This window comes from Hemicordylus capensis, chromosome 2 (genome assembly GCF_027244095.1).
Source record: "Hemicordylus capensis ecotype Gifberg chromosome 2, rHemCap1.1.pri, whole genome shotgun sequence".
Taxonomy (NCBI): Eukaryota; Metazoa; Chordata; class Lepidosauria; order Squamata; family Cordylidae; genus Hemicordylus; species Hemicordylus capensis.
The window spans coordinates 177,185,256-177,257,344 of NC_069658.1; the positions used below are offsets into that span (position 1 = coordinate 177,185,256).

The window sequence follows — 72,089 nt, forward strand, 5'->3', positions numbered from 1 at the left end:
ATTGGATGCATTCACATTCACAGCTTACATCCAATAAACTGCTGAGTAAGCCCTCCAAACTAGGATCACACAGTGTGGTTTGCAATTCTGGTATATGAAGGGCCCAAACCTCAGTTTTGCTGTTCAGGTGCATAGGCAAACGGTGATTTAATTAAACCAGGAGGTTATTTATTAAGACTGTGTATGAGAGGGAAGCAGAAAGAGGAGGAGATCATGGCTCAAATAATGGTGGCTGAATGTGGCCATTGAGTTTCCCAGAAATACAACCAACGTAAAGTGTGCTACAAATAGACATTATTATAGAATTAATAAACATAGAATATCTATGATAGATGAGAATATATGTCTATTATAATTTAAGTCTCTATTATAATATAAGCATAAATCTTGAATAGACGAGAATATCTGTGATGGAAAAGACTAGAATACCTGTCTTGTCTTTTCCATTTTGGGACACAAAACCTATTACTATGTTTAAAAGCATTTATTTTCTGGCCATGAGGACTGCAAACTTAGGCTGTTGGTATGCAAGACATTTCTTTAAAATATATATTTCTCGGCTGGTGTAGGAGGTCACCCAAGCTTGGGATTACATCCCCCCCACATGCTCCAAAAGGCAGGAAGTAGTCATACTTGAAGATCCTTAACCCAGTGCATGTGGGCGGATCTCCTCAGTTCTACTTCCTGCCTTTGCTCCAGAAGGCTCGCATTACAGCTCGCTGGCTTTGGCCTAGTTAACTAGGCCTCTTCTTTTCTTCTGCTTATATTCCTATTGTTTTTGACTATTTCCAATCTATTCTTCACCTGGTATTCAACTACTATTAGTTCTCTCTAGTTACTAAAAAAAAAAAAAAAAAAAAGCATATCTGTTCTTCTACTGTCCTTTCTGTTATTCGTTACCTCTCCTCACCTCTTGCCGACCTTTTGGCCGATGTCCGCTAAAAAGACCTTCGGACTCCTGGCTATTAGGGAGAGATCCGCCCATCAGCGCCTGTTCCCGCCAAAAACCCGGGACTGCGCAAATCCTGTAAGGAAAATGGCAGATGTATCAGATGACCTTGCTGGCGCCTGTAGGCCACAGCGGTCCTCTCTGTTGCCAGATACCGGTGAGGAGACTGGGCGCAATTCATGCCACCAGCAATCCACCGAAGCAGGACGCAGGTGGCGGCACCAGAATCGGAGGCTTCCCTACAAGGAGGCCCCGTTGGTGGCCAGATACCGGTGAGGAGACTGGGCGCAATCCATGCCACCAGCAATCCACCGAAGCATGACGCAGGTGGCGGCACCAGAATCGGAGGCTTCCTGACAAGGAGGCCCCGTTGGTGGCCAGATACCGGTGAGGAGACTGGGCGCAATTCATGCCACCAGCAATCCACCGTAGCAGGACACAAGTGGCAGCACCAGAATCGGAGGCTTCCCTACAAGGAGGCCCCGTTGGTGAGAGAGCTTTCGCCTGGCAGCGCAAGCAAGGTAAGCCTGTGATGTTTGGCCTCGCCCCACCCCAACTCCTTTCCCTAGCAGTTGGGCGTGCAGGAGGAGGACTGCCTCAGCGAGTATTGGGGCCACGCTGAAAGGAACGTCAGCAGGAGTGGCCACCCCAGAGCCTGTCGGAATCAGACGGGGAAGACGTGCAGGATGATGAGGCAGGCGGTGCTGAGCCCGTGGATGGGGCGTCGGAGCACCCAGAAGGCCATGAACAGCTCCCCCCGGTAAGATCGGGACTGCTCGGGGGGGGGGAGGTGAGTGCAGATGCCCCCTATGTGGCCCCTCCCTCAGGGCCTACTCCTACAGGGAATGTGGGGGTTCCCCCTGATGCTGCCACTGCAAAGGGCTGGATTCAGGAGGCTGTTCAGGTCTCACTGGCAGCGGTGCTTAAAGCGCGGAAGCCTGCAAGGCATTGCAAGGCAGGCTGTGATCCATGTGTCGCCCTCAGACTCTCAGGAGGAGACGGTGCCCGCTAAGCAGCCCAGGGTGGCTATACGCCAGGACTCTGTGCCCTTGCGTAGGGGGAGGTCTTCAGATGAGTCTGGAGAGGACTCCCCAGATCTATTGTGACCCAGGGTCAGTGGGTCAGAGACATTGCTGGGCAACCCAGACAAGGGGCCCTCCTCCTCGGAAGAGGGGGAGATGATTGAGGACTCTGCTGCAAACTTACACAGTCAGAGGCTCTCTCTTATGGTGGATTTTCAGCCACTAATTAACCAGGCTATTGCTGCGCTTGATCTGTAGCCAGTTACAGAGGAACAGATCTCTCCTGTGTCCAAGGGCTCCTTGGTGCTGCCTAAGGCTAAGGTACCGCAGATTAAATCAGTGATACCTGAGGGCTTTACTAAGACCATCAAGGAGGAATGGGCAGCTATTGCGACTCCCAAAGCGTATGTTGACATTGGCTAGCAAATTGTACAACTTTGAGGAGGAGACTCTGGACTTGCTGAAGGTGCCACTTACGGTTGCTCACTTCGGGGCCCTACTTAGTAGCACAGTGGTACCCAAGGATGGGGACTCCTCTTCTAAGGAGCCAGAAAACAGAAAAGCAGAATCTGCACTGCGCAGGGCCCGCGAGGCTTGAGCAGTGGCCATCAGAGCTGACACCACTGTGTCCTTGGTGTCTAGAGCATCGGTCTTGTGGATTGGCGAGTTACCCAATGACCCTCCCCCTAATCAATCTAAGATGTGACGTAAGCTGCTTCGTCTGCAGAGGGCGGCTGCCTTTTCAGTGGATGCTACTCTGGACAGTGTTCAGTTCTCGGCATGTGCGGTCAGTGCAGGTGTCCTGGCAAGACGCAACATATGGCTAAAATTTTGGAAGTTGATAATACGTCTAGGGCTAAATTAGCTGCTGTTCCCTATGCTGGGGGGAAAGCTAATTGGGAATGAGGCCCTGAAAGAGGTCCTCATTGAAACTAAGGATAACCGCAGGGCTGTGCCATCAGCTCCTAGGAAGAAGGACAAGAGTTTTAATCATAGACCGATGCAAACCTTCAGGGCGTTTAGACCTCAGTTTGTCAGAGGGAGCCTTTTAGGCCTTTTCGATCGCAGTGGAACAGATCCAGAGGCCAAGGCAGGCAAGGGTGCACTCAGCAGAACCATCAGTCTCTCGGAAACCAGCAGCGGGGCCCCAAAGCAGCAGTTCTGACTCCCACTCAGGCAAAGTGGGGGTCTGCCATTTGGACTGTTTTGGAAAGAATCCATCGACAGGTGGGTTCTTTCCATTAGCCTACACGGGTACGAAGTGGAGCTGGCCAGCCCCCCAGGAAACAGATTCCTCCTTACCCCTAGATCTGGGAAACCGGAAAAGCACAAGGGGTTGTCCATGGCCATTCAGTATCTGGTGGCTATAGGGGCCATAGAGGAGGTCCCACCTCTTCAGAGAGGCAAGGGCATCTATTCTGTGATTTTGCAGTGCCAAAAAAGGACGGATCGGCCAGGGCAGTTCTCAACCTACGCCTAGTCAACCGTTTTGTGATAAAAAGGAGGTTCAGGATGGAAACCCTTTGTACCATCTCAGAGGCATTGCAGATGGGGGACTACATGACTTCAATAGATCTCCAGGAGGCCTATTTACACATCCCCATTCATCCACGCAGTCGACATATACTCCACTTCTGCTACATGGGGATGCATTATCAGTACAGAGCCCTTCCTTTTGGTCTCTCATCAGCCACCCGAGTTTTTATGAAGGTTCTAGTCTGCTAGTGGCCACTTTATGCACTGAGGGGGTCCACCTGTATTGTTACCTCGACAACTTGCTCAAGAAGGGGCAGTTCAGTCAGCTCTGTCCAGAACAATGTCTGTGTTACGTGCACATGGGTTTCTGATAAATGTGGGCAAGAGTCACCTGATGCCCACACAGAGCCTTCGTCATTTGGGCATGGTAATGGACACCTCAGTAGGCAAGCTGTTTCTGCCACAGGATTGGATGGAGGTCTTAACGTCACTGGCTCGTGTGATTGCTTCGAGACTGTGGGCCAGCCTTCTCAATCTGGCAAGTTTGTTGGGTCTCATGGTGGCGGCTATGGACTCGGTGCCTTGGGCGAGGTTTTCATCTACGCCAGTTACAGTGGGGTTTCCTCCTTTACCAGCACAGGATTGCCCTCAAACGTGACAAGAACATTCCTCTCTAGGTGTCTCTTCGCGAGTCGATTTGTTGGACGGCCCGGGGAACCTAGACAAGGGCAAGCTGTTCATAGAACCCGAGAGAGTGATGGTCACGACGGACACCAGTCTATCGGGCTGGGGGGCTCACTGTTGGAACAGTTCTGCCCAGGGGCTTTGGTCGGTGGAAGAGTTGCTCCATAGCATAAACTGGCTCGAGCTGTGGGCTGTCTTTCTGGCCCTAAGAGCCTTCACGCCCTTGGTGAAGGGAAGGAATATCTTAATGTGTACAGAACAACTTAATATCCATTCTGGACCATCATGTAAACAGAATTTCCAATGTTCGGGCAGATTGGCTAAGACGGCAGGAGATCCAGCCGGCAGAATGGGGCCTGCACCCTCAAGTATTTAGGTGGCTGACAGAGCAGCTGGGGTGTCCCCAGATAGACTTGTTTGCATATCCTCAGAATGCCAAGATTCAGAGGTTTTACTCACGTTTCCCGATGTTGGGGGCAGAAGAGACGGATACGCTATCGGTGCCATAGCCTCCGTGTCTGCTGAATGCATTTCCTCCAGTGCCGCTGCTCTCCCGTTGCCTCAGGAAGCTGCGGGGTTTCCGGACATCCCTGATATTGATTGCGTCTTTTTGGCCCAGAGGGCCTTGGTTTTCCGAGATCGTCGACTTGACCGTAGGTCATCCACTCAGTTTGCCAGACCATCCAGTTCTGCTGTGTCAAGGTCCGATTTACCATCCTTGCATCTAGAAAGTGTTCAGCCAACAAGATTTACCAATCGACTTGGCGTAGTTTTCTGCGCTGGACAGCAAAGCTCTCCCTGCAGCTGGACAAGTGCAGGTCGAGGGGATTACTAGGTTTTCTTCAGGATGGCCTTGCGCTTGGTCTGAAACCCAACACGCTTAAACACCAGGCGGCGTGCTTGATCCAGATGTTGTTTCCTCATCAGCGTTTGTTCAGGCGTGGCACCCTCTTCTATGCAAGTTCTTGAGGGGGGCAGCTTTGTTGTCTCCTCTGGTCTGCCATCGTTTTCCGTCATGGGATTTGCATATTGTGTTGTGGGGTCTGCGGTTTTGGCCATTTGAACCACTTTGATCTGTATCATGGCAGATGCTGTCCTGGAAGGTGGCCTTTTTAGTAGCTGTAACATCAGCCAGGAGGGTTTCTGAATCGCAGGCTCTGTCAGTTAAGAGTAATTTGTGTAATTTCTCTAAGGACTCTGTGAGACTTATCCTGGATCCTTCGTTTATCCCTAAGGTAAAGTCTCAGTTTAATCGTGAGGCGGTCATTTAATTACCTTCTTTTTGTCCGGATGCTCGTCACCCTGCAGAGAAGGAGTGCAACCGGACGCAGGCTTTTTGTAAGTCAGATGCTCTTTTTGTGGTCTTTAAGGCTTCTAAGATGGGATGCAAGGTCTCTTCAGCCATTATTGCTCGATGGGTTCATTCATGCATTACGATGTTGTAAGAAGCCCAGAAACTTTCGGTGCCTGGTCAGATTCCGGCGCACTCAACTACATCGGCAGCCACTTCCACTGTGTTATCTTCACCGGTGTCCCATGAAGAGATTTGCGAGGCGGCTTCTTGGTCGTCGCCTTTTACATTTTCAAGGCGTTACAAGTTGGATGAACATGAAGCTGCCAGAGCAGCATTTGGTCGGAGGGTCTTGCAACAGGTCCTTCCGGGTCAGTAGCTCCAGCTTGGGTATTTTCCCTCCCGTGGTTGGTGCTGTGGTATGTCCCAAGCTTGGGTGACCTCCTACACCAGCCGAGAAAGGTACATTGGTACTCACCGTGAAGGTGTCTTCTGGCTGGTGTAGAAGAGGTCACCCAAGGCCCGCCCGGGTTGTGTTAGGCTGGAGCTGATGATCTGGTTGTAGGGGGACAGTTTTTCTGTCTTTATCTGCATTATTGTTTGTATATTGTTGTATATTCTCTGTTGTGTTCTGTGGTTTTCATTCCGTAGCTTGAGCTGTTTTAAGCACTGAGGAGATCCGCCCACATGCACTGGGTTAAGGATCTTCAAGTATGACTACTTCCTGCCTTTTGGAGCATGTGGGGGGGATGTAATCCCAAGCTTGGGTGACCTCTTCTACACCAGCCAGAAGACACCTTCACGGTGAGTACCAATGTACCTTTCTAAAGAGCCTTGAAGCCTCATGTTTCCTTTTTCCCAGTATACTTGCACGGATGCAGCCCACAACCCACATTTGACTATGGCTGTGACACATTTCCATATTTCCGGGGGTGGCCGGGGGGGGGGGGAACGCGGCGGGGGGGGGGGCGCAATTTCCGTGCTTGCCCCGGGCGCCGTTTTCCCTAGTTACGCCTCTGGTTACATCCCTTCCGGTTAGATTGTCTCAGATGTCCCTTTTGTCGGTCCCTGATTTCCGAGAGGTTCAGGGCTCTAGGACCCAGGAAGGGGCCTTTTCGGTTGCTGCCCCACTTCTTTGGAACACTCTTCCCCTTCAGATCCATCTAGCCCCTTCCGTACTGATCTTCAAATCTCTATTGAAGACTTTTCTTTTTCACCAGACTTTTGCCCTGTACTTTAAATATTTGTTTTTTGTTATTTACTGGAGTTTTTAATTTAGAATGTAATTTTTAATGTTGCCTTGTTTGCATGTTTTTGTGCACTGCCCGGAGTCTTTGGAGTGGGCGGTAGATTAAATGTTTCAAATAAATAAATAAATAAATAAAAGATAAATAAATAAATAAATAAATAAATAAATAAATAAATAAATAAATAAATAACTGGCTTCTGGGGGCACCCACCACTCAACCCACAGAGCAATTGGGAAATCAAGTAATTTTTAATGATTTCTTTTTAATTCTGTCAGGGTCATTTCAGTCCATTGCCCTACTGAGCCAGATAAAATTACATCTGGTGAGAGCTAGTCTCTCCGTTGGTTTTCTGGGAGGACTAGTCTTCCCATTGGTCAGCCTTTTCCTTCCCACTGTCAACAAGGTGCCATTCACATTTCCAATGTCTTCTTTGTGGTTTTATTGCTGTGTTACAGTCCTATAACGCCAGCCCCCACCAACAGGCACAGTTACCATCCACATCCCCAGTCAGCTGGTGTGACTCCACAGACCAAGACATGGGTGACAGAGCATTTCTTCCTCAGTTTTGCCCAGCAGCCAGGCTAGGTTTTGTCATTTGGCAGTAAGCCGGCTGTCTTACCAATGGATTATTGACTTGTGTGGTATCCAATCAATGGTAGCCAGCCTTCATTCCAAAAGAAGGTGTCCCACCCCTCTCTGTTTCTTTTTCCATTCCAGGTCTGAGGACTGCAAAGCAAAAGAAAGAAAGAAAGGGCGGAGGTCAGGAACCATTGAGTAGAGGGCCTTCCTCCACCCAGCCCAGGACATTCCCCAACACTTGCTGGCTTGCCATGATGCTCTGCTCTAGATGAGCTTCCGTGGGCTGGATCACCAGCCCTCCTCACACGATGAAATCTAAGATTTCTTCCTCCAGCGAAATGAAGCCAGCTCTGCCAATTAATCTAATAGCAGCAGTCCTGCACCTGGCCGTGTCCAGAGTCAACCAGCTGGACTCAGGGACGCAGGGATATTCTTATTGAGCTTTTTCCATCCTGCGCCACAAACTCCTGCTGCCTCCACTCCCGGGCTACTTGTCCCATTTGAGACCACTTCAGAATCTTTTCTATGTAAGGATGCCACAGTTTTGCTTTGTCATAATATGTTCTATGATGAAGGGAGAATTCAGTGTCAACTGAAAATCTCCCGGTTGGCCCCAACTGGAAACAGAAGCGAAGCCCTGTAGTGGTAACCAGTTCAGAAGACGTCGTTCCATAATTCCATCATTGGTTTCATTCAGAAAGAAAGACTGGCATGATGCTTTCTTCTCAAGTCAAGTCCCATGGTTGTCTTTTTCTAGAGTTACATGGAAAGCTGAAGAGTTTGGATATTATTCTGCAGGAAATGTAACTAAACTGGTTCAACGTGTTTGAACTGGTTACCAAAAGACTTTGGAAAGTCAGTATTTGACCCCACACTGAATGGGAGAGTTCCAAAAGAATCACGAATTTGAACTGGAATTGACCCTCAGTTTGAAATGGTTTGACTCCCTGCACAGGTGGTTTCTTAGTTTTCTGAGATGTAATATATGAGCTCTTGTTCCAGGTTAATTGTGAGCATCCTTTCCCACTTCCATATGTCCTGGTGGTTTCTTGGCCCAACTGGAATGAAATACAATACCACGATAAACATGAGTGCTTTTTCAATGTTGCATTCTCAAGACCGGTTGTCACTCATATACTCATGTCTGATCTTTTCTTCCTCCCCATAGAACAAGAACATTGAGGTGCTCCAGAGGATGATCAGGGCTTTGCTGGAGGAGGCCCCATCTGTCTGGAGTTTAATCAGCATCTTGAAGGTAAGTGCAATGTATGCCCTATTCAGACAGTAGGTAGTACATGTGTGGAGGTGTCTAAACACTGGTAAATGATTTTGTGTGCATGACTGTAGTTGCATACATTTTTAAAGTGAGCCTGGGCACGGGCCCCTCATAGGCCTGGTCCAGCTAGGAAGTGTCATGCAGTGCCTGAAAACTGGACTGCCTTTTGGTTACATGGTTTTCATTCACCCCTCAGCTCGTTCATGGTCATTTTCTGCACCTTTCCCAGCTCTAACATAATCTGGCTGAGCTGGGCTGACCAGAACTGCACCCCACATGTCAAAGGTCTCTGCCCCAAAGTGTTGGAGCATCTGTCTCGACCCAATTCCTCAGCCAGGAGGAGGACGGTGCACCATCTGGAAGCCTATTGGGCTACCTGTATTGCTGCCCCTCCTTCTGTTCTGCACTCCTTCCCTGCCCCATTGGCCCCCTCTCCTGCCAATGTCTGCTTAAGGGTCGCTTTCTCACCTTCTACCTGCTCTCTTCTAGGCTGTGAAGAGTCTGCCGTTGCTGCAGGCGGCTGTTTAAGACCTCCCCCACCAGTGACTTCACCAAGTGCAAGCCCCCCAGACGGAGGTTCTTTAAATGGAAACACCGCATTGAGCCAACTCCAGATCCAGATCCAGCTCCTGCAGGGGGCTCCCCAGCAGTCTCTGGAGTCACCATCGGTGAGGAGGTGCCCCAGGCTCCTGGGAAATGGTTGAGACGTGGGGTGACTCTTTGGAGAGGGTGGGACATCTAGTGCTTGGGAACCTGGCAGACTTGTGGGTCTGAATGAAAAGGCCTTTGGCGAGAAGTCGCTTCCCTTTGGGAGATGCTAGGGATGTGTATAAAACCGGTTCGCCCATTTCGGTTCAGGTCCGAACTAGGTCCGAACCGGGAGGGGGTGGTTCGGTTTTGGTTTTGTGCAAACCACCCCCTGGTTCGGTTAGGATCCGAACCGAACTGGTTTGGATCTCAAAAAGTAGCTAGGATGGTAGCTGGCACCCAGGGGTACCTGTCATCCAAACCCCAAAGCAATCGGACACTCATACGATTTTTTATGAATTTTTGAAAATTATTATTATTAGTTTCTCATAGGATATAATGAGATTCGAACCAGACCATTATTCCTTATTGTGGAGCACCCATGGGTGCCAACAACCATGCAAACCCTGAAGCAATCAGACACACCTATGATTTTTTTATGAATATTTGAAATATTTTTAATTATTTTTCTCATAGAGTATAATGGGACACGAACCAGTCCATATCTCCTATTGTGGAGCACCTAGGGGCACAAAAGTGGGATGGGTGGTAGACAGGCAGGGGTGCGTACCACCCAAAAAATCCCAAGGCAATTGGACACTCCTCTGATTATTGGTGAATTGTTAAAATATTTTTGAATTCCTCATAGAGAATAATGAGGATTGCAGCAAATGTATAGCTTCACGTCGGGGGGGAAGGCGTGTCCTTGAGTGCAGTGTGGTGGCTGGTGGTTCCTAGGGTGGGCAAGGAAGCTACCTGAATTATTTGAAAGGAATTGGGCAAAGGGGTGATTTTTGGTTAATTGTTGAAGTTTACATGTCTTTAAGGTTTCCCCCCATTAGATATAATGAAGGGTGTATCGCTTCACGTCGGGGGGAAAGGGGTGGCCTAGAGCGGTGTGGGGTTGGTGGTAGTGCCGGGAAGCTATCTGAATTTTTTCAAAGGATTTGGGCAGAGGGCTGATTTTTGGTTAATGGTTGAAGTTTACGCGTCTTTAAGGTTTTTCCCCATAGAGAAGCATTGAGGTGTCAGCAGCCCCATAAGTGCACTTGGGGGGTGCTGGGGTGGCCCAGAGCGAGTGGTGGTGTAGTGCACATAGGGTGTCAACCACCCCCATGGGTTTCTAACCCATGGGGTACAGGTTTCTGTTGTTTCTGAGGTATTGAGTGTGGATTCTATGATAGCATATTAGAGTGGATTCATGGTGTCTCATTGAAAATCTCATTTGTCCACAGAGAAAGGGCAGTGGCAAACCAGGCAAGATCTGTGATCAACCCTTTTTAAAAAGATGACCATTAATTTGTTAAGTATTACAGCCTTCTCCCAATCAGGTCCTTCCCAGACCAGGATTGGACGTTTTAGGAAAAAAGAGGAAAAACCATCACAGACGTTGCTGGGTTGCCATGTTCCTCTTCTTTAGAGGAGCTTCCATTGGCTGGATCACCAGTCCTTCTCACACTATGAAATATAATATTTCTCCCTCCAGCAAAATGAAGCCGGCTCTGCTGTTCAATGTGAAAGCAGCAGTCCTGCACGTGGTGGTGTCTGGGGTGGACCAACTGGACCCAGGGACCCAGGTAAATTCTTCTTGGGCTTTTTTCTCTTGTGAAGAAAACGTGATACCGCTGTCATTGTGAGTGATTTTTCAATGTTGTATTCTCAAGACCGGTTGTGTCTCCTTCTCATGACTGATATTCTCTTTCTCCCCTTGAAGGAGAAAATGGCATCCTGCAAGAAGGTGCTCAGGGGGCTGCTGGAGGAGGCCCCCTCTATCCAGGACACAATTGGCATCTTGAAGGTAAGTGAAATGTAAGCCCTATTTGGACATTAGGTATTGGATGTATGCAGGTGTCTGAACACTGGTACGTGATTTTGTGTGCATGACTGTAGTTGCGTTCCTTTTCAAAGTGAACCTGGGCACGGGCCCCTCACAGGCCTGGTACAGAGAGGGAGTGTCAAGCAGTGCCTGTATTCAACAGCATGTATGAATTGCTGTCCCTGTGTCCTGACAGAAAAGAGGCAGCAGGCCCCATTCTCTTAGTTTATTGAAGATATGTCTAAGTGCCTTCCCTATTAGAAGCCAACTGGCTGAGAAGACAGAGAAAACATCACTCCCATAAGCAACCTCCAGAAATATTGAAGATCTTGTCAACTCAATTGCGGGGGGGGGGTGTTTATATGGAATTAGATCATCCTTAGACTCCTTTGGGCCGGCAACCAACGGATCTTCCTGTAGTGGGACAAATTCCTTCCGGGCTTAGCTCTCAGTAGCATGGCAAGGCATGATTTAGGCCAGTGCGATGACTGAGATGCTGTTTCAACCCACAGGAGCTCCACACGTACATCAACTCAGAGGAGTCCTGGCTGCAGGCTCTGGGCCAAGAAGACTACAGATACGCTCTGGCTCACATGGCCAGACTGCCCAATTTGGAAGTAAGTACCCTGCTGTGGACATGTCTTCAGCATCCTCTGCTTCAGCATCCTCTGCTTCATCTTCTGCTTCAGCATCCTCTGTGGGGCCCCTTGTCAGGTTCCAGGTTCAGAAGAAGACCTCCCAGTGGTCTCTGTTCACACGGGGGCTGCCTGGCAGCACACTTACTGGAGAGAGGCTGTTTCCACTGGGGATCACCGAATGCCCCTTGGGACAGCAGCAGGGGCAGGAGGAACAGAAGAGAGCTGGGTCCGCTCAGTGTGTCTTCCGGCTGCCCAGTGCCCAGAAGAGCCAAACTAGATCTTTGGGAATCCTCAACTTTGTATCCAAATAGATCATCTTCAGTTCTTAACTGCTTTCGATATGGTGTCACATTGACATGGCGGGGAAAAGTCCATCTCTATTTCTGCCTGGCCACATGGAAGGTTCTGTTTCGGAAGGAAGAGGAGTTAGCTCATCATGACATCCAGAGCACCATCAAAAGTAATGCCAATTTCCAGGGAATTGGGGAGCTCAAAACTGTCTCCTTGGAATCCCAGAATGGGCCTGAGTGACAAAGGTCATTGTTTGTCCAAGAAGCACCAGTTTTGCTCTGACTGCTCTGTGGCAGGCCTCCCGAGTGGGCATGTCTCAAACTCCCGACCCCTCTCACAGGGGTAAAAATGGTTCTTGCTGGAAAAGACCTTGCAGCTAAACTGTGAGGTCTGGAAGCCATGTTTGCCTTCTGCTTTGGGGAACCCCAAGGCAGAAAGTGTCCGATTAGATAGACCCTCCTCTATTTGTTCAACATGTATAAGTCCCTCCTTACCTAAGTCAATTAACATCAGAATATCACATCTTTTCTCATCTCTTCTCTTCTCTTTAGATGGCCTCATCTTAGAGGATTTCCATGAAAAGGAGGAGTTTGTCGCATCCCACAATTCCTTCCTCTTCTTTTTAATGCTAGCAGCCTAAAGCTAGGAGAATATCTGCCTGGAGGAATTACATGTTTTTAAAAATATGTATCATACATATTACATGATTGTTTTTAACAATGGCTTTTAAATGGTTTTGTATTTTATTTTGTATTTTCTTTGCCCCTCCCCCCTTTTGATCTGTTATAATTGTCAGGATCTCCCTGTTAGGATCTCCCCTGAAGGTGGCAACTCAGAATGCACGTACTCTGTGCTCCCTCTGTGCTCCCTGTGGACTTCACTGCTTTTTGCACTGTTGGACAGAACCTGGAAACTATCCGTGGTATATGAGGATGACTGGAAATAACCTCTGAGGTCATTTCATAATACTCACGGTCTAATTTTTTGGGTATGTCCGTGTATAACCTTGTTCTTCGCATTTTGTGTCCCCCGCCCACCAAGCTTACCTTCTGAGTGATGGCACTATCTAAAAATACATTGGCTTAAAAAGTTGTGCCATCTCCAGGTCTTATCAACTCTGCTGAGACCTTCCACAACAGATCTCTTAGTGTTGCAGGTAAGAGATCTGTTACTGTGGTGACTGTTGCACTCTTTATCTGCATTGCTCTGTGGTCAGATCCCATCTGAAGAGTTCCTGGGAAATGCACTAGAGACCTTGGAACCTCTCAGTAGTTTTAACCATACATTTATGTTCTTAAATACCTCTTAAGCTCATCGTGGTTGGGCAAGGTTGGACAATATGATCTTGCCTCAAGCTTCCAGTCGTCCTCATACCGTGGATAAGAAGACATTAACAATTTGATTCCCGTGGATGTTGAGGTTGGGTGTCAATTACCTGAGCACGGATATGCAAAAGGGCGGATATCAGATCCACAGATAACGGGCTTTGCCTGTAAAGCAGATCCCTTTCTAGCCCATCCAGAGATGCCAATGTGAAAGGAAACCCCTTCATCCTCTGGGCCTACTTTGCTTCTTCTTTATAGATATTACTAGCGTTTTTAAGCCCGTTAGAATAACGGGTGCTAGACTATTCTCCCTCTTTTCATGCATTGTGTGTGTGTATGTGTGTGTGTGGGTGGGGGTTTTTATGCTGTGCTGTTGGGGGGGGGAGTGTGCTGGTCTCGCTTGTGGCCACTGCCTCAGTTTTTTATTTTTTAAATTAATGTAGTGTGTTGTGCTTTGTGTTACTTTTTGTGGCTGTTGTAGTGCTTAGTGTTACTTTTATGTTGTTGTGGTTCTGATCGGGGGGGGCGAGGCGGTGGGGGAAAGAGAGCAGGAGCGACAGAGACGGCACCGGGGAGACAGGGACCATACTCCGGGGGCCGAGCGGAGGCTGTTCCGTTAAAGCCTGAAAGGGTTAAAGCTGCCCCCGCCGTTGCAGCGAAACTCCCACCCTTCCTCCCAGCTTCAGTGACCACCTCACCCTGGCCCTTTTCAGCTGGCTGAAGGAAAACTGGCATAGAAGAGGGAGAGAGAAGATTGCAAGCAGTGCTTCTCTTTCTGCAATGCCTCTTTCTGAACTGGCGCTTTGGACGGAAAGGACGCCTCTTGCGTCCTTTCCGCCCAAAGCGGCAGTTCGGGCAGAGTCTGTGCAGAGAGAGGAGCTCTGCCTGCGTGCTCCTCACTTCCTCTTCAATGCCGGTATTTCATCATCCAGCTTACATGGGACAGGGTAAGGTGGTTTTGGAAGTTGGGAGGGAGGCTGGGAGTTTGGCGGCGGCGGCGGGGGCAGCATTCTCCCTGTCAGGCTTTTTCGGAACAGCCTCCACTCGGCCCCCGGAGTTTGCTTCGGGGTTTGTCTCGTTCAGGTCCTGCTGGTTGGTCCTCATTTTCCCGGTGGCCTCGTTGGTGTTCGTTTTCCCGGTGCTCGTGTTTCTGGCTCGTTTTCCTCGTTGGTGTTTTCCTGCTTTTTCCCTGGTACCAGCAAGCGTGTCTCCCTTGCCCTGTTCTGCGCCTGCGCTTCGCGCAGGCGCAGAACAGGGCAGGGAGGCACGAACACACGCTTGGTGCCCGTCCACGGACGGACACCAAGCGTTTTATTAGAGAGGATTGGGGCATTGTGGAATTCAAGCTCAGGAAAACATCAGCCGTGTCCTTTGAATACTGTGTGAATTGGCTCTCACTAGCATTTGTTGCAAGGTTTTCCTGTCCCATTTCCTAACTAGGAGCTCAAATATTCTGCTTTCAGCCATTAAGATCCATTGGAAATGTGGATTTGTCACATCCCTTATTATGGGCAGCTGGGCAAGAAGCTGTAGCCACTACTGAAAAGCGATCCTCTCTGGCTGGAAGGGAGGTGGGGTGATGGCGCATGCCCACGTGGAAACTTAAATTGTGCATGGCATGCTGGATGCACAGTCTCCAGAAACAAGAGGCGGTGTTCCTGCCAGGGAGGGGACTTGTCATCTGTGTGTCCTCTCCCTGGGCATGCTTGTGGCCAGCGGTTTGTGCTGGCTGCTCTTCCTTCTATTGAATGGCCATGAGGGACATAGTGTTTGGCCCTTTCTGGCCCTCTTCATGCAACCTCGCCAAGGTTCCTGGACAACTCCAGCCCAGCCATGGCCGAATGTGTGTGTGCCCCCCTCCTGCATGGCCTCAGTTCCCTGCCCATCCATTTCCTCCTTGCCCGGAGAGCTTCTGCAGGCTGGATAGGAAGCAACAGAGAGTCTGTCCTTCTGCCTTCGCCATTTGATCCCTGACTCTTTATACAACAAAATGGAGACGTCCATGTGCCCCTGTCCTTGAGGTGGGCCTATGTTGTTAGTTCAGCACCTGCACACAGTTTGGCAGCAAGCAAAGGGCTCACCCACAGGATAGTGCCGGCCAAGACGGCCATTCATGGGGGTGGGCAAGGTGGTCTTTTGGACACAATGTCCTTGCTAGAATCAGGCGGGATTCCAAGAGGGACGGCCACCCCACTCCAGAACTCTAGAAAGACCTTGAGAAAAGACCTTTCCAGCAGGCCAAACAAATTATGCCAGGGAGGTTTCAGCCTGGGACGAGGTACTCTGCAGGCAGTTGCAGGACAGGGTTGAATGAGACTGCTCTCCCTCCTGTTCTGGAACATCTTCATTGAGTGATGTGCATCATATATATGCTTTCATCCAAGAAGGGTACCCTTACTTAATGAGCATGAGGCAATATGTGTGCAGCCCCTGGACATGCCAGCACAGCCGCCCCCTTCTGGCATATAGAACAAATACCCTGTCTTTGCCGGGCCAGTCATGGCTGCATGGGCATGCACAAGGCGTTTCAAGCAGAAGGCAGAACATAGTTTCATTTGCAGTGAAGCCATTCACAACTGCCTCACGGCTAACCTTCAAGAGGATAGCTTCCAACAATCACGATGTAGACCTCATAGATGTGCATAGAAAAGGCAACAGTGTTGACGAATTTGTGGCTTTGGAGATTAAAGACTCATTTCGGGGGTGTCCAGCTCCTGCCACATTCTTCCCCAAATCTAACCTAAGCGAGGTGGGCTGCAGCATTGGCTGCTAGGTGCCATCCACCAAAGTGAGAAGCACAGAGGCTTGCATAGTCCAGCGTGCCTACGAGGTGGAGGCAGAGGTGTATCTAGGGGAAACAGCGCCTAGGGCAAGCATTGAAATTGCGCCCCCTCCCCCAATTTCTGACACCCATCTTTCAGATAACTTCACCATAATATCAGCTCAAAAATACAAGTCAAGCTTGTTAACAGAGGGGTATCTAGGGAAAATAGCGCCTAGGGCAAGCACTGAAATTATGCCCCCTGGCCAAACATCTGAAACCCATCTTTCAGTTAACTTTGCTATAATATCAGCTGAAAAATATGTCAAGATCGTTCATCTTTTAAAATTTCAAAAACTATTTAGCAGTGGACATTGCCAGACCAAAAAATGCTGGAAAACTACAAATTTCAGTATGCTCATGAAATACCCAAATACTACGTGGAGGTGTACTTGGAAAACTAAACAGAAGTGCCTGTCTAATTCTCTACTATGCATTGTAGCATCACTATTACATCAGTTTTAAAAATAAATGGAGAATTTGGCTTTTCCCAGATACTCTGAAAATAATTAAAGGATATGCAGAGTAAACTGTATCACTGCTTGGAATATATTCTAGTGTTTCAGAAAGACAGTTAAAATGAGAGAAAGAGAGCAAGAAACTCCCAGTGGGCCTTACTATTAAGGACTTCACACTGATTCAAAGAGAAACTCACCATTAATAGCCATATTATTAAGACACCACATTTAACTCACTTATCATAAGAAGCAAAGTAAGAGCAAATGAATACAATCCTAGCTCATAAGCTTCAGCTCAGTATCCACAAGCCCTGATTCTCTGTACATAGTGCCAAACTGAATATGTGTACAGTGACTTATATTATATTAAATTAATTTTTTTTTACTTGTAGCCCCTTCGGGATGCTTCCTATAGGCCGTGGGGGGGGTGTCTGCAAAGGTTACCCCTCCCACCGCTGGCCTCTAGGGCCTCGCAGAGACCATTTGAACATGTGCAGTGGCCATTTAAAAAAAATTTTTTTGTTAATGGCTGCTGAAAACAAAATGGCCACCGTGCATGCTCAAATGGCTTCTGCAAGGCCTGGCATGGCCTAGGGCCTTACAGAGGCCATTTGAGCATGTGCAGTGGCCATTTTGTTTTTGGTGGCCTTTTTTTAAAAAAAATTAATTTTAAGAAATTGTGCCCCCCTTCAAGTGGCGCCCAAGGCATGTGCCCTGCCTGCCCTGCCCTAGATATGCCCCTGGGAGATAGAAAAATACCCAAACCACCAACCAACCACTAGCACAGTTGTACGTCAGACACATAAGCAGCAAGTACAGTCTGTCTCTTTCCATTCCAATTCTCTGAAAAAACTCCACCCATTCACAAGAAGCAACTCCAAAAGCTCACAGCACATAGGCAACTAAGCAGGGGGAAAGTATCTTTTCCCCCGGAGACTTGCATCAGAGGATAAAATGGGGCACAAGCTGGGGCAAGTCCACTCTGCCTTTCCCTGTGATTTCTTCTGTTTTGTCTCAGCATCCAGCCCTCAGAGGGATACTGGCAATCGTTCACCGGGCTCCCCAGAGCTCACCTGTCTATCGACAGACCTATCTTCCATTAATTGGTCTAATTCTTAACCAAAGCCAGTGGCACTCCCGACATCTCAAAGGGAATCCCACAACATAATGATGCATGGTGCAAAGCAGACTGTCCTGAATCTAGTGCCACTGGGTAACTTCAAGTTCTATTATTATTAATTTTTATTTATTTATTTATTTATTTACACAGTCAGACAGGTGTTATTGACTGGTTTGTTTTATGCAGACATCGAGTCCTTCCCAAGGACCTGGGATGGCTGAATTTTATTGTCAATGTTGTTGCTGTTATAGATATTGTCGCAGTATATAGGCTGTTCCCAGTAAAATTGCTTTTTGTAATTGGCTGATGGTGATATTGTTGTTGTTGTTGTTGTTATTAATATCCCGCTCTTCCTCCAAGGAGCCCAGAGCGGTGTACTACATGCTTAGGTTTCTCTTCACAACAACCCTGCGAAGTAGGTTAGGTTGAGAGAGAAGTGACTGGCCCAGATTCACCCAGCAAGTATCATGGCTCAATGGGGATTTGAACTCGGGTTTCCCTGGTCCTAGTCCAGCACTCTAACCACTACATAACGCTGGCTCCTATTATGCAAGAGACAGCAAAAAGAGGGGGGGACCCATTGCCTGTACAGTCCACTATAAAACCATTTTTACTTATTTACAGCTATTGAATTTAGCATCCTACACATCTGACTTCATCTAACAGTTGTCAGCTATACTGCAGTCGAGTCGTAAGGCAAGTCTGACAGCTGTGCTTTGCAAGAAAGACCCAATGATACACCTGAATAAAGAAAGACAAGTTTACCGTTGCCCTGCCAGGTCTGACTTGTCATAGGCTCCAGGGTCGCGGCCAAACGGTACCTTCTGGAAAGGCACACACTTCCTGTCCATGTGCCGTTTCAACCGCAGCTGTCCACGCCAAATGTAGTGGTGCTCCTCTCATCAAAGACCATGAGGCGATTCTTACGATCGCCAAAAAGTGGGCTAAGGGAGCCTAGCCTGCTTTTTGGCGACCGTGTGCTGCAACGGGAGCCGCGCTGCTTCCGGCAGAAAAATGCCCAAAGTACCCCTCCCCTTAGCTGAGATTAACGGAGCAAACATGTTAACTGAAAGGTACTTGATACTTATCATGGAATTATTATCAACCACCCTCACCGTTTCTCTGTAAGCGGTGACCTATCACAGTATGTTTGAGTTTGTCATTGCTTCCATGGTTGAGTTGAATGGAGCCACTGAGGAATGTTTACTTCAAAGCATTCTTGCATAAATGAAAATGACACCACCAGTCTAGGGAACAAATGGCGGAGCAAGGATTGGCTCATTCAGCTCTGAAGCTGCTCAGCCGATCCTTAAAACCAGGCAAAAGCACATCCCTTCCATTGGACTTCTTGGACTGGTTTGGGATTCTTGAAAAAGCTGCTTCTTAAGACCTCTCTCAGATAGATTTTGGTCATTGAAACTCTCTGGAAGGGTTGTCTGAACCACATTTCCCACACGAATACAGTCCACAAGAGGACCAGTCTTGGACAATTCCCTAAACCAACCTTTCTTTCTTTTCCTTTTTTTGCATTTATATTTTTATTGGTTTTCTGTATACCAATGTGGCTTCCAGTTCATCTTTCAACATAGTTATACTATAACATCTATATTTGCTCTCATATAAATATTTTCTTCATATTTTACCATCATAATCCTTTAGTTCATTACTCAAACAAATTCCCCGACTGTTATTTTTATATTTCAGGCCTCACTGATAGGTTCAAATTTACATTTGCATTGTTTTTCCTGTACCACAAAAAGGGTTTCCAGTCTTCTAGAAAACTTGCTAAATGGCCATCCCTTACTAATACAATAAATTTAGAAATTTCTCTTTTCTTTCGGGATTTCTTCATTGGTTATACCCAACAAAAAGGGTTCAAATCTCTTGTGAGAGTCTTTTTAAATTATCCTAAGGCCTCTTTACTTCTCGGCAGGACTGCCACATGTGATAAAGGGATCCCTCGCTTTCTTTACATCTCCAATGCTTATTAGATACATTTTGTAAATTAAAGCTAATTTCTTAGGTATTAAATGCCATACATCAATTTTATCAAATTTTCTTTTGCATTATAACACACTGTGAGTTTGAGATCTTTCTTCCACTGCTTCTCCCAGACCTCTAAATTAATATTATAACCTAATTCTTGTACCCACTTTACCATTACAGTGGTCCCTCGACTTACGAACTACTCGACATCCGAATTTTTTGACTTACGAACGAAAAAAGTGGCCGCACGCTTACGAATTTTTCGACATCCGAACGGAAAACCGTTGGTGGTTTTAGATGCGGTTTCCTCGACTTACGGATTTTAGATGCGGTTTCCTCGACTTACGAATTTTTCCTAATATTTTTTTCCAAAAACTGCTTCTCCCATGGCGCTTTGCGTATGGGAGGCTTTAAAACCCCTGTGCCATGCTTCCAGACCTCTGTGGGTTGTACGAGGCATGGAGTGAGGAGGTGTGGAGCGGCGTTGGAGAGAGAGAGAGAGAGAGATTTGGAGCTAGTTGGAGTTGCTTGGAGAGTGTTGGAGTTTCTTTTTCCTGCAATTCTCTACTGCTGGAAAGGTACTGTAGGTTGATTTTCCTTCTCTTTACTGTCGGGGTTGCGGGGGGGGGGTCTTTTGTGTGTGTGTGTGTGTGGGGGGGGGTGGGTGTTCTTTCCATGCCATGTGTAAAATGTTAAGTGTCCTTAACATGTTCCAAAGCTGAGGTGTGTACAGTAATGCTTTAAAATGTTGGCTGAGGCATGTTCATTGTGTCTGCCTGTCTTTGAAAAGCACTGCAGTGACCTGCATCAGGTCCAAAAACTGTGTTAAGTAAGGTTTAGAAATGTTGGCTGAGGCTGAGGCATGCTGAGTGTGCCTGCCTGCCTTTAAAGTGCCCTGAAGTGACCTGCATCAGGTCCCAAAAAAATGATAAAGTGCTCTTGTAAATGTTTATTGTTGAAAAGTAATGTTGCTGTGCAGTCTGCACGCCTTTAAAGTGCACTTGATAAAGAGTTTTGCACAAAAAACTGGGTGTCTGGGTCTTTTTCCTAGGCTCTGGAACAAATTAATCCGTTTCCAATGCATTCCTATGGGAAACCGCTTTTCGACTTACGAACTTTTCGACCTACGAATGTGCATTCGGAACGGATTAAGTTCGTAAGTCGAGGGACCACTGTATTAATTTTACCACTTCATCTCTTGTTTCTAGGGTTGTGCATTTTGTTTTGTTTTTCTGTTTTGTTTTTGGCCCAAATCCAAAATACCCCCATTTTGTTCTTTGTTCAAAACCAGACAATCCGAAACACCCCAATTTTGTTCTTTGTTCGAAATTGCAAAATCCAAATCCGAAACGTTTTGGATTTTAAAAAATGGCCCCAGGGAAAAACTAGTGGGTGGGGGTGGTAGTGCCCAATGGGTGGAAACTACCACCCAAATGTCAGAGGAATTGGGCAAAGGGCTGGGTTTTGGTGAATTTTTAAAGTATAGGACTTTTCCCTTAGGGAAGAATTGAGGTTTTAGCAAAAGTATAGCTTCATGTTGGGGGGGGAAGGGGTGGCCCAGAGCACAGTAGGGTGGGTGGTAGTGCCCAGTGGGGGCAAGGAAGCTGCCAGAATTATTTCAAAGGAATTGGGCAGAAGGATGATTTTTAAAGATGTAATGGAGTTTGCGTGTCTGTAAAGTTCTTCCCCATAGGGAATGATGGACCTCCATAATTCCTGCCCCATAACTGCACTTGGGGGGGCACCAGGGTGTCCCAGAGTGAGTGGTGGTGTAGACCACATAGGGTGCCAACCACTCCCATGGGTTGCTAACCCATGGGGTACTGGGTTCTGTTTTTTCTGAGATGTTTTGAGTGTAGATTCAGATTATCTGGTAGCATATGAGAGTGGATTCATGGTTTGTCATTGAAAATCTCATATGCTACCAGAGAATCTACACTCAGAACACCTCAGAAACAACAGAACCCAGCACCCCATGGGTTAGCAACCCATGGGGGTGGTTGGCACCCTATGTGCACTACACCACCACTCACTCCCAGCCACCCCCGTGCCCCCCAGGTGGAGTTATGGGTCTGCTGAAACTTCCATCATTCCCTCGGGGTGCTTAAAGAAGCGCAAACTTCCAACAATTCCTAAGAAATCAGCCCTTTGCCCTATTCCTTTGGAATCTGGGTTGTGGCAGGCACCCCTTAGGGCACTGCCACCCAACCCACTGTTTTGCCCCTCAGGCCCCCTTTCTGCCCCCAATTCATCCCAAATAACATCAACATCACACATCATCAACAGCAAAGCTTTGGAAAAAATCAGGCATATTTCCAAAGGTCATGTACATCTGCCTCAAAGACATTTCAACTTCAGAAATTCTTTAAAAATCAGCCCTTTTCCCAATTCCTTTGGAATCTGGGTGGCAGCAGGCACCCATTGGGGCACTACCACCTGAACCACCCTTCTGCCCCTAAAGCCCCCTTTCTGCCCCAATCCACCCCAAATAACATCAACATCACACAACAACAACAGCAGAGCTTTGGAAAAAATCAGGCAGATTTCCAAAGGTCATGCACATCCACATCCACCCACCCCCGAAATGCAATTGATCTACACACAACAGTGTGAAACAACAACAATGAAATACACACTGCCCCACTGGGCAATGAGGGTAAAATTTACCCTTAAATTTGCTTAAAAGGAACAAAGAGGCAATTGCCAGCAAATCAGCCCATGCTATCGCTGGCCAATCTGTGGGCTGGAAGGGCTGGAAATTCAAACAGATGTCAAAACTCAAAATGGAGACTGAAGGAGAAAGACTGAAGGAGAAAGACTTTCTGCGATTGCAAAATGGAGTTTCAAAACAGCCGAAACAACAAAACATTTTGTATCCGAAACAGGGACATTTTGTTTTGGCTACAAAATTTTCTGTTTTGAGCATTGGGTGTTTTGTTTTGGCTGCAAAACAGCCGAAATGGCTTGTTTTGTTCACAAAACGTTTTGTATCCGAAACAAAACGCACATCCCTATTCCAGAGCAGCTCCATCCCCTAAGGGAAATATCTTACAGTGATCACACATGTGGTCTCCCATTCATAGGCAACTGTGGCAGACCCTGCTTAGCTAAGGGGAAAAGTCATGCTTGCTAACACATGTGGTCTCCCATTCAAATGCAACCAGGTTGGACCCTGCTTAGCTAGGGGGGCAGGCCATGCTTGCCACCACAATACCAGCTCTCTTCACTAGACCAGCTTTCCTCTCTATGCAAGAACATCATCCTCTATGCAAGAACATAGCCTGGGACTCTAGTCCGATCTAGAATGGGCCCCATCCATATATGCTTCTATCCATTCTGAAAATAAAGCCAGCCACTCCAGAACAAATGGAGGCAGGCCCATATTAGAACTGCTTTGAATCAGAGCTTCATATGTTCATAGAATCTGCACTCGAGGCTCTGAGGAAGAGAGCTGGTCTTGTGGAAAGGAGCATGGATTGTTCTTTTTGCTATGCAGGGTCCATGCTGGTTTGCTTTTGGATGGGTGACTACATCCAAGAGCCAGCGTGGTGCAGTGGTTAGAGTGCTAGACTAGGACCGGGGAGACCCGAGTTAAAATCCCCATTCAGCCATAAGACTTGCTGGGTGACTCTGGGCCAGTCACTTCTCTCTCAGCCTAACCTACTTCACAGGGTTGTTGTGAGGAGAACCTCAAGTATGTCGTACTCCGCTCTGGGCTCCTTGGAGGAAGAGCGGGATATAAAATGTAAAAATGAGTAAAATACATGGGAGCACTCTCTGCTGTAAGATATTCTCCTTCAGGTAGGGGTGGGCAACCTTGGCTGTCCAGCTGTTGAGGAACTACAACTCCCATCATCCCCAGCTAAAATAAATTGTGATTGGAGTTCCTGGTATGGTTTCTGAAAACGCCCTTTCTTTATGTCCCTGGGGACATTTTTCATTGTGATTTTCTGCTACCACGGTCTGATTTTGATCCAGGGCAAAGCAAACAGCTTCTTCCAAAATCTGACATCATCTCCTTTACGAACATTTCTCCTATGATCATTGGACTGACTTGAGCAACTCAGATTCTCAGGGGAGACACGAGCTGGAAAGCAAGCCAATGACCGTAAGGCAAATTTGCATGGGGGGTGTCACTCTTTGGCTCCAAAGGATTGAAGAGCCGACATGGAAGGTCCCACCCTGTTATCTGATGGAATCAGAAAGCTCGCTCTTCAAGAGAGAGCTTACCATGGCCCGGGCTCCGTGCTTTGTCACCAGACCCCGGCCCCCAAGAAGACACGGACAACAAATGTAGTGGGTAAAAGGGGTCACAGCTTTATTGATAAACTATAATTGGATTAGCGGACTGGATAGGGTTAAGCCCACCTCCCCAAGACAGTGCGGGGCCTAGCAATGACCGGGTTTGGACTACCGTGTCCTCCCCCGTGCCTTGCTTGGGCGACACACCCTGGCTCAGGAAGGCAGCAGGTGGAAAACATTCTCCCTCCCCTTCATGGCCAACCCCCAAGGGGGCCTGGATCCTTCCAGATCTTCGCACACCCCGGACTGCACAGCCCATCGGTATGTGAAGTGCCTGAAGCAGGTTGTATGGTGAATCGTCCTCCCCAGGCTGCACAAACCACAAGGGAACGATTGACCAATCACCCATTTTGACAGTCCAAGGGTGCTCACCGATGTTCCATCCCATCTACTTACCACCCATCCCGCGCTGTCCCTGCCAAGCCATGACCTAACTATCTAACCATTGATGCTAGGGTAGCAGGACGGAGTAGGTGGAAAAAAACCCCCAACATGGCTAATGCGTTGGGAGCCAAAAATTCTTACTCGGCCCCCAGGGAGGGCAACCAGCCTCTAGACTCGCTCTACTCCTAGGGGAAGGAAGGTGGAGGAATCGCGCTCCAAACTGATCCTTCGGGGTGGGGAGCTGCCGGAGCAGCAACCTTAGCCCCACCCACCAGACACTGAGGCCCAATCAGGAGCCTCTTGGGGCCCGTGCTAGGGAGCTGGGACAAATCACCCTTCCCCCAGCTCAAGGCCAGGGGAAGGGGCATTCTTGCCCTTCTCATTACTCAGGTAAGGGAGTAGACGACTCTCTTAACATTGGCTTCCAGGCCAATGACAAAGAATTTATTTCTATTGTCTATTTATGCTTCAATCAAGGTCCAAAATATGTCTTTCTCTACCCAAGAACATAGTCTGGAACTCTGGGATGGTTTAGAGACAGGCCCCATTCATCTGCAGTTTCATCCATCAAGAAGAAAATGCACCCTCTGTAACAAATAAAATTAATCAGTGGAAGTGGGTGGTATATCCTCCCAATGGCCATTTATTGCCTTTCATTTTTCATTCTTTTTTGAGATTAGCTAACATTTATTACAGTCCACGACCAGAAAACAAAAACAGAAACAAAAAGAAAAAATATATACAATTACAGGAAATGAATGCAACTTATGGCAGCTTACATTGCATCAATTTATGGTTTTACGTTTACAGTAAATCATGGATCAAGCTTGGTCTCATGCCATTGAGGTCAACCTTGACCTCATGTCTTTGGCTCAGCTCAGGTATCACCTCCTCCAGCAGAGGAGTTTCATTTTGACCACAGCCAATGAGCGTGAGCAGATTTGCATAGTGGACCATTCTTCAGTTCCTGGGGGATGTAAGAAAGAAGAAGGAAGATTCCAGACAGACCTAGACTCTTGCCTCACCTTTCACCACCATGCCCTGGTCTCTGTTTCTCCTCACGTTTCTCAGTTACGCCTCAGGTAAGGGTGTGGAGAGGATGCAGTTTGCATAACCTGAAGCACAGACCGCAGAGCAATTGATGCTCTGTATTTAAGGGAGAAACCTAGCGATGATGTGCTATCTGAGAGCAGGGAGAAGGTACTAAGGCCATGATTGCTGTTTTGTGTTTCTTGTAAAGGTGTCAGGACACAGCCAACGGTGAATCAGCTGGCCACTCAGTCCGTGTCCCTGGGCCAAACAGTTAAACTATCCTGCACAAGACACAGTGGTAATAACTGGGGTGACTATTTCTACTGGCATCAACAGAAGCCTGGACAGGCCCCTCGCCTTCTGATTTACGACACCAGGAAGAAGGGAGAAGGGGCCTCAAATCAGTTCACTGGGTCTGCATCGGGGAATACTGGCTATTTAACCATCACAAACATCTAGGCTGCAGATGAGGCCAATTATTACTGTGGGGCCAGGGAGTGGAGTACTGCTGTGTATCACAGTGGCACAGGCGAATGAGGAACTGAGACAAAAACCTTCATTCCTCCTTTTCAAAGTGAGGGCTCCCTAACCTGAATGTGTTCTGTGCCTGCAACTGTCTCCTTTAGAGGGGTTCTGCTTTGCCTTGTGCCACTCAGGGCCAAAGTACGCATTTGGTTAAATGCAGAAACCCTGGTCACATATCGAGGTCATTCACACAACCCAAAACTGTGTTCTACTTGGGTTTGGGAGCTATCTGTGCTCCCAATTTTTGGTTGTGGAGAAGCGATTGTGTGGAAGCAAGGTAGGAGGAAAAGCTACCCAGGTTTTCCTCCAACCTTGCTTCCACACAACTGAAAATTGGGAGTACACACAGCACCCAAATCCGGGTAGAACCCAGGTAGAAGGAGGTTGTTATTTGAACAAACAATCAATCAATCAATGTATGTATCTTTTAAAAATATTGCAGTTGCCTGGCTCTCTCAATTGCAAAGGAAATTAACATTTATGTAATGATTGTAAGGAGTCCGTACATGTGGAGGAAAATCAAAGGCCTTGGTGGTTACGTTCTCAAAATGTGTTTAAATAGGACTTGTATGGCTATTTATTTATTCATGGCATCTATGAATCATCTCTGAAGATCAAAAAACTCCAAAAGGTGTTTAGCATAAACAGCAAATTGTGTGTTCTGTTTCTTTATTTGAATCCTACATTGCTATATAGCTTAGATTTGAAAAATATTTCATCTCTTCACCTACATTACCTTGGAGAAGCTGCTAACAGTCTGTATAGAAAGGAGTGAGCTAGATGGACCAGTGGTCTGATTTAATATAAGGCAGCTTCCTATGTTCCTAGAGGAACACGTATTTTCAGAGAGGTTATGAAGCTCCAAGCCACCTAATGGCACAGTGGGGAAGTAACTTGCCTAGGGAGCCAGAGGTTGCCGGTTCGAATCCCCGCTGGTATGTTCCCTAGACTATGGAAACCACCTCTATTGGGCAGCAGCAATATAGGAAGGTGCTGAAAGGCATCATCTCACACAGTGTGGGAGATGGCAATGGAAAACCTCTTCTGTATTCTACCAAAGAAAATCACACAGGGCTCTGTGGTCGCCAGGGGTCGCCACCAGCTTGACGGCACAACTTTACTTTACTTTATGACGCTCCAGCAGAGCCAATGATCACAGAACAAATTTGCATCAAGGGGCTTTTCTTCAGCGATGGAGGATTTAAGGAAGGAAGTGGGAGATCCCGCATGGTTCTCTGTTGACTTCAGGCAGTTAAACTGCTCTAGAGAGCTCACCATGGCCTGGACTCTGTTATTCTTGATGCTTCTCAGTTACTGCTCAGGTAAGGGAATGCAGGGCCCGCATCACATTGCTCTCTGACCACACAGCAAATTATCTTCAGTATACATGGTTAAAATGATTATGTGATATATGAAGGCAGCATTAATGTACGGATATCTTGACTGTTGGTTTGTCTTTTTTGTAAAGGTGTCCATTCCCAGGCAAGTGTGACTCAGCCTGCCTCCCAGTCTGCGTCCCTGGGCCAAACAGCAAAACTCACCTGCACGAAAAGCAGTGGTGGTCGCTGAGGCAGCTTTTACTGGTATCAACAGAGATCTGGACAGGCCCCTCGCTTTGTGCACTGTAGTGGTTGCAGCAGAGGAGAAGGGATCCCAGCTCGGTTCACTGGTTCTGCCTCTGGAGACAACGGCTATTTAACCACCACCAATATCCAGGCTGAAGATGAGGCCGATTATTACTGTGCTATCTGGCAGAATGGGGAACTGAGAGAAAAACCTTCCCCTGTCTTCCCCTGAGTGGAGAAGAGAATCAGAGCTTCCCTTCCAGTTTTCCCAGAGGTGCACCGAGGTGATTTTGGAGCCTGGAACTGAAGGCCTTTGGAGCCCCCCCCCCCCCCTGCAAGTTAAGCACCATCCGTTACACACACACACACACACACACACACACCATGACACATGCAGTATCATTTACATGTGGGTTCTTTAGAATGCAAACAGAAACTGAACTCACAAGAATATATGAATAAAAAACAGTTATATTTATGGAAATATGCGTTAGCAGGAACATTTCAACACGCAGCGTAACATATTTCCATCATCCATATTTCTTTCCCCACTCCCCCCATTGTCTTTAAAGCAGAAGTCAACTCCAGTGCAGGCAACAGTCATGCTCGGTCACCAGGAAAACAATGGGCCAGGATAGACTAAAAAGGATGTTGGGGCCCCCAGGATGTGTGGAGGCCTTGGAGTTCACCCAGAAATCCAGGGGTAAGAGTGCATCTGAATGTTCCCTCTGATCTTTTTCATCTGTGCATGGAATGAGTTTTGTTCTGAGTGGAAGAATCAAGGCAGTGTGCGCCTGATCAGCACACAAAAGTGGAATCCTTTTCCCCAGACCCCAGTCCAAGAAGACACGTAGACTTAGTATGGGTAAAAGGGCCACAACTTTATTAACTGTAACAAAAGACATGGCGGACTGGAACACCAGGTGATTAATCACCCTTAGAGAACAGTGCGGGCCAAGAGGACCGGGTTAGAACTCTGACGTCCTACCTAGCACCTTACTGGGCGACACACCCTGGCTCGGAAAACCCTCAAATTACCACCCCGCCCGCACTGTTATTGCCATTGTGACCGGCCTAACTCTAACTACACACCTGGAACACAGAACGGAGTAGGCGGAAAAAAACCCAACAGTGGCCAATGCGTTGGGAGCCAAAAATTCCTACTCGGCCCCATTGGGCGACCAGTCGCTAGACCCGCTCTGTACCAGGGAGGGAAGGAGGGGAATGCCTGGCCAAAACTGAGGAGAACGGGGCGGGGATCATCCCGGCCGAAAACCCACCCCCTAACCCAAATGGCCAATCGGCCCGCTTCTTGGGCCTCGTGCAGAGCGGGGCTGGGACAAACTCCCTCCCCTCTGCACGAGGCCAAGTGGAGGGGGATTTCTGTAGTCCTGAACACGTAATGTAGGTTCTCTCTCGGTCCATTGCTACTGTCATCAGAGTCATGAGGAGGATGCAGTCCACCGAAGGATTCGTAGAAGCCAGCCTTGAGAGCGTCTCTGCTGTTCTCCAGCCTTTTCAGCTCCCCTTCCATCTCTGGGCTTGGGTCTGTTCAGCTCAGTATGGGGACAGAATCAGAACAGAAAGAGAGAAGGTGCTTAATATACGGCTGTTCAAGTCTGCATCAGTTGTGTTGGACATGGCCTGAGATGGGCCACGTTGGAGGATGTCGGGGATCAGCCAATCCCGACGTTGGGAAGCCTACATTGAGTCAGAGTTCCCCAACACCATCCGGGATTTCCCGAACCATTTTAGAGCACCATGTGGTGGTGGGGCTCCACATTTTGTCACTGATTGGGGCTGGGGGGCTGCGGGGGGGATGGTTCCATTTGCCCAAATGCCTGCTCACCCATGCATCTTTTATGTAAGATATTTCTTACTTTTTGCCTTTATTTCACTTACCATTTGAAAAAGAAGGCAGAAGATTACCTCAGTTGCACATCACTCCCCCAGCGATTCTCTGATGTTACGTCACTTTTCTTCTGCATTCACTCTGACAGTACAATTTCCAGGTTACTTTAATATATATATATTTTTAAAAAGAAAGGTCAAAGTCAATTTTAATAAATACACAGTTTCTGGTCATCCTTACATAATTCTGGGCCCATTTCCAGAGTTCCCCAGGTAGCTGTCGCAACACCCCTTCACTAAGTCAATAAAAATGTCAGTGCCGAACTTAAAGGGAAAAAAAATTAGCATCTGGTTTGGAAAAGGCCCAGTACAGATGGGGCATCATCCAACCAGTCAGGCCCAGTTACTCACCCCATCCTCACCAAAGGACTCCTGCCGCCTTTGGTGATCTGCCTTCCTCAACTTAAGCAGGTGCATTCGCCTCCATTCACTCGGGTGTCAATTTCTCAGGCCAGGCGTTCTCGCAATCCGTGTCTGAAGAGTCTTGAATGCTAAAATGCTAAACATCATCTTCAACAAAGACACAACCTTCCAAAAGGCTTTTTGTGTCTGTGCAAGATAGCATGGTTGCCGCCTAGGCTGCAGGCACCTCTCTTGCTGACAAGGCAATCAAACTATTTCTTTAGTCCAGACAGTTCTCAAAACCCTTGCATGACACAACCAATTTAAACATTTGCATGTGAAATGATCCCTTCCATTTTATCAATAGACAGAAAAGCATCAAAACCTTGAGCCCAGCATTCTCAATCAATGCTTTCCTTGAGTAAGGAATAAGGATCCGAGATGGCCATGAGCACACTAAAGAAGAACTCATCTCTTCATGGGTCACTCAAGACTTGGGACACAGCGCATATAAAACACGCAACGTGATCCATTTGATTCAGACTTTATCATGAGCATGAATAAAAGTGGGTGGTCAGTCGATCCAAATTTAACACTACACCCCTGGCTGAAAAATATGTCCACAAGGCCCTGACAGAATTTAAAGACACCAATTGTCTTGCCCAGTTGAGCCATTGGAGATTCCAAGCTCATGGGACTCCAGTCCACTGGCTTAAAGCTGCCCAAACATGGAATTTTAAAAAAAGGGTATCATGCCCAATTCACTCTAAGGGAACCTAGAGATTGTGTGCTCAGTCAAGCTGGGGGATGCAATTTAAAAATCGAGGCCCACACAGGCCCTGATCTTGCCCAATTCCATACAGAATTTAAAAACCCTAGAGGTCTTGCCCAATCAGAATACAATTGTAAAGGTCAAGCTGGGGGATGCAATTTAAAAATCGAGGCCCACACAGGCCCTGATCTTGCCTAATTCCATACAGAATTTAAAAACCCTAGAGGTCTTGCCCAATCAGAATACAATTGTAAGGGTCAAGCTGGGGGATGCAATTTAAAAATCGAGGCCCACACAGGCCCTGATCTTGCCCAATTCCATACAGAATTTAAAAACCCTAGAGGTCTTGCCCAATCAGAATACAATTGTAAAGGTCAAGCTGGGGGATACAATTTAAAAATCGAGGCCCACACAGGCCTTGATCTTGCCCAATTCCATATACAATTTAAAAATCCTAGAGATCTTGCCCAATTCGATCAAGACAGAATTTAAAAACCCTAGAGGTCTTGCCCAATCAGAATGCAAATTTAAATGTCCAGACACACATTGTGGTCCAAACCCTGCCCAATCAGTCTGGGAATATCTCTTGTGCCATAACAGAGGCACCCCAGGATGTGTGCCCTACTGTTCAACATCTCCTGGCATCAATGAAAATGTGGTGCTTTAACTGTCAAAAAGAGAGAATAAACCCAAGGTGGTCTTGAAGCTTACTGGGCTATAACAACAACAACAACAACAACAACAACAACATGAAGCTGACCTTGTTTCCATTTGTAGCTGTTGCTCAGAAGTAACTGTAAATGATACAGACATTGTGTTAGGCAATGTCCTGAGTAATTTTTCATTTCACCCTTTGGCCAAAAGCTTGGGGCAATGTACAGCCATCTCTTCCTGTGCTCCCCACTCATGATTTAACCTCACCACTGTCTCATAAGGTAGGGAAAGAAGCAAGAGATTGCTCAAGTTTCCCCCATGGACCTTTAGTCTGGGTGAGGTTTGGAAGCCAAGTCCTGATCAGATACTAACGCCTGGCACATCGGTTGGGTTGCTTTGAAAGCTGCAAGGTCAGGGCAAGATGGAAACCCTGAGGGAGGAGGAGACCAGTCATACTGTTCTCCCTGCTCAAACTGGGCCAGGGTTCCAATGCTTACTGTGGCTGGTCAAGGCCTGCTTTGAACAGGGCTGGTGGGCGAGTCTGCTCTGGCTTTGGGGCCAGGAAGAGGAGGAGTCATTTTTTACGGCTTGCTCGGTCCCCACTGCATGGGGTGTGTGCCCCAATTTCATGGTGCCTGGGGAAACTAGAGCCTGGTATTTTGCCACATTTGGAATACTTACAGTGTATCGTTCCGGTCGCCAGATTACCAAAAAAGCGATACTGTCGAACTGAAGAAGGTGCAGCAGAAGAGGCAAACCGAAATGATAAAGGGGCTGATCCTGCTCTTCCCAAAGTGGTTCTCCCACTGTAGAGTCTCTTCTCTCCTTCTTCTTAGCTTCTCCCGACCTCTGTAAGAGAGTCATTGAGAAATGTTAGACTGCCTTACATTTATCTACTAATTGGGCATCTGTTATGGAAGAAGCCCAATACAGATGGGGCATCATCCAACCAGTCAGGCCCAGTTACTCACCCCAACCTCATCACAGGACTCCCACCGTCTTTGGTGATCTGCCTTCTTCTCGTTAAACAGTGCATTCGCCTCCGCTCAATCTTGTGTCAATTTCTCAGTTCAGGCGTTCTCGCAATCCATTTCTGAAGAGTCTTGAATGCTAAAATGCCAAACATCATCTTCACCAAAGAAACAACTTTCAAACAGAAGTTGGGTTGTTGTTTTTTGTCTGTCTGCAAGATAGCTTGATTTGCACCTATCCTGCAAGAACCTTTCTTGCTTACAAGGCAATCAAATATTTCTTAGTCGAGACAATTCTCAAAACCCTTGCATGACACAAGCAATTTAAACATTTGCATGTGAAATGATTCCTTCCATTTTATCAATAGACATTAAAACATCAAAACCTTAAGCCCAGCATTCAAACTCAATGCTTTCCTTGAGTAAGGAATAAGGATCCGAGATGGCCATGAGTGCACTAAACAAGAAGTCAGTTTAAAAATCCTAGAGATCTTGCCCATTTTGATCAACATAGAATTTAAAAACTCTGGAGGTCTTGCCCAATCAGAATGCAAATTTAAGTCTAGTCTCACATTGAGGGCTGAACCTTGCCCAATCCAGTCTGCAAATATCTCTTTTTACATAACAAAATAGACATAAAATTTATACTAATTTGCCACTAGCAAGCAATTATAGTCTTACCCACCCTTTGGCCAAAAGCCAGTAGATAGCAAGAGATTGGCCCCAATTCCCCCCAGGGAGCTTCAGGCTGAATGAGAATTGGGCCCCAGATCCTCATCTGATCCTTATCTCCTGACACTTTTCTTGGGTTGCTTTGAAAGGCACAGGAGGAGAGGTTGGTAACTCCCAGGGAAGAGGAAGGCCAGAAGGACAGTTATTCCTGCTCAAACAGGGCCAGGGTTCTATCATTGATGGTTGCTGGGTAACAGTTGCTGCTCAATGGCTGCTTTGAACAGGGTTGTTTGTCTTCTAGGGGTAGTTTTCCAGTGCCTGCTCTGCCCCCACAGCATGTGGGGTGTGCCCCATTTCATGGCGCTTTGGGAAATGATCTTTTTGCTTTCTATGGGATTTTAGTTTTGGTTGGCCACTTTGGGGCCTGTGGCAGGGCGCAGATGTTCAAATAAAAGTCAAGTAATGATTAGCCCGGTCTGCTTGGAGAGGCAAGGTCCCCCTGTGGACTGAGCAACGGGGCACCCAGCAAAGCGGTGATGCCCTTTCGGTTAAGCAGGGGGAGAGCATCTGGCCCTGTCCAGCCCCACCACGGCATCCCTCCAGCGGCTCTTGCTGGGGTCTCCCTTCTTTCTGCGTGGACTGTGAGCCCTCTGGGGACAGCAAACCTTACCCCTGTGCAAACTGCTCTGAGAAGAGTTTGCTTTTTGTTGAAAAACAGTCTACAGATAATAGTAACAATAAAGAAACAAGAACTGAGGGCCATGGTGCTTTCTATCTTCTCAATAAAGATATATATTTTAAAATAATTATATGTGTTATTACTATTATTATTATTATTATATTTACACACAATCTACTAGATGTTATTGACTGCATTTGATTCATCATCATCATCATCATCATCATCATCATCATCATCATCATCGTTGCTACTACTAGTATCCCAGCTAAAAGAGCAAAGAGGCAACTTTTAAAAGTGGTGATTCTCTTATATGTAGCAGGGGGAGAGCAACTGGCCCTATCCATCTCCAGCAAAGCATCCCTCCAGTGACTGTTGCTGGTGTCTATCTTATGTTTCTTTTTTAGATTCTGAGCCCTTTGGGGGACAGGGAGCCATTTTTAAAATTTATTCATATTTATGTAAACTACTTAAGAGGACTTCTGTTGGAAAGTGGTATAGAAATATTATAAGTATCAGCTTTCTTGCTTGTCCCTGTTTTTCTTTTCTTTTTCTTCTTGCTTTGTCCCTTGCTTGTCCCTGCTTGTGCCACTTTCTAGTTCCCAAGTGTTTCCCAATATAGTTTTTACTGGGGAGGGCTAATCCAGTCTTGGGCGAAGCTATAATTAAGCAGATGAACTAATAGCACAGCAGGAAAACGACTAGACTAGGGAGCCAGAGGTTGCCAGTTCCAATCCCCGCTGGTACTATGGGGAAAACCTCTATCGGGCAGCAGTGATATAGGAAGATGCTGAAAGGCATCATCTCACACTGTGCAGGAGATAGCAATGATCAACCCCTTCTGTATTCTACCAAAGACAACCACAGGGTTCTGTGATCGCCAGGAGTCGAGATTGACTTGATGGCACGCCTCACCTTTTCCAGTGGTTACCGAGGAATACAGGAAGGTCCTCAATGCTTTGCCTTCTCAGCGGGATGCTGCTGTCCCTCCGTGGCTTCCACAGTCCCTGGCTGCTCTGGCTAGTAGTTTCTTTCCTTGGTCAGCTTGGCTCTTTATATCCATGGCGCCACACACCCTGGAAGCTGCCATATACTGAGTCAGACCCTTGGTCCATCTAGCTCCAGATTGTCTCCTTGGACGGGCAGCGGCTTCTCCAAGATTGCAGGCAGGAGCCTCTCTCAGCCCTATCTTGGAGATGCTGCCAGGGAGGGAATCTGGAACCTTCTGCATGCAAGCCTGCAGATGCACTTCCCGGAGCGGCCCCTCCATCCCCTGAGGGGGGAATATCTTACAGGGCTCACATGATGTAGTCTCCCCTTCCGATGTAAACCAGGATGGATCCTGCTTAGCAAAGGGGACCATTCAGGCTTGCTACCAGCTCTCCTCCCCTTCCTCTCCAAGAACCCAAGCCGCCCAGCCGCCTAGGAGCCACCTTGAACCAAGAAGACCTCCAGCTGACAACAAAGCCAGCTAGGAAAAGAGCTCCAGAGGGCCACCTGGGCCCTTCCAGCGTATGGCCACACCCCCCAATGTGATGTCACTCACAGGCATATGTGGCTGGCATGCAGGAGGGCTCCCTGGGGAGACGGGTGCACCTGAGCTCACTGTCCCCTGACTCCAGTGGCAGCAGATGAGTCGGGCAAAAACGGTTGCTTTGGGATCCCCCCCCTTCATGGAAGCCTCTTTACAGGTCTAATTTGGGCAGTTGGTGGTTGTGGTCTTCCAGGCAACACTGCCTCCAGGGTGGTGTCATGGTTAGAGTGTTGGACTAGGACTGGGGAGGCCGGGGCTCTAATCCTCATTCAGCCATGACATTCCCTGGCGGACTCTGGGCCAGTCACGTCTCTCTCAGCCTCGCCCACCTCACAGGCTTGTTGTGAGGATAAACACAACCACGCACACTGCTCTGGGCTCCTTGGAGGAAAAGTGGGATATTAAATACATACATACATTCATACATACATACTCCACTGTGCCCCCTGGAGCTGTGGGGGGCAAGTCATTCAAGTCAGGGCATCACTTCTAGGGTCAAGGGATCCACTTTCCACTGCTCAATCTACAGCTGTTGCTTGAAGGGAGAGATCCCTTTGGTTCTCCACAGGTGTCCCCCAAACGTTGGTTGGCCGATAGAAGCCAGGAACAGAAGGGGTCTCTTCTGTCAGTGGAGGCTGGTGGGCAGGGCAGTGAATGGGGCACAGCTGTGGGTAACCACAGGCCAACCCGGGACTGAGAGTTCACACACACACACACTCCCCTTTATCACTGTTTGCTCCCAGAGGTCCTCAACCGGTGGTCCTCTAGATATTCCTGGACTAGAACTCGGGTTCATTGTTGGCCTTTGAGAGAGCCCTTAATACCTCTCTGTTTGGCCTGGGGGCTTTACAGAAAGGGCTGTTTCCCCGAATCTCCTCCGGAGGAGAGAGTGTGCGTTCATACTCCAGCCGTACATATCCCAAAGTCCATTCAAGTTCCTTACAGCAATGATGTGGACTTGAGGATTTTTATTCCAGACTATAAAACAGATATGATTCCAGCATTTCAGAAGGCAGGATTACCACCAAAGCACAAGTCTGGCAAGGTTGGTGGATAGTAGACTCATGTTTGTCTGTAGTGCTTTGCCCCTCTTGGGTAAGCCCTCCTTTCAAAGTGTCTGCAATAAAGATTGACCACAAGGTTTTACAGGGAGAATGTTTTCTGTCCACTCATGCGCACACACACCAGGGAAGCCTTATTCAGACATTATGTTGTACTAGTATTTTTCAGCCCGTTGAAATAGCGGGCGCTAGTTGCCTTCTCCACCTGTGTACAGAGCGGTATCTGTGGACAACGTACCCTCATTGTGCAAGTGTTGAACATAACATGTGAATCTGGCTACTGAGTTCTCAACCTTGTGTTGCACTTTAGCATGCTAAGAAGCAGAAGCCCTGATGGGGCCATGCAGACAGGAACGGGCTTGTTTTTGGTTTAGCTGCCACCCCACTGATGTGCCTGAGTGCACCTCCTCACTTTCCCCCATATCAATGGACCACCTATGTCCATTCCATCTGGGAAATCTCCAGTGCATCACTTGGAAATGTGGTTGTCTACCTTCCGTCCTGATGCTTCATGTCCCAGCCCTCACTGACAAGGATCCTTTTACGTGTGTCCATCTGCTATCAATGTTGGGGATTTTGTTCGTCTCTAACACTATGCTTAGTTTGTGCCTGAATTGTCTCCTCTGAAAGGAGTGCTGGTGAGTGTTGCTGCTGGCTCTCTCGAGAATTTCAGTGGCATAAGCATTATGATATACAGACACTAGGGGAAAGAAACATTCCCTAAAGCCTGATTTTACACGTTTACTGTGCAATGGATTCCCTTTCAATAGGATCTGGGCCCGGCAGGAGCCGCTTTTCGGTGGGTTCTTGGCACAGCTCTACAGTCATGCTCAGTGGCCTGCAGTCACCTGGACAGAGCAGTTGTGCAGTTTCTGCAGGCACAATTGCTGCCCGACTGAGATCGGGGCAAGAGTTTGGGGTGAAACTGTTGTGCAATTCACCCTGCCCATTGGTTGCGGGCCTTTAGCATTCCATTCAGAATCCCGTCTCTACCTGTTAGGATCTCATCTCTACCTGCTGCTGTTTCTAAGTTAACCTGCTAACTCAGAAACAGCAGTCTATTACCACTGGAGAGATAAAATGTACTAGTAAGTATTGAGGCCCTATCTAGAAACATCCATCTTTTGGGCTACCAACTCCAAATGGCAAATGGATAATATCCATGAGATATTTTGGAAAATATCCTCAAAGCCTGAAAATAGGGCAATAGTTTTGATCAATCTGGAAAAGGTTGTAAAGGAACTGAATATGAGATAGTATCCTTGTAACTTGTGATGTGAGTGTAGAGTGCAGTGACCTTCCACTTGCAGATCATCTCAATGGCCATTAAGTAAGATTGACAGGAACACACTCTGATCGTTGTTCTTACTTCAGGTTGATGAATGTGTGTCACATATTCACTGGATCATTGAAACATCGGGTGGTAACTCGCATCTCTGAATAGGCTCCCCTAACAACACCACAATTGCAACCTCCATATCACCTCAAGCGCAAAGCTTTCCCATGGAGTTGTTGTTTTGGACATTTAGCCATGAGCTGGGTGAATATGTATGTATGAATTAGCCTTTAAAATTGTTTGCTTTGGGGGTCGGGGGGGGATCAACATTCTTTCCATTTGGCTCTTGCATCTCTGCATATCTTCAAATCCACTAGAGACGTCTCATTCAAATTGTAGCAGAGGTTATATGCGCAAAGGTGACCAATTCAGATGTCACATTTTCTCTGTTTTGTGTGTTTTCAGTGCTCAACTGCAGCCTCTATGAAATATTTTTGTTCATACAAGGTGTATTTTTGTCTCCCTTACAAGTGGAAGACAGCTCGGAGCTCTCTTTTCAGGGAGAAGATGATGTGAACGTGTGGAATGGAGGAATACAGGCCAAACCGGGCAAGATATTCTAGTATGATTTGGGTTCCATGTCTGGGGGGAAGAAAATGAGCTACCTGACCACCCTAAGATGAAATGCTCCTCCCAGGAAGCACAGAGCATCTGTCTTGGTGGAGGGAGCGTAAACAAGAAAGAGCCCACCAGGCATCAAGCAATTGCATCGTCTGCAGCTGGGTTTTCAAACTGTGTTTTGGGGGACCCTGGGACCCCACAGAGGCATCTCAAGGGCTCCTCAATGAGAAGGTCAGGAATGGTGGGCATGTTCTGCCTGAAAGACAACCTGCTCTCTTCTTTTTAACCAACCTTGTGTTGGAGCTAGAAGAAAGAGTTAACTGTGTTTCAAACCACAGTCAAAGTCCAGTTGAGGAAACAGTGAGGCCCCTCATTTTGTGTTTCTTTTTCTATGTAAACTGCTTTGGAAAACATTTGTGGAAAAGCAGTCTATAAATAGTAGTAGTCCATAGTAAGAACCAGCTTCCCCCAGGAAGGCTGAAAGCAGGATGCCATCCATCCTCAGGCAGTCAAGCTCCACATTATTGACCCTTCCAAGAGAATCTACAATTCCTGGGGAATATCATCTGTATGTATGAGGGCCAGCTTGGTTCCAGCATTTTTCAAAAATGGTGCGGCATGCTTACAGCCAGAGCAGCGTTCTAGAGAGTGTGCTACACTTGGACTAAGACCACCTGTGACAAATGCTGGCTTTCCCATGAAACTGACTGAGTGATATTCCCCAGGAAGTGTTAATTCTCCTGGAAGGGTCAATAATGTAGAGCTATGACTGCCTGAGGATGGATGGCATCCTGCTGTCAGCCTTCCTGGAGGAAGCAGAATGTTCTTATTATTCGCTACTACCACCACTACTACTACTATATAGATCTTGCTTTTCCACAAAGGTTGTGCTCCAGTTCATGGCAAGGCTTTTTCAAAAAATGCATTCCATTAACCCTCCTGTCCTTTATGTTACACAGGTCCCTGTTTTCCAAATTCACACTCTGTTGGACCGAGTTCATAGAACTCAGGGTACGTGTACCGTGTGAAGCCCTCGAGTACATCAAAGCCAACCATGGAAGATACCTGTGAAGGCATGGGACTGGAAGACCACACTACCCAATGTACAGGCCAATGGGATCGGTCCCATTGATGAATGGGAAGACATCATTCAGCTCGACTGACCTGTCTATAAGACACAACCACCTGTTGTGGCCCTTATCCAGCCCTTCTTTCCCCCATCAGGAAGTCATGGCCAGAAGAAGTTTTCCGTTCTGAGATGCTCCCTTCATTTTGCCAGAAAGACCCAATAAAGGATGTATTAATTGCGGGATTTTGTTTTCAGTATCACACAAAAATTGGTGGCTTTCACATTTTCATACCAAGGACAATACATTCTATTAATGTTTTATTTTTATATAATGTGTACTGTTTATTGTAAGCCTCCCAAAGACATAAGTTTTGGGTGGTACAGAAATACATGAAATAAAATAAATCAATTGATAATGTAATTCTGCTCTTGGAATCTTATTTTCTTTCTCGCGGAGTAGTTCTTCAAACGGGCCACCATGCAAGCACATCGCTTTTAGCATGTGCAGGCAAGGCGTCAGCCTGGGCACTGCAGCCTTCCATAAAGATAAACTTTCAACATTTTAACGGGTGGGGAGCAGGCCGTGCCCTTCCTTCTAGACGCCCTGATTGATTGGGTTGTGTCTCTCCAGTGGTGTTTCTGCCTTTCCCACTCTTGCAAATGTCAGGGGAACATCACTTTTCTAGCCTCCATACATTTTCTGCAGGGAAGAAAAATAAACCAGGCAAAAGAGGAAGCAATGTAGAACACAGACGTCAGTGATTGTTGTTGGAGGTTGTTAATTTTCACCCCCAGTAGGTAAAGCAGCAGAGCACTAAGGAATGAGCACACACTCCCGTCCAGAGTAGGTAGCAGAGGATGGTCTAGTTGTTGCAGCTCTTTAGAGAAAATGCATGGAGATTCTTGTTGAACTGAATACTAAGCATTGATTGGTGAAGTACACTTGGATAGGAAAGCCTAACCCTAATCTAAAGGCCAACATGATGAATAGGTAAGGAGGGAGACAGATGTTTCCATCGGTTCTCTAAGAGGAAAGGAAGGATTGAGTCTCATCAGCACAGGAAGTGCGGAAGAGTCAGATCAGGGCTCACAGAGTAGAGGCAGATAGAAGAGTTGAGGGAGACCCCCACTCACGACCTCTACTCCCAATGCCCCTAGTGGTCATCATTAGGATAGTTGGTGCAAGAGGTCGATGCACTGGAACTCCATCTCCAACAATTGTGACTGTGTGATTGGAAAGGCTGGTGCTACACAACCAAACGAAACCCCCCTCCTCTCTCTGGATGAGCTGTTATGGCCCCCTTTGCCTCTTCCCAGGAATCTTGCTGGCCAGCTAATTGCTCAGCTAGGGAGGCATCTGCAGTCAGTGACATCTAGGACAATGAGGACTAGTCATCCTGAAGAGGTGATAACGCACAATGTAGCATTACAGTGTAAGGACTGGAGGGAGGACTAGGCCTCGCTTAGAGCCAAATCAAAGGGACCAGCTCAGAGGACTGGGTGGGATTCCTGGCTCCACCCCCAGCAGAAGCTCTGGTCTCCTGGTGAGTCTGTCCCAGGAGGAGGAGGAGGAGGAGGAGGACCCCGAGGAAGAAGCAGGCCGAGAGCTGCTGGGGAGATGGGAAGGCCGCAGCCTGTGAGGAAGAAGGACCAGGACATCCGTGCAAGGCCTCCGGAGGGAAGTGGTTCTTCTGTACGGATCGCTGGGGATCTACATTGCCAGGTTACTGAGACCTCTCTCTGGTCATCTCTTTGGTGAAAAGTCCTTACTGCACCACTTTTCCTTGGAATCCGAAACGAAATCCTGGCTGCTCTGGGTCTGCCTTTGGAGGCCGAGGACTGCTCAGCCCTTGGGGGAGGGTTTGGCCCCTTAATCCCCCACCCCCAGGCACCGGATATGGGGAGCGTGTTTCCCCACATCAAAATAATAAAGTGGATGGTGGCAGCAGCCTCCTGGGAACCCCTTCCGGGCAAGGATCCCACCCCAGTGAGGGAACTCCTCCCCGCTCCCCCTGGGCCTCTGGCAGGAGTCCTGACACACACACAGGAGGAAAGGGATCTGGCTTGGAAAGACCGGCTTCTTCCTGCCTGAGGGATGGTGAGTCCTCCTTGCTGCCTCTCTCTGTGGGCACCAGCCAGAACTGTGGGCAGCGAATGCCTTGTGCTGAATCCGTGTTGCCGTCCTGGTATGTTTCAAAGGGTTTCTTAGGGGGGTGGGGACAAACCATCCATCCCAGAGGGAGATAACTAGGAGGAGGATGGAAGGCACAGACAAGACCGAAGATCGGAAGTCTCCGTGAAGCCCGAGCTGTCCATTGATTGGAGTTACCACATCTCGACTTCTGCGAGACCTTTAGACTAACACTAGTGTCATCCCAATCTTGATTCTGAGATTGCCCTGGATGGACAAATGTTTCCAGGAGTCCAGATCTGCAGGGCTTGTGCCACCCCCACCCCTCATAGCCCACCAGGAGTGTAATGAAACTCCCTGGTTCTGCTTACTTCCCAGCACCGCAAAGACAGGGGAGTTGCTGAGCATCCATCAAGGCCCTTTCCATGCCTGGTGGGTCAGCAGCGGTGCAGCCACCTCGTTGACGAGAGCTGCTTTCTGTCGGTTTGGTTGACCTTTGGGGGGCTTCATCAAAAGGGAAGGTGGATTCTTCATTGCTTCCTGTGTTTGAAGCGGTGTCTGTGGTTAGGTTTGCCCTCACAACAAGCCTGTGAGGTAGGTTAGGCTGAGAAATGAGTGACTGGCCCAGAATCACCCAATGAGCTTCATAGCTGAACAGGGATTTGAACTCGGGGCTCCCCAGTCCTAGTCCAACTCTACACCACACTGGCTCCAGTGTGGACAGCTATCGGATGCAGAAGTTGGCCATTCCTTCTCCTTGTCGCCTATGTGAGGAGGTGTGTCAAGCTGCACCTTTTCAGTCACTTCCCCATTGCAGACTTCTTGTTAGTCTTGTACTGCACTGTCTCAACACTCGGTCCCAGTTTGTATGTTTCTGGAAGAGTGTGCTTGTCTGTGGCTGGATCCCATACCGCTCAAGGAAGGGATATACAGGCGGACCTCAGTATCCGGGTGGGTTCCATTCTCCGCTACAACCGCCTATTCCGAAACGGCATATACCAAGGCATTAAGTCAATGAAGAAATCGCTGGGGAAATGGCCAGAGAACGTTTAAAAGAGTGAAACAAAGCACCCTACTGTGCTCTGTGGGCACCCAGCTAGCCACCCACCCACCCCCGTCTTAGTCCTTTCCATTATTCAGCCAATTTTTTTGCAGAAAATAGTGTTTTTAAAAACTTAATGAGCTCCCTTTTACAAAACGGCATCTGGAAATATTTTTGGAGGATATTTTCGGGCATCTCCATACCGTGGATACACAGAAATTAACCATTTCTTTTCCATGTAAGCCGGGGTCGGTTGTCAATTGCCCGACCACGGATATGCTAAACCACAGATATAGGATCCATGGATAACTGGGTTTGAATTCAACCTGAGGACAACTTCAGCCATGCCCTTTTAATTCCACAATGCTCCCATGATATCTGTAAAGAAGATCCAAAGCAGGCCCAGGGAATGAATGAAGGGGTTTCCTTTCATATCACCATCTCTGGAAGGGCTAAAACGGGTTCTGCTTTACAGGCAAGCCCTGTTCTCCATGGATCCTCCTACTTATAATGGCCAGGAGGCACGTTGGTGCTGGCCCTTTCTGGTCCTCTTCATGTAACCTCACTTAGCGACTTGGACAACTACGAAGCAAGAGAGTGTGAAGGGGGAGAAAAATGACACAGCACCAACAAAATGAAAGTGGAAAGCAGGGTGGGGAGAATTCCCCAGGTGCTGGTAGATTTTTCTCAATGTTGTTATTGGTATATTTTCACAAAATAGTTTTGGTGTTGCCTGTGTGCTAACAACAACAAAACCAGCTCACTGACTTCTAGCAGAGGTTTTTACTTTTTAATGGCATATTAGATAGATAGATAGATAGATAGATAGATAGATAGATAGATACTGTAGATAGACAGATATTTTATTCACGACCCATGGTCAGCTTATAAAACAACTAAAAATGGGAGAATAAATAAATCCTACAAAAGATTAACAGTTGCTAGAAAATAATAAAACATCGGTCACATACAGTACCAATCAAAGACTTAACTAGCAATTGCTAACAAGAAATAGAAATAGAAACTAAAACTTCAGGAAGAACATATGCATGAAATAAAAAACTGATGTAAAAACATAGTATGAGAGCAAAACTTCGCCACCTTATATGTAATAGATGGAGAATGATCTGTCAAAAGATAAGAGACACAAAAGTCTTCTAAGCATCCTGGAGAGGGTGCCAGACAAGGAGATATCAGGGAGGGTCTTAACTCTCTGTAAAACAGACAAGGGGGGAGGAACACATGTTGGATGGTTTCAATCTCCCTATAACCACAAGGGCAGATTCTATCTTCCCTAGGTATACTCTTTATTCTCCCCGCCTGCACAACCGACAGGAGCAGGTCATACCTTGCTCTAAAGCAGGGCTGGGGAACCTTGGCCCTCCAGCTGTTTTTGATCTGGGATCGTGGAAAACTCGTGTTGCTTTTCATTATCCAGGATTCTCTGCTTCAGAGCCTGTAGAGCTTGATTATGGCTCAACAAAACCAGATAATCCATGGAGAATCCCAATGAAAGAATTTTAGCATGGATTGCCTGGGCCAAAGAAGATTGAAAACTATCAACCCAAATGGCCAAAATCCATCCTTGAGGAGAGAAGTTTATCCTAAGCCAAAATGCTAGGATCAACATCCAAGCTCTAGCCTCAATTCTCAGAATACCCAGATCAAATCTCAACATCACAGAATGAGCACATCTTGGTGCTCTTAGTATTGTCCTAAGAAATTGATTTTGCACAGCCTCCAGGGGTTTATAAGAAGGATAGGGGCCCTACTGTGCGCCATACAGTGACTGACTCCTTGCTTTGTTCTCCCTAGCTTCTCCAAGATAGGGCTGAGAAAAATTCCTGCCTGTAGCCTTGGAGAAGCCACTGCCACTCTGTGTAGAAAATACTGAGCTAGATGGACTAATAGTCTGACTCAGTATATGGCAGCTTCCTAGGTTCCTAAGAGGACAGCATCCAACAGGGATGGTATCCTAATGGAGAATTACACAGAGAAAGCAAGAGTGTGTTGGTGTGTTGAAGAATTTGTGGCTTTGGAGATTACAAACTTGGTTCAGGGGTGTCCAGCATCTGCCACATTCTTCTCCTAATCTAACCTAAGAGAGGTAGGCTGCAGCATTGACTGCTAGGTGCCATCCACCAAAGTGAGAAGCACAGAGACTTGCATCGACCAGCATGCCTACCAGGCGGAGGAGAAAGGTGTGTGGGTCTGCTGGCCCTCCCCTCCGCTCTGCTCTTTGGCAACACAGGCTTGCGCGTGGGCTTCTTGTATGTTACTGCGGATGACACTTGCACAAAACCATTCATGATCTTCTCTTTCGTCTCCCTGACGCACCTCAAGGCTGTCAGACAGATCAAGGAGAGGGACAGTACACACTTCTTTGCTTGTAACAACAGTTTCTAACTGAAGTTGAGGATTCCAATAGAAAAGGCTCTCTTCTAATGTGTTCCTTGGGATTCTCACTACTGAGTTTTGCATGGTGTCAAGACATGCTGCTCTCTGCTGGATTGACACCTCTTCCTGATCCGTCTGTTGTTTCTCATGTGGTACAAACGTGGTCACATCTTCAAGAGAAGTGTAGTTTTGTATTCCACAGCAGAGCAAATAATAGCAACTTCCTTACAGTACGTTCAATTGCAGACCTAATTCAAAAGGAGCATGGAAGTCTCCTGAGCAGAGACAAATGAAGAGGTTTATCTCTCCCTCCCTCCCTCCCTCCCTCTCGTAATGTCAAATACATCTCATGGACAGCATCAAAACTTCCATATGGCCTAGAAAGCTGGGCTTTGGAATATGTTGAAGACAATCTAACTAGCAGAAAAAACCAACAGTAGGATGTTGGTGCACGTGTTCCCAGGGTCAGTGCCAGACTCTTTTGCGCCCTAGGCAAACACATTGACACTCTACACTCTGCGCCCCCCTGAGGTCTGAGGTCTGCACTCTGCTGCCTAGTTGGCCTAACGGTAGCACCGGGCCTGCTTGTTCCTCACAAGGGGGACACAGAACTGTAAGGCACTTGCATCTAGACCTGAAACTTGCTGAAGGTGCCTCCGATTAGAACACTCTTTGAAAGTGAAGATCCTTTTGACATGTAATCCTGAACCTGAGACAAGGAAACCCTCCAACAGAGGCCAGGCTGCTTGCTTCTTGCCAGTGATGATGAGAACTTGCTGCATCTCTCTGTGTGAACTAGCCAAAGGTATGAGCAGGGACTGACTGATGTTGAATACATGTTGTGAAGGAGATGCCGACTGCTTTGGCTGCTAGCCCAACCAGAGTGGTCTCGCTTGGAGATGGGTCTCACCATGCCCTCAATCCCCCTTAGCAATGCCAGTCTCCAGTTGTGATGGTGGGGTCCCTGAAGGAACCAGCAGCCTCACCACCCACGGGCCGGTGAGCATGGTGGCAGCCTGGTGTGGGATCACTTCAAGTTCTGCCTTAGTGACCATAGACATGCCGTCTGCACCTACTGAGTAGCAGGTACTGGGTAGTAGTGGGTAGTAGGTACTGTCTGCATCTACATGAGTCAGCAGGGGAAAGGACCCCAAGCGTCTTGGGACGATGATGGTGCTGCTGTACCTGCGACCCCTTTCACCCCCTTTCTCCTGCTGGCAGCAATGGTACTGGCGTGCCCTCGGCTAGCAGCAGCAGCTACTGCTGCTGCTCCCAAGCCTCCAGGATTCGAAGGGCACTTGCAATAGGGGGCTCCCACCACACAGGCCCTGCTAGGGCCCATAGCCAGCCACAATGTACAACCTGGGACACACCCTGGCTACGGGCCCCTGCTGCTCCCATGGCGCTCTTGCGGAGAAGCGCCAAAAGATAGCCGGCCATTTCCACCGGGGTGAAAAGGCGCAGTGCATGCTGAAGGAGAGGCAGCTTGAGCTGGACCTGCCTGAACACCTGAACCCTCAGGAGGTTCCTACCCAGTGGAACTCTGACCTTCTCCGGGATGGTTTGGTTGGGGGGGTTTCTGCTTCATGCTGTGCCTCAGGAGAGGCAAGGAAGTTTGATTCTGTAAAGTCCTTTTTTCTGCACTGAGTGTAATGCTGTTCTCTTGTCATTATAACGACCTGGTTTTGCTGGTTCTCAGATTGACAAAAGCAGTACTTGGCTTCCTTCCTTCCTTCCTTCCTTCCTTCCTTCCTTCCTTCCTTCCTTCCTTCCTTCCTTCCTTCCTTGAGCTCTGGTTTGGTAGTCTGTGTGTGAGATGGTGTTGTGGAGAGAAAGGGACAGTGGCAGCTCAGCTCTATGTGTCTGTGTGTAATATTTCTTGGTGATTGCCATGATGAGCTCTCTATCTAGGGTTCCCTTTGAGGACGATCAGGAAGCTACAGTGGGTCCGGAATGCAGCGGCTCGCCTACCCATGGGTGCCAGAAAATATGATGGAGTAACACCTCTCCTGCAGTCATTGCACTGGTTGCCTATTGGCTTCCGAGTTTAATTTAAGGTCCTGGTTCTGACCTTGAAAGCCTTTCAGGGCTTGGCATCTGTCTACCTACAGACCCGCCTCTCCCTTTCCAGTTACATCCCTTCCGGTTAGATCGTCTCAGATGGCCCTTTTGTCGGTCCCTGGTTTCTGAGAGGTTTGGGGCTCTAGGACCCAGGAAAGGGCCTTTTTGGTTGCTTCCCCACTTCTTTGGAACACTCTTCTGGCTTCTGGGGGCACCAGAGCGGGTTGAGCATGATGGGTGCTACCCACCACCCAACCCACAGAGCAATTGGGAAATCAGGTGGTTTTTAATGATTTCTTTTTAATTGTGTCAGGGTCATTTCAGTCCATTGCCATACTGAGCCAGATAAAATTACATCTGGTGAGAGCTAGTCTCTCAGTTGGTTTTCTGGGAGGACTAGTGTTCCCATTGGTCAGCCTTTTCCTTCCCACTGTCAGCAAGGTGCCATCCACATTTCCAATGTCTTCTTTGTGGTTTTATTGCTGTTTTACAGCCCTGTTAACGCCAGCCCCCACCAACAGGCACAGTTACCATCCACATCCCCAGTCAGCTGGTGTGACTCCACAGACCAAGACATGGGTGACAGAGCATTCCTTCCTCCCCAAAGTTTTGCCCAGCAGCCAGGCTAGGTTTTGCCATTTGGTAGCAAGCCGGCTCTCTTACCGATGGATTATTGACTTGTAATGTAACCAATCAATGGTAGCCAGCCTTCATTCCAAAAGACTGTGTCCCACCCCTCTCTGTTTCTTTTTCCATTCCAGGTCTTAAGTCAGGAACCATTGAGTAGAGGGCCTTCCTCCACCCAGCCCAGTACATTCCCAAACACTTGCTGGCTTGCCATGATGCTCTGCTCTAGATGAGCTTCCGTGGGCTGGATCACCAGCCCTCCTCACACGATGAGATCTAAGATTTCTTCCTCCAGTGAAATGAAGCCAGCTCTGCCAATTCATCTAATAGCAGCAGTCCTGCACCTGGCCGTGTCCAGAGTCAACCAGCTGGACCCAGGGACGCAGGGATATTCTTATTGACCTTTTTTTCTCCTGCGCCACAAACTCCTGCTGCTTCCACTCCCGGGCTACTTGTCCCATTTGAGACCACTTCAGAATCTTTTCTATGTAAGGATGCCACAGTATTGCTTTGTCATAATATGTTCTATGAAGAAGGGAGAATTCAGTGTCAACTGAAAATCTCCCGGTTGGCCCCAACTGGAACCCGAAGCGAAGCCCTGTAGTGGTAACCAGTTCAGAAGATGGCGTTCCATCATTCCATCATTGGTTTCATTCAGAAAGACTGGCATGATGCTTTCTTCTCAAGTCAAGTCCCATGGTTGTCTTTTTCTAGAGTTACATGGCAAGCTAAAGAGTTTGGATATTATTCTGTAGGAAATGTAACTAAACTGGTTCAAGGTGTTTGAACTGGTTACCAAAACACTTTGGAAAGTGAATATTTGACCCCACACTGAACGGGAGAGTTCCAAAAGAATGACCAAGTTAGAAATGGTGTGACTCCCTGCACAGGTGGTTTCTTACTTTTCCTGGATTTAATGTATAAGCTCTTCTTCCAGGTTAATTGTGAGCACCCTTTCCCACTTCCATATGTCCTGGTGGTTTCTTGGCCCAATTGGAATCAAACACAATACCACAATAAACATGAGTGCTTTTTCAATGTTGCATTCTCAAGACCGGTTGTCACTCATATACTCATGTCTGATCTTTTCTCCCCGCCCCCCATAGAACGAGAACATTGAGGCGCTCCAGAGGATGATCAGGGCTTTGCTGGAGGAGGCCCCCTCTGTCTGGAACTTAATCAGCATCTTGAAGGTAAGTGCAATGAAAGCCCTATTCAGACATTCGGTAGTACATGTGTGCAGGTGTCTGAACACTGGTATGTGATTTTGTGTGCATGACTGTAGTTGCATTTGTTTTTAAAGTGAAACTGGGCATGGGCCCCTCACATGCCTGGTCCAGCTAGGAAGTGTCATGCAGTGCCTGAAAACAGGACTGCCTTTTGGTTACACGGTTTCCATTCACCCCTGAGCTCGTTCATGGTTCTTCTCTGCAACTTTGCCAGCTCTAACATAATCTGGCTGAGCTGGGCTGACCAGAACTGCACCCCATATGTCAAAGGTCTCTGCCCCAAAGCGTTGGAGCAGCTGTCTCGACCCAATTCCTCAGCCAGAAGGAGGAGGATGCACCATCTGGAAGCCTATTGGGCTACCTGTATTGCTGCCCCTCCTTCTGTTCTGCACTCCTTCCCTGCCCCATTGGCCCCAACTCCTGCCAATGTCTGCTTAAGGGTCGCATTCTCACCTTCTCCCTGCTCTCTTCTAGGTTGCGAAGAGTCTGCCTTTGCTGTAGGCAGATCTTTAAGTCCTCCCCTACCAGTGACTCCGCCAAGGGCAAGCCCCCCAGAGGGAGGTTCTTTAAATGGAAACACCGCATTGAGCCTACTCCAGCACCACCTCCAACTCCCACAGGGGGCTCCCCGGCAGTATCCGGAGTCACCATCGATGAGCAGGTGCCCCTGGTTGGGACTGGGGCCGACTCTTTGGGGAAGGTGAGACAGCTAGTGCTTGGGAACCTGGCAGACTTGTGGGTCTGAATGAAAAGGCCTTTGGTGAGAAGTCGCTTCCCTTGGGGAGATGCTAATCTCTCATTATTCATATAGGCTGGCTGACTTGGGATGTAACCTCGAACTGGTAGCCTGCCTTAATTCCAAGAAAGGGAATCCCCATTTTTAAATTCCAAATGGGAATCAAAGTCCTTAAACCCACTCACCCCCGACTCTTCTTCCCTTCCAGATCTGACTACTGGGATCTGACTACTGGAGTGGAGAAAATGGAAAGAGCTGAGGTAGGGATCCATTCAGAAAAGGGCCTTCCTCCCTAGAGCCCAGGACATTTCTCTGAGAGGCATTTGCCCCATACGGGATCTGAAAGCTCCCACTCTCTGCTCTGATCCCTTTCCCACTTCTGCATTATCCCTGAGAGGCAGAAGCAGAATATTCCATGGAGGGGGTGGGGTCCCCAGAAAGGACCTGAGAGCAGCCCACCAAGTAAGGGTGCCCGCTCCATTTCCAGGAAGGCACGGAGAGTCCTTCATCTCTAACAGCTCAATGCTTCTAATATTCAGGTCATCCTCTGCTGGACTGAATTCTTGACGTCCATTATTGACGGTATTAAGGATGCCAAGTCCTGTGAAAGTGAGATGCTGTCGTATGAAAAAGACAAGGCTGTGGATGCCGTACTAGAGAGTGAGATGTGGCAGAGAATGGAAGATGATGACCAAGCACAGGCTCAGTCAAAACCTGACTGCCAAAAGTGTGTGTTTGAGGCTGGTGCTATCCCAATGAAGTCCATGGGTACTGACCAACTCTCTTCTGCTCTTTGATCTCTGCCAGGAAATTATGGAGGACATCAAGAAGCATCCAGACCCTGGGTTTCTCTTGAGCCTCACCATGGACACTCTTACGCAACTCAGGTATGCTTATAGTCCACAGAGAAAGGGCAGTGGCAAACCAGGAAAGATCTGTAACTGGATCTCCCCCTTTTAAAAATATAGCTTTTAATTTGTTAAGTATTAGGGCCTTCTCCAAATCAGGTCCTTCCCAGACCGGGATTGGACCTTTTCAGGGAAAAGAGGAGAACCCATTACAGACCTTGCTGGGTTGCTATGTTCCTCTTCTTTAGAGGAGCTTCCATTGGCTGGATCACCAGTCCTTCTCACACTACAAAATATCATCTTTCTCCCTCCAGCAAAATGAAGCCAGCTCTGCCGTTCAATGTAAAAGCAGCCGTCCTGCACGTGGCGGTGTCCGGGGTGGATCAACTGGACCCAGGGACCCAAGTAAATTCTTCTTGGGCTTTTTTCTCTTGCGAAGAAAACGTGATACCGCTGTCATTGTGAGTGATTTTTCAATGTTGTATTCTCAAGACCGGTTGTGTCTCCTACTCATGACTTATCTTCTCTTTCCCTCCTTGAAGGAGAAAATGGCATCCTTCAAGAAGATGCTCAGGGGGCTGCTGGAGGATGCCCCCTCTATCCAGGACACAATTGGCATCTTGAAGGTAAGTGAAATGGAAGCCCTATTCAGACATCGGGTAGTAGATGTGTGCAGGTGTCTGAACACTGGTATGTGATTTTGTGTGCATGACTGTAGTTGCATTTCTTTTCAAAGTGAACCTGGGCACGGGCCCCTCACAGGTCTGGTACAGAGAGGGAGTGTCAAGCAGTGCCTGTATTCAACATTATGTATGAATTCCGGTCCTTGTGTCCAGATCTGCACCTGTGCACTGTCCACTCATGGTCCGAGTGTGGAACATAAGGTGTGAATGGGGCTTCTGACTTTTGCCTCTCCAACATCCGAACGTGGCCTGACAGAAAGAGGCAGCAGACCCCATTCTCTTAGTTTACTGTAGATATGTCTAGGTCATTTCCCTATTAGAAGTCAACTGGCTGAGAAGACAGAGAAAACATCACTCCCATAAGCAACCTTCAGAAATGTTGAAGATCTTGTCAACTTTATTGGGGGGGGGGGGAAGTGTTTATATGGAATTAGATCATCCTTTGATTCCTTTGGGCCAGCAACCAAGGGATCTTCCTGTAGTGGGACAAATTCCTTCCGGGCTTAGCTCTCAGTAGCATGGCAAGGGATGATTTAGGCCAGTGCGATGACTCTGAGCTGCTGTTTCAACCCACAGGAGCTCCACAAGTACATCAACTCGGAGAAGCCCCGGCTGCAGACTCTGGGCCGAGAAGCCTACATTGATGCTCTGGCTCACGTGGCCAGACTGCCCAATGTGGAAGTAAGTACCCTGCTGTGGACATTGCTTCAGCATCCTCTGCTTCAGCATCCTCTGTGGGACCCCTTGTCAGGTTCCAGGTTCAGAAGAAGACCTCCCAGTGTTCTTTGGTCACACGGGGGCTGCCGGGCAGCATACTTGCTGGAGAGAGGCTGTTTCCACTGGGGATCACCGAATGCCCCTGGGGACAGCAGCAGGGGCAGGAGGAACAGAAGAGAGCTGGCTCCCCCCAGTGTCTCTTCCAGCTGCCCAGTGCCCAGAAGAGCCACGCTACATCTTTGGGAATCCTCAACTTTGTATCCAACTGGATCATCTTCAATTCTTAGCTGCTTTGGATATGGTGTCACATTGACATGAAAAGTACCATTTCCATCTCTATTTCTGCAGCTGGCCACATGGAAGGTTTTCTTTCGCAAGGCAAAGGAATTGGATCATCATGACATCCAGAGCACCATCAAAGGTAATGCCAATATCCAGGGAATTGGGGAGCTCAAAACTGTCTCCTTGGAATCCCAGAATGGGCCTGAGCGACAAAGGTCATCGTTTGTCCAAAGAGCCCCAGTTTTGCTCTGACCTCTCTGTGGCAGGCCTCCCAAGTGGGCATGTCCCAAACTCCCAACCCCTCTCACAGGGGTAAAAACGGTTCTTGCAGGCAAAGACCTTGCAGCAAAACTGTGAGGTCTCGAAGCCATGCTTGCCTTCCGCTTTGCGAACCCCAAGGCAAAAAGTGACCCATTAGACCCTCCTCCATTTGTTCAACATGTATAAGTCCCTCCTTACCTAAATCAATTAACAACAGAATATTACTTCTTCTCTTCTCTTCTCTTCTCTTCTCTTCTCTTCTCTTCTCTTCTCTTCTCTTCTCTTCTCTTCTCTTCAGATGGCCTTGTCTTCGAGGACTTCCATGAAAAGGAGGATCTTTGTCTGATCGCCCATTTGCTTCCTTTTCTTTTTAATGCTCCTAAAGCTAGGAGAATAGCTGCCTGAAAGTATTATATGTTTTTAAGAATCATACATATCATACATATTACATAATTGATTTTAAGAATGACTTTGAAATGGTTCTGTATTGTATTTTGTATTTCCTTCACCCCTCCCCCCTTTTTTGATCTGTTATGATTTAATTTTTTGTTTGTTTTATCTTAATAAATACTGTTTATTGTTCTTATTCTTATTTGAATTCTTATTCTTACTATTAGTGAAACTGCTATATATCTTGAATTGCTATATATCTTGAATTGAAGAGCCCCTGGTGGCGCAGTGGTAAAAAAAAAAAAAAACTGCCGCCCTGTAACCAGAAGGTTACAAGTTCGATCCTGACCAGGGGCTCAAGGTTGACTCAGCCTTCCATCCTTCCAAGGTCGGTAAAATGAGTACCCAGAATGTTGGGGGCAATATGCTAAATCATTGTAAACCGCTTAGAGAGCTCTGGCTATAAAACGGTATATAAATGTAAGTGCTATTGCTATTGCTATTGCTATTTCTGCCCAGACATTTACAAAGCAACATAACAGCTGGGGGAAGCACCGTGCCTTGTAGAGGTGCACTAGGCAGAAATTCATCTGGGGCATCTCTAGGAAGTTGATTGAGAAAGCTGCAATTCTGGAATGTCTGCCTAGACACATCCCTCCCCAGCCCAATGTCCAGCTGAGAGATCAAGGCAAAGTGTGGCTACATGGAGCCTCTTTTTGAAAGCCACCATACGCTCCCAGACTGTACAAAGTCTTGACAGCTTCTATGGTGTGGAATTTAACATGGCCACCTTCGCTTGGAATTTCTGTGCTTTTTAGAGTAGAACTGGAAATGGAAAGCATCTCAACTCTCATCTGAAAGAAGAGGTTTTTGGATGACTGGAGAACATTGAAGCCCTGTTGAGTTGCTGTATCTAAAACTTTTCTGATCAGATCAGCTTAAAGTTAAAAGACGAGTCCACCTGAAAAGATGACACTACTTCCAAATGACAGTCAGGAGAGCGCTGAGGACTAATGCAGAGAACGAAGAAGGACCTAGTTTGGGGCCTTCTTATGTGGACCAGCTCAGTCTTTCTCTTATTCCAGTTGGACTACAGCAAACATTATTACTGTCCCCAAAGGGAAGAACTTTCACAGCTCTTCCTTTTTAATGAAACTCTTACCTTCAGCATCATTGATCTCAACTAGAAATTAAAATGTCTTACTCCCTGAAGCGTATCACACCATCCATAGATGGCAGAAGTAAGATTAAAGCAGCAATCCTAAACATAGCTGCTTGGAAGTAAATCCCTTTGAAATCAATAGGGCTTACGTTGAGTAAGCATACTTCAGTTCAGGGCTGTAAGATCCGAAACATTCCAATTCACAGACTAGCCCAGTGGAGCAGAACTTCTCAATGATTCTATTGACAGGCTTTTGATCTTGCTTGATTTTGGGCTGCGTTGTGTGGAATCCGATCGAATCGTTTGGAAGTCTTGTATATTATTGCATAAGTCTATATACACTGACGTTATGAAGAGGTTTGTAGAGAAGAGGTTGCAGAGGGGCTCTGTACTGACAGCAGTGCTGCTGGATGATAATCTTGACATAGCTTCTTTTATTGTACACACCATTTTCTTGGTGGGATTAGTCTGCACCTAACTGGGTGAGTCATGATAGCTGCTGTTTTACCAGTGGGCAGCCAGGATCACAGTGTGACTTGCTCGAGACCACCCGTGAGTTTATGGCTGAGCACAGATGTCAGCCGGGGTCCAGATCAAGACTGCTGCCCCACCCCACCCCCGCCCCATTACATTTATACCCCACTCTTCCTCCCTGAGGGTAGAGTTCTCCATGTTATTCTTGCAACAGCCTTCTGAGGTAGGCTAGGCGGAGAATAGTGACTGGCCCACGGCCACCCAGTGTGTTTCATGGCTGAAAGAGAATCTGAACCCAGGAGAGGTGGCTCAGTCATGCATTATGAGAGGCTGTCTCCACAGGAGCACCAATGGCCATAGGGCTGGATTTGGGGCTTGCTCCTGCTCTCAGTTTACAATCCTGCTGGAGGCTCAGCACTTGATTAGACAAGAGGACATCTGGAACTTGGTGATGCTAGAACGCCCTCTTTATTTCATGCTGAGACATTGAACAGCTGGCAACAGACCTTTATGACCAATTCAGGTTTTCTGTTAGGCGACAACTCCAGAACAGCATTCCTTCCGTGACTGGCACTAGCTTCTCCCTTGTGCTTCTTTTTAGATTGCGAGCTCTTTGGGGGACAGGGGGCCACTTTCTTCTCCTTTTTGTATGTAAACCACTTTGAGAACAGTTGCGTTGAAACATGAGATATAAATAAGATAAGTAGTTGTTTACTTCTGTATCCCATTTCTCAACATCCTTCCTTCACAGAGGGGGGAAGCGCCAGTTGGACTTCCAAGGAGACCCTGACCTGGATGAAGCTGGCTCAGTTTTGAACAATATCATGGCTTGAGTTGCCCTCCGAACAACTTGAGTTGCCCCCCGTAACATCACGAGCTTGTGACGATCTCTAAACTGCACAGGCGTGCATCTCAGTTGCTTCAAGACACTCAGTTGCTTCAAGACACCATCCCTCCCCCCTTGCTGCCACCCCTCAGCCACCATTAGAGTCTTTGGTTTGGTTTTTTAATGGAGCTTTGGTGGGGTGGGCCCCCAAAGGAAGTTTTGGGGAGCCTCGCATGGGGGTGGGGGCTCGTGGCTGGGCGGTCCGGATGCCCAAATTACCTTGGTGTGACCCTAGAAGGATCTGCTCTGCTGCTAACACCAGACATGAATCTCCTGACCAATGACCCGTTTAACCACTGCCACCAAGTAGACTTGTGTGTTCTAGACTGAATCTACCGCAATGGCCTTCCAACCTTCTGTTGCAAAAGCAAACTTCTTTCAAGGTAGTAAAGCCTATAGGCGTGAGGTGGAGTCCACAGAAGCTATAATTTTCCTTTCGCTATCACAAGAAATCTGACTTTGTAATTAGTTCACTTCAAGTTTGTTTCACACGTTCAGTACAAAACAACAACAGCAACTAAAAGAGCAAAAGGAACAGACAAAATGTGGTCAAAACGCATCCAAGATAGATAGATCTCTGTCTTAGCATGTGGTTATGAAATGTCTTGGTTTGATGTCCAGTAACAACATAGCTATGCATCTTATTGATCTTATTAGCAAGGCGGCAAAAGGAAGCTACCCACACCAGTTACAGAGTAGAGTGCAGAGTTGAGTTGTTGCCATTATGTGAAGAACACGCATGGAGATTGTTGTACAATCTAAACGAAAAAGATGTATTGGTGACGTACATTTAGAGAGGAAAAACCTAGTCCTATCTATCAGCTACATAATGAATAGGAAGGGAGAGAGAGATGTTTCCATCTACTCTCTAAGAGGAAAGGAAGAGGACTGACTCTTGACTGGACATACCTGAGGAGTCGAGGCAGGGGCCATCGAGTAGAGGCAAGCAGGGACAGGTAAGGAGACCCTCACTAACTACCTCTACTCCCAATACCCCAAGTGGTCATTAGGAGAGCAGGTGCAAAAGCTCGATGTACTGGAACTCCATCTCCAACTCTAATAGTAGTAGCTTCTTTACAGTAAGTGCAATTTCTGACATAATTCCAAAGGAGCATGGGAGTCTCTTGTGCAGAGTTGAATCTCTCTCTCTCTCTCTCTCTCTCTCTCCATCAAAGTTTCATGGTCAGCATCAAAACTTCCATATGATCTAGAAAGCTGGGCTTTGGAACATGTTCATGACCATCTAACTAGCCTGGGACGAGTTTACCCTTTAGCAGAGGCCTGTACAGAGCAAGCCAGGCTGCACATGGGACATCTCAAGCTGTTTGATGTGGCTTGTCATGCACAGAAATCACGCTTGATGTGGAAGAGGGGAGTGGACTTCAATGTTCTAATCAAAGAGCTGCATCTGAGTTGGCACAATACAAGCGCCAGTTGCTATTCTCTTAGAATGAGCCAGCCCTGTTGGTATCCCAGGTATATTTTGGTGTACTTAAGCTTTGTCCATATATGGCAAAGCTTTTCTGCAAGCAAACCAGACTGTGAAAAGTCAGAACAGATATTGGTGGTCACCAGGGAGCTGTTGCTGAAAATGGCCTCCAAGGATCTGATCTCCATCTTGTTGCTAACACTTAGAAGCATTGTGTACAACATGACAATTGAACTGGGATTCTCCATGTCTCCTTCGAATGGGCTTGTGGAGATTTACAATGTGGTTGCTGCATTGTAATTTCACCGAGTACACATGCGCAAACCCAGTGAAGGTCATTCACTTCAAGGAGGCTGTTGTTGGGCTTTGTGATTATTTAGCAAAGCACCAAGGAAGCTACCAGGCATTGGAGAAGATCCTTTATCTTCTGCTTCTGGTGGAGAAGGAATGCCCCTTCTGGTTGTGGTACAGATTCTTTGGGTTCACGGTCTGGCTCTTGCATCGTGAGACATCTTGCCTCTTTCACCTGGATCTCTGGCACAAGTTCTGGCACATCATCCCTAGTTGGCCCTTGTCTCTCATCAAAAGACACCACATTGCAGATCCTGACCTCTCCATTTGTAGGATCAAGGGTTCTCTATCCCTTTTGGCAATGCAAATATCTAACCAACACTCCCAGTTCACAGTTGCGATTGAGTTTGGTTCTCCTGGCCTTTGGGACGTATGCATAAGCTTTCTATCCAAACATTTTGACATGCTTTAGAGAGGGTTTGTGCCCAAGCCATCTTTCAGACGGTGTCTTGTCTATTGCTTTGGCTGGCAATCTGAGTGGCAAGGACTTAAGAACACATGGGAAGCTGCCATCTCCTGAGTCAGACCATAGGTCCATCTAGCTCAGTATTGTCTGCACAGACTGGCAGCGGCTTCTCCAAGGTTGGGAGAAGGTTGGGGTCCACCCTGGTTGCATATGAATGGGAGGCTAGCACTGTAAGAGATTCCCCTTCGGGGATGGAGCTGCTCTGGGAAGAGCAGAAGGTTCCAAGTCCCCTCCCTGGCTTCTCCAAGATAGGACTGAGAGAGATTCCTGCCTGCAACCTTGGAGAAGTCGCTGCCAGTCTGTGTAGACAATACTGAGCTAGATGGACCAATGGTCTGACTCAGGAGATGGCAGCTTCCTATGTTTCTATGACATCAAAATGTATTAGCTCCAAAGGACACTGTGACTCTGTCTGTGCAGAAAAGCTGGGTCTCACCCCTTGATTAAGTAAGCAACACTGACCCCTTGTGGCAGCTTCTCTGCATGACTCCACTTTAAAGTCCTTCCTAAAGCCATTTCTCCCAAGCTCATTTATCACATGCATTTGCCTATGTGCTAGTCTTTTCAGCCATATGGTCGAACAGTTCTTGTGTTTGCATGAGGCTGCAAGCCTGGCCTGTTCAGTTACACAGTCCAGTTGAAAAAGCACATCTTTATGCATATAGGCTATATATATTATGCATCAGGAAATCATCCTTCTTAGCTGATGTAGCAAACTTTGTCCTGCAAAGTCACTTTGCAACTTTGATTGACTCCATCTCCCACAGAGGTTAAGTTACTCTCCATATCAGGGACTAAGAGGGCATCTTGGATCAAAATCTTTTCCATTTCCCCATCCAGTTGCTTACTAGACAGTTCAGCAGTTGCTCTCCTGGATGAATAACTATTGTTCCCATCAGCAAACCAAACAGCAACTTTGTCATTTTTGTCTACATCTATCAACAGTTGAGGGGAATTCAGGATGTCTGGCCTAGCGCCAGAATCAATAACAAAACTATTCCTCTCATTCCTGGTTGCTACATTGAAAGACCTCTCTCTCTCTCTCTCTCTCTCTCTCTCTCTCTCTCTCTCTCTCTCTCTCTCTCTCTCTCTCTCCCTCCCTCTTTACCGTTCTTTCAATCCAACCTGCTGTTTGCTTCTCTGTCTGTGAGAAACGGGTATCCTCCTTTCTATTGTGTAGACAGACTGTCAGTCATCTCTGGAGCTATGCTGATCAGGTTTTCCTCCTCTAGGTTTCTTTCTGCAGTTGCCGCCTTTAGGATCTGGGCAATGAGCGTTCAAGCCTGGAGCATGTGCCTTTCCTGAGAGAAGTCCACCATCAAGTGTGTCATGTTGTCACTCACGTTGGGGTTCAAAGGCAGGCCGGAAGCTGGTGCTGTTGTGACTCTGAAGAGCAGACATCAGGAAACAGACTTCCCCAAGTCTTCAAACGTCATCAGGCAATGGCTGTGCTGTTAAGCATAATATCAGTTGTCAGCTCTACAGCCCTATGAAAGCAATGTAGCTGCAGCGTATAGCAGCGAGAAATGTTGGTATCCAAGCAGTTGTGGAAAGCTAAACAACACTTGAGATTGACCCTCATGTTTGCCCACTTGCCCTTTTTAGGACAGGGAACTCCCTCTACTTGTAAGCCTCATGAGCTGGTGAGGACACAGCCGTTAAGAGTTCAGAAAATTTTTGCTCTCCACCTGAAAGAGACATCCCACTTCTCAGAGAAGTTTAAGGTCACCCCTTCAAACCTGCACATACACTTCACTCAAGCCATTTCCAGACTTCTCTTCCTTGGGTCTGCACCCAAACGGACCAACTCCAGCATCCATGAACTCATTCTTCTACCTGAATATTGGCCCCTCCAGCTATGACTGATGCATTGCCTCCAAGCAGGTTTTGAAGTATGACTCCAGAGGCAGCATGGAGAAGACAAGTGGCTGCCTCTCTGTGGTTGACTGCTGCACTATTACGTCAGTAGCCTCCTCCCTCCTTCACTTCCACAGGGTCTCCGCCTCTCCAAGCATGGGAAGGAGAGCCCTGCTGTTCCCTAAACAAGAGGGTCCAAAGGGAAGCCAGGCAGCTGCTCAGAGCTTCCTTCCACTTGGGGCATCAGCTCTTGGCTTTGAGACTCAGAGGGAGGGAGGGAGGGAGGGAGGGAGGGAGAATCCTGCTGCTGCCTCTTCCACCACCCTCCGCTGAATAATGCCAAAGTCAGCGATGAAGAGGCAGAGTGGAGAAGGCTAAGCAGCCACCGACCTGCTCCACGCTGCCTCCTGGCAGGCAAGTGACAGCATCACCACACTCTGGAAAGAGCAGAGAGCAGTGGCCAGAGGGCAGAGCCAGCAAAGTGATGTGTGTCCCCTCAGGTGAGAATCAGTGTCAGGATTGCGCTGAAGGAAGGAGTCCCCGTGCCGGGCTGAAACAAGAGCACATCCCAGCAACCAAGGTGGCTCTCGGGATGAATGGCAGTGGGCGGAGGTGGAGGGGTCTGCTCTGAGGGGCCTGTGGTGGTGGTTTTGCTTTCAACATGGTGGGGAAGAGAGTCCTCTGATTTCTCAGATCAACAGACATATGAACAGGGAGGGTGAGGTTTGGAAGAACTTCGACTACTACTACTAATATTGATATACCGTTTTTCGACACAAGTTTCCAAAGCAGTTTAAGTGGAGTAAGAATAAAGGAATAAAGATGGCTCCCTGCCCCCAAAGGCTCACAATCTACAGAGGAACCTAAGATTGACACCAGCAACCACCACTGGAGGGTTACTGGGCAGGGGGTGAGTAGGGCCAACTGCTCCCCCGTGCGGCCTCTGTTCAATAAAGAGAATCAGCCCTTTGAAAAGGTGCCTCTTTGCCCGCTTGGCAGGGGATGCCTCCAAGTCCTGAAGCAACCACTAGAGGCAAGAGGACCAATGGCCATTGCTGAGGCTCATGACACATCCTCTTTTATGACACCTCCGGGGCTCAGCTGCTCTTTGTGGGTGAGTTAGGCGAGGAGGGAGGAGGCGAGGTGGAGAGGAGTTGGAGAGATAGCGAGAAAAGAGTGTATTAGAGAGTCCGTTTCTGTTTCTGTTTCTGTTTATCCATCTATTTATTCATCTATTTGTTTCTTTATCCATTTATTTATTCATCGATTTATCCATTTATTTATCCATTCAGTGTTAAAGTTAGTGTTAGTGTTTGTTATTTTGTTGCTTGTTGTTTGTTGTTTGTTTGGGGTGGTTTTGGGAGGGATCTAGGGGGGGAGGGAGGGACAGTCAGGTTTTAGGAACAGGAGGGATAGTTAGTCAGGGGGGAATAGTTAGACAGGGAGGGAAATGGGGGAGAAGATGAGAAAATACGTCTTCGCACGGTTAGTAGGATTCCATAACAGCTTTGCCTTGCTCCCTCTGTTCCGGGCCAGGTCTGACTAGAGACCCCCGCCTGCCTGCCTGTCCACCTGCCCGATTAGTAAGGGCACCAGCTCTGAAGATGCCTACTGTGACGTGCTTCACGGAGGTCCCGATTGTAGAGGGGAATAATTGAATCAACCCCTCCTTTAGCAGAGCAACCCGATTAAATGAGCTCAGAGTAGAGGAGGAGGCTGGGTCGCAACCAGGAGGAGGGGGCTGGAGCGCCTAGGAGTGTGCAGTCCGGCACCAGCAGCACCACCTCTAAGTTCAGCTGCCTGGTGTCCCTGGCAGTACCTTCGGAGCCTGTAATTCTGCCTCCGTGTTCCACCCTTCCGCTCCTTCATGGGCCTTTTATGCACCTGTCCCAGCTCTAACATAATCTGGCTGAACTGGGATGACCAGAACTTCACCCCATATGTCAAAGGTCTCTGCCCCAAAGCGTTGGAGCATCTGTCTCGACCCAATTCCTCAGCCAGAAGGAGGATGGTGCACCATCTGGAAGCCTATTGGGCTACCTGTATTGCTGCCCCTCCTTCTGTTCTGCACTCCTTCCCTGCCCCATTGGCCCTTCTCTCCTGCCAATGTCTGCTTAAGGGTTGCATTCTCACCTTCTCCCTGCTCTCTTCTAGGTTGCGAAGAGTCTGCAGATGCTGCAGAAAGTTCTTTAAGACCTCCCCCGCCAGTGACTCCGAAAAGGGCAAGCCCCCCAGAGGGAGGTTCTGGCCACGAAGCAAGCGGGTTGAGCCGACTCCAGCGCCACCGCCAACTCCCTCAGGAGGCACCCCAGCCATCTCCGGAGTCACCATCGGTGAGGAGGTGCCCCAGGCTCCTGGGGAATGGTTGGGACTGGGGCTGACCCTTTGGGGAAGGTGAGCCAGCTGGTGCTTGGGAGCCCAGGAGCCAGCCTGAATTCCAACAAAGGGAATTCCCGTTGGTTAATTCCTCATGGGAATTCAAGTCCTGAATCCCCCCTCCCTTCCCATTCTTCTTCCCTTCCAGGTCTGACAACTGTCACGGAGGAAATGGACAGAGCTGAGGTAGGGAACCTTTGAGTAGAGGGCCTTCCTCCACAGAGCTCAAGAAAACTCTGTGAGAGGCATTTCTTCCATCCGGGATCTGGGAGCACCCATTCTCTGCTCTGATCCTTTTCCCAGTTCTGCACTCTCCCTGAGAAGCAGTAGCTGCAGGATATTCCATGGAGCAGGTGGTGTCCCCAGAAAGGAGTTGAGAGCAGCCCACCAAGTCAGGGTGCCCGCTCCATTTGCAGGAAGGCACGGAGAGTCCTTCCATCACTAACAGTTCAGTGCTTCTAATTTTCAGGTCATCTTCAGCTGGACCCAGTTCCTGTCCACTGTAATAGAAGACGTCAAAAAAGTCAGTTTGCAGGGTGGTCAACTCCTGACCTATGATAAGAATGAGGCTGCGGAAGCCGTACTTGTGAGTGAGATGTGGCAGAGAATGGAAGGGAATGCCCAAGCGAGGGCTCAGTCCAAAGTGTGTGTTTGGGGGTGGAGCTATCCCAAGGAAGTCCGTGGGTAGTGACCAACTCTCTTCTGCTCTTTGATCTCTGCCAGGAAATTATGGAGGATGTCAAGAAGCATCCGGACCCTGGGTTCCTGCTGAGGTTAAGCCTGGACACCGTCACGGAACTCACGTATGCTTATAGCCCACGGAGATTAAATAGGAGGGGGTTGTGTCAGGAAAGGGCTGTGGCAAACCAGGCCAGATCTGTAACTGGATCTCCCCTTTCCCAAAAGATGGCCATTGAAGTGAAGGTTTTTCTTTTAGAAACAAATCTTCTTAAGTACTATGGCCTTTTGCGAACCAGGGCCTCCCCAGACGGGGATTGGTCATTTTTGGAAAAAAGAAGGGAAACCATCACAGACCTGTCGTCGTTTTTGACGCTTGCTGGGTTGCCATGTTCCTCTTCTCTAGAAGAGCTTCCATTGGCTGGATCACCAGCCCTCCTCACACTACGAAATCTCATCTTTCTCCCTCCAGCAAAATGAAGCCGCCTATGCCCTTCAATCTCAAGGCAGCAGTCCTCAACGTGGCGGTGTCCGGGCTGAACCAAGTGGACCCAGGGACCCAGGTAAATTCTTCTTGGGCTTTTTCCTCTTCCGAAGAAAAGGTGATACCACTGTCAGTACCAGTGATTTTTCAATGTTGTATTCTCAAGACCGGTTGTGTCTCCTACTCATGACTGATCTTCTCTTTCCCCCTCGAAGGAGACAATGGCATCCTTTAAGAATATGCTCAGGGGGTTGCTGGACGAGGCCCCCTCTGTCTACAGCACCATTGGCATCTTGAAGGTAAGCGCAATGAAAGCCCTATTGGGACATTAGGTAGCAGATGCGTGCAGGTGTCTGAACGCTGACATGATTTTGTCTGCATGATTGTAGTTGCATTTCTTTTCAAAGTGAACCTGGGCACGGGCCCCTCACAGGCCTGGTACAGAGAGGGAGTGTCAAGCAGTGCCTGTATTCAACAGCATGTATGAATTGCAGTCCCTGTGTCCAGATCTGCCCCTGTGCACTCTCCACTCGTGGTCTGAGTGTGCAATATAAGGTGTGAATGGGGCTTCTGTCTTCATCCTCTCTGACATCCAAACGTGGCCTGACAGAAAGAGGCAGCAGACACCATCCTCTTAGTTTATTGAAGATACATCTAGGTCACTTCCTTATGAGAAGCCAACTGGCTGAGAAGACAGAAAAAATCATCACTCCCATAAGCAACTTTCAGGAATATTGAAGATCTTGTCAACTTTATTGGGGGGGGGATGTTTATATGGAATTAGATCCTCCTTAGACTCCTTTGGGACACAAGCAAGGGATGTTCCTGTAGTGGAACAAATTCCTACTGCGCTTAGCTCTCAGTAGCATGGCAAGGGATGATTTAGGCCAGTGCAATGACTCTGAGCTGCTGTTTCAACCCACAGGAGCTCCACAGGTATATTGAATCAGAGGAGCCCCTTCTGCAGGCTTTGGGCCGAGAAGCCTACGTCTACGTCCTGCAGCATGTGGCCAGACTGCCCAATGTGGAAGTAAGTACCCTGCTGTGGACATGGCTTGGCTCTGCTTCAGCATCCTCTGGGACCCCTTGTCAGCTTCCAGGTTCAGAAGAAGACCTCCCATTGGTCTCTGGTCACAAGGGGGCTGCCTGGCAGCACACTTGCTGGAGAGGGGCTGTTTCCACTGGGGCTCACAGAGGAACAGGAGGAACAGGACAGAGCTGTCACCCACCCCCACCCCATGTCTCTTCGGGCTGCCCAGTGCCCAGAAGAGCCACACTCCATCTTTGGGAATCCTCAACTTTGTTCCCAACTGGGTCATCTTCAATTCTTCACTGCTTTGGATATGGTGTCACATTGACATGAAAGAAACATGTCCGTCTTTATTTCTACAGCTGACCACACACAAGGCTCTCTTGCGCATAGAAGATGACTTGACACATCGTTTGATTAAAAGCACCATCAAAGGTAATGCCAATTTCCAGGGAAGTGGGGAGGGCAGAACTGTCTCCTTGGAATCCCAGAATGGGCCTGGGTGACAAAGGTCATCATTCGTCCAGTGAGCACCAGTTTTGCTCTGACCTCTCTGTGGCAGGCCTCCCGAGTGGCAGACCTCCCGCATGTCTCAAACTCCCAACCCCTCTTACATGGCCAAACATGGTTCTTCTTGGGAAAGCCCTTGCAGTGAAACTGTGAGGTCTGGAAGCCATGCTTGTCTTCCGCTTTGGCAAGCCCAGTGCAAAAAGTGACCCATTAGAACCTCCTCATTTATTCAACATGGACCTGTCCCTCCTTAACTTTTCTCTTAGCAAATTGAAAGAAGAAACCCCAATCTTTTCTCTTCTCTTCCCTTCAGATGATCTTGTCCTGGAGGACTTCAATGAGGAGGAGGAGTCTGGTAATTGTATGAGTATCAGAATGGAGCGGGTGGGAGTGGTTGAATAGCCATTTGAACCGTAGACTCAATCTTTTGTCTTTTTGTTTGGTTTTCTAGACTGAGAGAGAACAACAACAACAACAATAATAGAACTTGGTTACCCAGTGGCAGTAGATTCAGGACAGACTGCTTTGCACAATGCATCTTTATGTTGCGGGATTCCCTTGGAGATGTCGGGAGTGCCACCGGCTTCGCTTAAGAATTACGCCAATTAATGGAAGAAAGGTCTGTTGATAGACAGGTGAGCTCTGGGGAGCCCGGTGAAGGATTGCAGGTATCCCTCTGAGGGCTGGATGCTGAGGGAAAACAGAAGAAAGAACAGGGAAAGGCGGAGAGGACTTGCCCCAGCTTGTGCCCCATTTTATCCTCTGATGCAAATCTCTGGAGTAGTGTTGCTTGTCAAAGTGAAAGTGGCTCTCATATGGAAACCCTGACACCTTCCGTGCACACGTAAGAACAGGATCACTGGTTGGTGTTCCCATATGGAATTGTACACAAACATTGAATGCAGGTCTAAACCACCCAGGATCCACCAAGCCAAGTGTCGTCATATACGTTGGCCCACCCGGCCTCAATGAACCTCCTGTCTTGGCTGCTGTCTTTGACTCAGCAGATCCCCATTTCTGTCATCCTGATTCCATCCCTTCGGTCTTGTGTTCCAGACAGCAATCGTGTGTAGGATCTGTAAAGCATTTGCTCAAATTCCAAACACAGTGGTCTCACCCTGAAGACACACCCTTCAGGTTACTCCTGAAATGGGAAACATGTTCTTTGGCTCTAATTTCATTTTCTGACATTAGAATCTGGATAGATCCAATTTGGACGTATTTATTCTTTATAATTTATTCTATTTCTATACCGCCCTTCCAAAAATGGCTCAGGGCGGTTTAAACAGAGACATAATAAATCAATAAGATGGATCCCTGTCCCCAAAGGGCTGACAATCTAAAAAGAAACATAAGACAGACACCAGCAACTGTCACTGGAGATACTGTGCTGGGGGTGGATAGGGCCAGTTACTCTCCCCCGCTAAATAAAGAGAATCACCAAGTTAAAGGTACCTCTTTGCCAAGTTAGCAGGAGTAGCTATATTACTTCTTATGTGAAAAAGGTATATGATACAGAAACCCAATATTGATGCAAAGCAAAGAATTCATTCGATGGCAAAATCATTTTTTATTAAGAAAATTTTGCCTTTCCATTATCAAAATGATGTGGTTGCTAAGAGTTGACACCGACTTGACAGCACTCCATCCATCAATCACATGCGTGCCACAAAGAAGCAGTTCTTTTCTGCCCGCATTGCTTCTGCAAGCTCACGTTCAGCAGAGTTGTCTCGAGTTGTGAAAGGGTTAGTACATGACCCTCCTCCCTTGAATGAGTATTTGGATCCATCAGTTACCCACTTTGACATTTTAAACGAGATGTTTGCAGATGAAAACTCTCTTCATCCAACGGAACTAGACTCTACAGGTAGTGCAGAGCCTACTGTGGAGGTGTCCGGAAGCTCCTCTTGCACAGTGAATTTGGATCATTTTCCATTTGTGAGAGTGGAGGATGTGGACAAGCTGCTTGGGAGACTTCACTTGACTACCTGTTTTCTTGATCCTTGCCGAACATGGCTTATACCATCTAGCAAGGAGGTGATTGGAGAAGGTCTTGGAAGCATCATTAATGCTTCTCTGAGGAAGGGCAGGATGCCTCCTTGCCTCAGGAAGGCCATGATTAGACCACTGTTGAAGAAACCTGCATTGGATCCCATTCTAGGCATTTCTCCAACCTCCCATGGTAGGGCAAGGGGACTGAGAGGGTAGTGCCATTTCAGCTCCAGGAGTCTTGGAAGAAGGAGATGATCTGGGCCCACTTCAAAATGGCTTCCGTTTGGGCGATGGGGTTGAGAAGGACTTGGTTGGCCTGTTGGGTGATCTCCAATTGGGCATTGACAGGGGGAGTGTGAGCCTGTGGATCCTTGTGGATCTCTCAGCCGATCCTTCTGATATCAGTGAATCATGGCACCTCCTGGAGCACCTGAAGGGGTAGGGAGAGGGGTCGGGAGTGAGAGGCACCGCTTTGCAGTGGCTCCACTCCTACTTCTCATGTAGGTCCCAGGTGCTGTTGCTTGGAGATTGTTGCTCTTCCAAAGGAGAGCTATTGTATGGGGTTGCACAGGGCTCCATTCTATCTCCAATGCTTTTTAATATCTACATGGATCGGTGCGGGGAAATCGTCAGGGATTTGGTGCAGGGTGTTACCCATATGCTGACACCCAGACCTCTTTCTCCATGTCAACTGCCTTAGGAAATGGCCTAACTTCCCGAAAGACTTACCTGGAGTCTGTGATGAGCCGGATGAGGGAGAACAAACTGAGGCTGAATCCAAGGAAGACAAAGGTACTCATGGTGGGAAGTTGGGACATAGGAAGTGGCTTAGATCTGCCTGTTTTGGATGGAGTTACACTCTCCCAGAAAGAACCCGTATGTAGTCTGGGAGTACTTCTGGACCCAAGCCTCTTCCTGGTCTCTCAGGTTGAGGCACTGGCCAGGAGGGCTTTCTATCAGATTAGGCTGATACACCAGCTACGTCCATTCCTGGAGATAGACCACCTGGAAACAGTGGCGCATATGCTGGTAACATCCTGCACTAGTGCCATGCACTGTACATTGGGCAGTTTTTGTCTGTAGAATGCCGAATGTATGTAGAATACAGCAGCCAGGCTGGTCTCTGGGGCTTAGGCCCAAGATATTAGAGGAAATGCTACCTTCTTCATGAACCCTGCTGCTGCCTATTCAGATCATCTGGGGAGGCTTGGTTGCAGTTGCCACTGGTTCAGCTGGTGCTGACCCAAATCCGAGCCTTTTCTAGGGTTCCCCAGGACTTTGGAATGTGCATCCTAACTAAATCAAGTGTTTCTATTTTCTTTCTATTCTCAGCATTTTTCACCAACTACGAATGAAAAGATTCCTCAGCCAATGCACACACTACACTGTGCTGCCAATAGAGTGTGGCCCGTGAAGCTCGTCACTCCCACCCTGATATCTCTAGTGCCTAAAGTCCACAAAAAAGTCTCAGTCATCAGCTCTGATTCCAAAAAAGCTGACTTGAGTATCTACAAACCTTAAGTCTGCACAGTGACTTCCGGGCCAAGACAGGGATCATTACCATCCCAACATAGACTCAAGAGACCGCTCCACTCCCAACAAGGGAGACCCCAGAGAAGGTCACACCAAGATCACCCTCCGATCCTGAAGGTGACATCAACAAAGCACATATGGAGAATGATACCATCAACACTAGCTGATCTTCTCAAGACCGGCCGCCTCCGGACTGAAAAGAGTCTCCTGCACGATACCAATGATCTAGAAGAGACCCTACGTGATACCAAGGCTCTCCGGGCCACAGGGAATCCCCTCACCATCTGTACTCTCCAAAACACTATCCCATAGGATTCAGCATATTGCTACTGAGAACCTCAACACTGAGACTACTCTCCATCTGATCATGCCTGATCGTTCCACTAACTTCTTCGACGACAGATCTGGCATTGGTGATAGAGGACGCTATCTTCACCCTTGCTCTTGAGCCCCACATCGAAACCAATATCCGGGGAGATTGGACCATCCTGACGCTCGGTCCCGATCACATTCTCCTCAGCACTGCCGGTCTTGGTCTCAGTCAAGAGATAAAAGAACTCAACCACCTAAGCAGCCGGACCTTGACCCTCTACCACCAAATTCCTGAACTGAAGAATCCGCCTCAGAGGAAGATGCTGAAACAGCTCTGGACATCGCATGGGGTTCCACACCTTCAGATCCAATTGGAGATCCCAGGCCTCTGTCTCCCCCTGGGAGTACCTGAAGCTCTTTCAGCACCTGGAGCGAAGAAAGGGAGGGCCAAACTGAATAGCATGCCCTACCAGTTTTGAAAAATGCTGGAACCCAACTTGCCCTCATACATATAAAAAATGATATTCCCAAGGAGGTGTTGATTCTCTTGGAAGGGTCAATCATGTGGAGCTTTGACTACAAGAGGATGGATGGCAGAAGAATGTTCTTCAGAGCTGTGTAGTTATTGGGACCATTTTCAGCATTTTTTAAGTGCCAAAATGTCTTCAGAATCCGGTTACAGAATTCAGCTTCTTGAGTCTCAGCTTTCTGTCCCTCTTTGAAACCAAAAGCCAATTTCTAGCCCCTGTGATTTTAGAAAGGTACGCAAATGGTTCTTAAGAGGAAGTTGATACTGTTGAAGGACCCCTGGGCCTTGAATGCTGAAGGACCCTGCTAACGCGGCAAAGAGGCACCTTTTCAACATGGTGATTCTCTTCATTTAGCAGGGGGAGAGTAACTGGCCCTATCCACCCCCAGCACAGCACCTCCAGTGACTCTTAGGTTTCTTTTTAGATTTTCAGCCCTCTGGGGACAGGGATCCATCTTATTTATATATGATTTCTTTATGTAAACCGCTTTGGAAACATTTGTTGAATGTGGTATAGACATATTTGTTGTTGTTGTTGTTGATGATTTCCATTGTTCAGAGGCCACAACTTCATGGCTGTGTACCCTTCCCTTTCCATTCCTATAGTCAACAGAAGCACAATGGTTTTGTTCAAAGTGAGAGAAATAATGGGAAGGGGTTTAATTTGCATCAGTTATCTCATTGCAGAACTCAACCTTGCTTGTTGCAGAATTTAGGCTGTCGGTGCACACACAGAATTTAGGCTGACAGCACACACAGTGCTGTCTGCATGCAGTTCTTCCACATAGCAGCATCATAAGAAGTTGTGCTCCAGTTCATGGCAAGGCTTTTTTAAAAACTGCATTGCGTTAACCCTCCTCCCCTTTATGTTACATAGGTCCCTGTTTTCCAAATCCACACTCTGTTGGACCGTGTTCATACAACTCAGGGTACGTGTACCGCGTGAAGCCCTCCAGTATATCGAAGACAACCATGCAAGATACCTATGAAGGCATGGGACTGGAAGACCTCACTACCCAATGTACAGGCCAATGGGATCTGGCCCATTGATGAAAGGGAAGACGTCATTCAAATCTACTGACCTGTCTATAAGACACAACAACCTCGAACAGGGATGTCCAACTCAGGGTCCGTGGGCTGGATCTATCCTGTGGCGCTCCACTGTCCAGCAGCCGAGCAGGTCCAGCTGATTCCTGCCGTGAGTGCCGCCACATTCCCTGTCTTCCCTCTCGCCAGCACCGCTGCAGCGACCGCTGAGCAGGGGCCAGGAAGTCCATCACCACCATGGCCGAGAAGGGGCCCTTATCCAGCCCTTCTTTCCCCCATCAGGAAGTCATGGCCAGAAGAGGTTTTCCCTTTTGAGATGCTTTCTTCATTTTGCCCAACAGACCCAATAAAGGATTTATTTTGTTTTCAGTTTCATACAAAAATTGGTGTCTTTCACGTTTTCACGCCAAGCAAGGACAATAAATGATTTTCATGTTTTATTTTTGTTTCATGTGTACTGTTTATTGTAAACCTCCCAGAGACATACGTTTCGGGTGGTACATAAATACGTTCAATAAAAACAATCAATCGATAATGTATCTCGGATCCTGGAATCTTATTTTCTCTCTCTCGGAGTAGTTCTTCAAACTGGCCATCATGCAAGCACATCGCTTGGAGCATGTGCAGGCAAGGCGTCAGCCCGGGCACTGCTGCCTCCGCTCCTTCCATAAAGATCAACTTTCTACACATTTAACGGGTGGGGAGCGGGCCGTGCCCTTTCTTCCAGCCACCTGGATTGATTAGGAAAGGAAGGATTGAGACTCATCAGCACAGGAATTGCGGAAGAGTCAGATCAGGGGTCATAGAGTAGAAGCAGGTAGAATAGTTGAGGGAGACCCCCACTCACGACCTCTACTCTCAATGCCTCTAGCGGTCCGCAGATATAGGATCCATGGATAACTGGGTTTGAATTCAACCTGAGGACAACTTCAGCCATGCCCTTTTAATTTCACAATGCTCCCATGATATCTGTAAAGAAGATCCAAAGAAGGGAGGTCTACCGTTGACCACTGTTTTGTTCTGCATCATCTAGCACAGAAATATGCTCAGTCCTTGCATGTTGCCTTTGTCGATCTTAGGTTCGCCTTTGACTCAATCCCACAGGACAGGCTCTGGGATAAACTGAGAGTTTCCTCCATTGACCGGCTACTCTTAGCCCTAATTAGAGCTTTACACGTATCACCAATCATGAGGATTAGGTGCAACCCGCAAGGAGGATTAACCAGAGCTATTCCAATTGGAAAGGGGGTCCATCAAGGATGTGTGCTGGTGCCCCTGCTGTTTAACTTTTATATTAATGATATGGTGACCCATCTAGATAGCTGTGATTTCCATCCTCCCAAGCTAGCTGGAAGAAGTATCTCGGTGCTGCTGTATGCAGATGACGCGGCCATTCTGGCTAGAACCCCAGTTGGGCTTAGGAGGGCCTTTGGGGCATTGGCTGTCTATTGTAAAGAGTGAACGGCTGAGTATTAATTACCAGAAAACAAAGATGCTCTCCTTTGCTAGGAGACCCAAGAGATGGGTTTGGAAAATCGACGGACAAAGGATAGAACAGGTCCAAAACTTTGTATATTTGGGGGTAGCTGTTCACTCATCGAATACAAGACGGGCTCATGCTTTGCACGTGGCCCAGGCTGCCCAAAACAGCGCCCGAGCTATTTTGCGGTTCTACAGATCCAGGGGTGGGCATCTTATCTCAGCGGCCTTAAAACTTTTTCAGGCGAAATCATTGGCACAGTTACTGTACGGTGTCCAGCTGGGTCCTTACTCAGATCTGTCCCCCTTAGAAGTGGTGCAGTGGAGGGACCTCCTGGTCGAACACGTGAAGCGTGAAGAGGAAAGGAGGCTAGGGATAGGTGGTGCAGCAGACGACCAGGAGGAGGGGTCTTGGTCGCAGGCTGGCACTGCGCATCCCACCCCCAGCAGCAGCAGCAGCACTGCCACCACCCCCACTTCTTCCCAGTCCAGCGGCGTGGTTTCTCCAGCAGTGGGACCAGCAGAGCAGCCAGTGCGACCTCGAACCACCACCCGGTGGCTCAGGGGCTATGCTAGTCTCATGCCGGGGAGACGGGAGGAGCCTGTCCCTCGCCCCAGCCGTGCTGAGCAGACTGTTCTGCAGTACCTGGAGGAGGCGACGGAAGACGAGGAGAGTGAGCCGTTCCCCTTTTGGGCAACGCGTCGCAAAGTCTGGCCGGACTTGGCGTCCGTTGCTGTCCGGTTTCTCTCTTGCCCGCCAACCAGCGTCTCGAGCGAGAGGTTGTTCTCCATGGCCGGGGACGTGGTGACTCCTCTGCGCTCATGCCTGGATGCTGAGTTGGTCGAGCAGCTCGTCTTCTTGAAGGCCAACCTCCCCCTGCTGGGCTACCCCGAACTGGCTGTGGAGGGCGAGTGACTCGCGTCACCCCCCCTATGCAGCGCCTCCAACGCCACGGCAGTTCATCCCGGCCAGAAGATGTGTCACAGTCCA

At 48.0% G+C, this 72,089-nt stretch overlaps 1 long non-coding RNA gene across 1 annotated transcript; it reads right to left on the reverse strand.

Moving 5' to 3' along the window:
- Positions 1-30,500: 30,500 nt before the first annotated feature.
- LOC128346535 (uncharacterized) lies at positions 30,501-33,120 on the reverse strand. The gene is made up of 4 exons (XR_008317030.1): positions 32,873-33,120; positions 32,188-32,326; positions 31,898-32,065; positions 30,501-31,356 (listed from the first exon to the last, which is right to left on the reverse strand). It is a non-coding gene; the product is annotated as an uncharacterized LOC128346535 (long non-coding RNA).
- Positions 33,121-72,089: the final 38,969 nt, after the last annotated feature.